Source organism: Humulus lupulus, chromosome 8 (assembly GCF_963169125.1).
Source record: "Humulus lupulus chromosome 8, drHumLupu1.1, whole genome shotgun sequence".
NCBI classification, from domain to species: domain Eukaryota; kingdom Viridiplantae; phylum Streptophyta; class Magnoliopsida; order Rosales; family Cannabaceae; genus Humulus; species Humulus lupulus.
In genome coordinates this window covers 36,798,755-36,870,843 of record NC_084800.1, presented here as the reverse complement: position 1 = coordinate 36,870,843, position 72,089 = coordinate 36,798,755, and the positions used below count along the sequence as shown (strand labels likewise).

Here is a 72,089-nt window from a genome sequence, read left to right as displayed (position 1 = left end):
GAACGGTCTTAGCGTGGTTCACGCAAGCCAACGGAGATTAGATCTAATCGACCATCAGCATTGAATGACTCAAAGAGCATTAATGCAAGACCGACCTCGAGGGTCGATGAATGAAATAAGTGCTTGGACGCTAGTGGCTTACCTAGCAGCCACTCTCCTTCTTGAATCATATGATGTTCACTCATTGGTTTGGAAGCTTTATGCTCCGTGTGATTATAATGATAATCATTTGATAATGCTTATGTATAGTATTATGTTTTCTTGCTGGGCTTCGGCTCACGGGTGCTATGTGGTGCAGGTAAAGGCAAGGGGAAGCTGGACCATCCTTGAGTTGAAGAGCTTAGGTGATGATGTGTACATATGCAGCTGCTCGACCGCCACGGCCGAGGTTTAAAGTGGAATTAGGGTTGAACCCTGTTTTGCCGCTTAGAACGACCTGTTGTAAACATTTTCTGTAATAAACTCTGAAATTCTATTTTCAAGATCCCAATGTATATATTAAACGTTCTAGTGAAACGTTACATCCTAGCCAAAGTTTTTAATCCCTAAACTGCTAATCATACTTAGTTCACGATTTTGGCCAAATGACTCGATTAGCGAGTTTAGCACTGTTTACAAGGCACACGGTAACGGTCCCAGGAGTTGGGGCGTTACAGTATCGCTAGGGCTCGGACAGGGATCGTGCTCGAGGGTCGTCTTTATTTAGCTAGTGCTTAGATCAGATGTGAGAAAACTGTGCCCAATATGTGATTAGGGCTTTGCCCGGTTGCTGAACATGGTTATGATTAGGGCTCAGGCCCCTGTGAATGAGCATGATTATGATTATGCTTATAATCATTTAGATATTCTTCTAATAAATTTCATTCTCTGGACGTGGCCCCATGGACTAGTAGCAATCTGCAAAGATTGCTGATACCACGTATAATTTCATGTGTTCTTTACCTTATGTTCGTTTTTATCTTCTGGTGATAAACTGTTTAAATATATCTGGTTTCTGTTTAAACAGTCTCTGTGTCTGTTTAAACATTTCTGTAACAATTCAGCAATTAATTATTTAAATTGAATAATTAAGTTGGTAATCATAAAAAATGGAATTTCAATTGGTATCAGAGCGGTTCACTAAACTCTTAGTGAGATCTTGTGGTTATTTTCCGTTTGATTTGTTTTGTGTGAAATGTCTTTCTTTGCAGAAGGTAGTTCGGTGTCTCGACCTCCATTGCTTAATGACTCAAACTATCCATATTGGAAAGTTAGGATGAAAGCTTTCATAAAAGCTCAAGATGAGAAAGCATGGAGAGCAATTTTGTCTGGATGGTCACCTCCTACTGAAAAAGGTGAAGATGGAAGCACAATTGTAAAATCTAAACTTATTTGAGATACAGAAGAAGAAAAATTATCCAGTTATAATAATAAAGCTCTTCACACCATATTTAATGGTGTTGGAGAAAGTTTTATAAAACTTGTTTCCACATGTATCTCGGCTAAAGATGCTTGGACAATTCTTCAAACTCAGTTTGAAGGAACTGTAGATGTTAAAATGTCTAGATTTATTATGTTACAAACTAGGTTTTATGACCTTAGGATGTCTGATTCTGAAACACTATCTGAATTTTATGAGAGATTATCTGATATTTCTAATGAGCATTTTGCACTTGGTGAGAAACTTGATGATTTTGTTCTTGTTAGAAAAACCGTTCGAGTTCTTCCTGACAGGTTCAATGTTAAGCTCACTGCTATGGAAGAGGCAAAAAACTTCAGTACTATGAAGGTAGAAGAATTGATGGGGTCACTTCGTACCTTTGAGTTAAATTAAAAGATTCGTCAAAAAGACAAGACAAGTACTTCCAAAGAGAAAGAGAAAACCATAGCTTTCAAAAGCACTAAAAAAGAAGTGTCAGATGATGAAGATGGCGATAATGAAATGGCAATGCTTGCAAAGAATTTTCGAAAATATATGAATAAGATAGGAAATAAGAAGTTCAATGGCAAGATGTCAAAAGGTAATCCTTCTTCTCTTAAACTTTTTCAAACTAATAAAAAGGGTATTCAGTGCAGGGAATGTGAGGGATTTGGTCACATCCAGTCTGAATGTGCAAACACCTTGAAAAAGAACAAAAAAGGTATGATTGCTACTTGGAGTGATAATGACTCTGAAAGTAGTGAAGATGAGGAAGGTAATATTGCTCTCACTTCTATTTTGGCTGTTTCTAAATCTGAAAATGAGAAAATTGTTTTCTTGAATAATGTTTCAAAAGATGAAGAAAATACTGATAGTGATGAATCTGAATTAAATGATGAGTCTTTGAGTGAATCTTACAAAAAGATGTATGGTTCATGGGTGAAAGTGTGTTATGAGAATCGATCATTGGTAAGCAAAAATAAAGATTTATCCTTTGAAATAAAACATCTTACTGACTTAAACGAAAAATTTGAAAAAGAAATAATTTCAAAAAATGTTGAAATTAATAAGTTGTCTAAAGATTTGGATACTCTTGAGAAAATTTTTAGAATGCTTAACCCCGGTTCTACTGTTTTTGAGAAAATACAGAATGTAGGTCAAAGAAGTCATGTGGGACTTGGTGCTTCAAGTTCTCAAAAATCAAAGAAAACTGTCTTTGTCTCAGCTGGGATGCTATCGTCAGATGTTCCTGTGTCATCTTCTCTGAAATCTGTTGCATCCAGTTCTCGGATTGTTCCAACAGAATGGACACAGTGAGCAGGAAAATCCAATGGAAAGTTTGAAAAATTCATTCCAATCTGTCATTTTTGTGGTAGGAAGGGTCATATTCGTCCTAAGTTTTTTACTCTTATGAATTTTGCCAAAAATGAATATTTTGAGAAATTCAATTATTTAGATAATTTCAAAAGAGTAAAAAAGGAAAATGTTGAATCAAAGAAAATATGGATCAAAAAGAATAATTGTTTTGCTGGTTTTACTAGTGAATATGATAGATCTACTTCTTCATATTTTTGGTATTTTGACACTAGTTGTTCAAGACATATGACAGGTGACAGGTCTATTCTTACAAACATAAAACCTATGCATTGTGGATCTGTTACTTTCGGCAATGGAATTGAAGGTAATGTTCTTTGAATTGGTACTCTTAACTTTGAAGGGTTGCCTAGAATCAAAAGAGTGTTACTTATGGAAGGACTTAAAGCTAATCTACTTAGCATAAGTCAAATTTGTGATCAAGGTTATACTGTTAACTTTGATAAAGAGAATTGTTTTGTTTTAAACAAGAATGGTTATAATGTTCTTGAAGGTTTTAGATCTAATGACAATTGCTACACTCTTCTGCCTTCTATTATGTGTCAATCTGTTGTGAGTAATAACACTGATGTGTGGCATGCTAAACTTGGTCACATAAATTTCAAAACTTTGAAAAAACTGTCACATGTAGGGATTGTTCGTGGTTTACCTAAGCTAGGTAAAGAATCTGATGGTAAGTGCAAGAGTTGTCAACTTGGTAAGTAATTAAAAATTACACATAAAAGTGTTTCTGACGTAAACACTTCGAAAATTTTAGAATTGCTTCACATGGATCTTGTTATCCCAAAATTTGAAAACGATGATGTGGCAATAAAAGTGACAAATGGCAAGGAATGGCTGGGTGATCTGGCTTAGGAGTGATCCGGTAGACTGGTGAAGATTTTTGACTGACCAGTCAAGTGCTTGACCGACCAGTCAAGTGTCATGACCGACCAGTCATGTGCTTGTCCGGCCAGTCAGGTGCTTGTTCGACCGGTCAAGTGCTTGTCCGACCAGTCAAGTGTTTGGCCGATCGGACATGTGTTTGGCCGACCAGTGAGAATGTGGCCGACCAGTGAAGTGTTTTGGCCCTTCAGTTTTCCTTCTGGGTGTGATGTGGACCGACTAAACAGAACAGTGCTACGCAAAAGATCCTAGTAACGGCTTCTGCAAGAATCGGTCATACCTGCGCGGGAATCTCTCATTTTATCCCAAAGAATCGCATATTGTTGTATTTTAGATATTATTATTAATTAAATATTGAAAGAATAACAGAAAGATCCCGATTATGAGGGACTGCATTTGTACAATCCTGGGCTTATAAATACAAGGCTCATGGCATCATAGAGAAGATTCAGATTTGAATTTTCCAGAGAGAGTATTTGTATCTTGAGAGAAATCTTGTATTCTTTTCATCTGCACTGAAGAAACTCAGTTGACTCAGGTTCATCTGATCTTGAGTGTAGATTCATAATCATAACTCTAAGTGGACTAGGCTATTACCAACACACTGGGGCTGAACCACTATAAAAATTGTTTGTGTCGTATTTTTCTCTTGAAGGTTTTTTGTCATTTTGATGTCTACACGTCGTTGGCCGAAAATGCGGTCAACATTTTGGTGCTTTCATTGAGAGCCTGAAGAGAAAGACAGACAATCACCGTAGCATTATGGCGCCTAAGAACACCAATGCGGCCTCCAAGAAGCAAGGTCCCTCTAAAGAGCCTGCTAGATCAGAAGGCCCTGGCCCTCAAGACCATGAGACTGAGCCTAGAGTCCTGCTCGAGGACGTGACTCTAGAGGTTGAACAACTCCAGGAAGCCATGGGGGCTTTCCAGGAGGAAATGGCACAATTCAACGCCGACAGGAGTCGTTCGTTGAAGAAATGGCTAGATAGAAGGCTGCATTTGAGCAGCAAAGACGGGAGAGGGACACTAGGAGCAAAGAGATCAGGCGACAGCAGGAGGAGGTCGATAGGCGACATCGCGAGGCTGCACTTGCTCTGGAGGCAGCTACGCAGCTGGCCCAGGCCAATGCCTAAGCTGCAGCACGAGGAGCAGCCGCCCAAGGAGCCAGGACCACGGAAGCTGGTCGAAAAAACACTGACAGACCCAATTCTCGAGGACCAAATAGAAGCGGTGGTAACCCACCTGGTCGGGAAGAAGATGGGGTCCGATTGGGCTCTGCCTTCACCCAAAGGGGGAACTCCAGAACCCCCTCAAGGAGCCACTGATCAGAGACTTCTAGGTCCGGAAGTCACAAGTTAGGCAGTAAGAAAACTCCACCTAAGCAAGAGCAAAATAGAGCTCCTCGAGGTAAAGAAACTTCACACTTCAAAGACGGGCATGGTCATGATGAAGTTGATAGTCATCACACTGATCAGTCGAAGGAGAAGAATGACAACAACTAGCGAGGAGGAAAAGACCGCCCAGCACATATAGGAAGGCCACCACTGCATCCCAACCAGCAGTGCAGTGGCAAGGAGCATGTCCCGCATGGCAGGCCTTCCAAAAAAACTCAGAGCACGGTGTTCGATCGGTTAGGGAGGCATACCTCTCAGAAAGATCTAAGAGATGTCATTGCCAATAGGAGAAGGACCGTCTCGGTCGAAGGGCGAGATCCGAATCAACCTACTAGTCAAGTAGAAATACTTGATGATGGTGCGCCCGATAAGAGTGCCCGACCAGGCGGTCCCGAGAATGAGGCCCAAGCAGTGGCCCCAGGCATCTAAGCCCAGCTTGATGCTCTGACAACAGTAGTTCAAGGTCTATCGAAACGACCTTTCGCAATCGATCCAGTAGACCACAGGAGTGGCAGCCCGTTCTGTGCTTGAATTAGAGCAGCCCAGCCACCAGCGAAGTACAAAGCACCGGTACTGCCAGTTTATACAGAAAAGGCAGATCCAATAAGGCATGTGGGGAAATTCGAAGATCAAATGGAGCTGCTTGGAGTGAGTGATGACTATCGGTGCAGATTTTTCCCCACTACATTATTCGACACTGCCCAATAGTGGTATTGGAAATTTAAGCCAAACTCCATCACTTCTTGGGAAAGTTTCAGGAAAGAGTTTTGTAGGCAGTTCAGCGCTGCTCGGACCCCTCCAGTTTATGCCAATCACTTGGCAGATATTAAACAAGGGAAAGATGAATCTCTCAAAAACTACATACAAAGGTTCATGAGAGAAGCCAACCGAGCAACCGCGGTTGGAGATGAGGGGAAGATGGTGGCCATTTCTTCTGGCATAATCTATCGGAGTCCTTTGTGGGACAATATTCATCGCAACGCAATTTCCACGTTACAAAAATTTCTTGACCGGGCGGATAAATATATGAAATTGGATGATGCGATTGAGAAGGGAGAGAAGGGCCTGAACAATCTGAGCTGATCAACTGATCCTCCCAAGAATGGTGGAAGTGATCAAAGTGGTGGTAAGAAACGTGGAAATAACGGGTCTGACCGCCACAATGAAAAGAAGGCTAAGTCGAGACCAAACGACAAGCCAACTAAATATGAACCTCGGTTCACCAATTACACCACTCTTTCGGCCAGCCGACCGGAGATATATCTCGCGAGTCATCAGGAGGTCCCTTACCGGAAACGGCCACCCATCAAGAAGGAGATGAAAAAGAGATATTTGAATAAGTTCTGTCATTTCCATGGAGACTATGGTCATGATACGAATGAATGCAATCATCTCAAGGACGAGATAGAATTTCTCCTCCGGTCGGGGAAATTGAAAAAATATCGAGTAGAAAAGACCCAGGAAGAGGGAAGTAACAATAATCCTGGGTTTAAGCGACAGCGGTCTCCACCCTTACAACCCGAGCCTGTGGACTTCACTCTTGACACCATATGTGGAGGTCCACATCTGGCTAGGGATAGCAACAAGGCAAGGGAAAGGTATGCTCGAACACTCCGACATGAGTTGGATGCAGCATCAACGTCCGAGGTCATGACTGTAGAGGAGCGGCCTCCGAAGAGCCCACGATACGAAAGTGAGTCCCTCACTTTCACTGAAGATAATGCACGACACGTGAGATATCCTCATAATGACCCTATCGTCGTGACAGTCCAAATAGCAAACATGAAGGTGAAGAGATGCCTTGTCGACACGGGGAGCTCTGTGAACATCATCTACAAATCATCCTTTGAAAGGATGAAGCTATCTATCAATGACTTGAAGCCATGCTCTCAAGTCATTTATGGATTTACTGGAGAAGGGTTGTCACCGGCTGGAATGATCAAGTTACCAGTCACAACAGGGGATGCTCCCAAGCATGAGACAGTTATGACAAAGTTTTTGATAGTCGACTGCCCGTCCGCCAATAATGTGGTTATTGGTCGACCACTACTCACAACCTTGCATGCGGAAGTCTCTATATGGCACCTTTCTCTGAAGTTCCTGACCAGTGCAGGCATAGGATGCGTCCGAGGAGACCAGAGAGAGGCTAGTGAATGTTATAATGCCTCGGTAGCTAAAGAACGAAAGGGGGCCAAAGAAAACAACATGATTGTATGTACAGATAGAGAGGGGGTAGAGGAGATGGATGTCAACCAAATCATTACAATCGTGGCCGATCGAGAAAAAATGTTTGAAGAGTTGGGCCAAGAAAGCACTCTTGGTTTAAGTGAACAATAAGCCCCATCCGGTGATGAAGTCACCAAATAGGGCGTTGCCCAAAGCGAGGGAATGGACTTTGATCCTCGCTTTGGGGATTATGAAAGTGAGGTGGGACCTACCGAGGAGTTAGAGGAGGTTCCAATAGATGAGAATGACCTGACTATAGGGGTCAAGGTTGGAAAAAAGTTGAAGTCAGAAGTAAAACGCATCTGGTAGAATTTTCGCGGAGGAATCAAGATGTCTTCGCCTGGTCTCACAAGGATATGGTGGGTATCTCACCAACTGTGATTAGCCACGTGCTCAACGTGGATGAAAGCTATCCAACAGTGCAGCAGAAGAGAAGGTTGCTTGACAAAGATCGAGCAAAGGCTTTTAAGGAGGAGGTAGAGCAGCTAAAGGAAAACGGGTTTATAAGGGAAGCATATTACCCTGCCTGGGTTTCAAACCCAGTGTTAGTACCCAAGTCCAATGGAAAATGGAGGACTTGTGTGGACTTTACCGACCTGAACAAAGCATGTCCAAAGGACGGTTTTCCGAACACACATAGGGTTGTACTGTTATAAGGTCATGCCATTCGGCTTGAAGAACGCGGGAGCCACATACCAGTGTTTAGTGAATGGCATGTTCCGTGACTTAATTGGCAAGAACATGGAGGTGTACGTAGACGATATGCTGGGGAAGTCAAAGGAAGCTGAAGGACATGTACGAGATTTGGAGGAATGCTTTGCAGTACTGAGAAAGTACAGCATGAAGTTGAATCCCCTCAAATGCTCGTTTGGAGTAAGTTCTGGAAATTTTCTTGGGTTTATTGTTAACTCACGAGGGATTGAAGCAAACCCTGAGAAGATAAAGGCGCTCGCAGAAATGAAGTCTCCAGCCAGAATTAAGGATGTGCAAAGCTTGACTGGGCGGATTACTGCTCTAAGCAGGTTCATCTCTAAATCAATGGACAAGTGTGTCTCATTTTTTAACTTGCTTAGAGGAAGCAAGAAGTTTGATGGACGGAAGAATGTGAGCAAGCTTTTCAAGCCATAAAGGAACACTTGGCTCAACCTCCTGTTCTTTCAAAGCCAGTTGATGGGGAAGACCTCTTTATTTACCTAGCAGTCACAGAGCATGCTATTAGTGCTGCTCTAGTACGAGAAGAAGATAAAGTGTAGCGTCCGGTGTACTACGTTAGCAAGCGACTGATAGGAGCAGAGTCCAGGTATCCCATGATCGAGAAGTTGGCCTATTGCTTGGTACTTGCATCCCAAAAATTGCGACCGTACTTCCAGGCACATCCCATTAAAGTCCTTACCGACCAACCCCTACGTCAAGTCTTACAAAAGTCGGAGTCATCTGGTCGTCTACTTAAATGGGCGATTGAATTGGGCCAATTCGAAATCAAATACCAACCGAGGTCTGCTATCAAGGGACAGGCTTTGGCAGATTTTATTGCTGAATGTACTGGGGTTGATGATATTCCTGACCAGCAAGAGCGTGTAACTGGGCAGAGAGAGGAACTTCCTGCTTGGCAACTTTTTGTTGATGGGTCGTCAAACGAACATCATTCGGGAGCAGGAATTATATTAGTCACGCCGGAGAAGCACTGAATTCATTGGGCATTAAGATTCGGATTTAACGCTTCTAATAATGAGGTAGAGTATGAAGCCCTCCTAGCAGGCTTGCGCTTGGCTAAAGATGTTTGTGCCTAGTCGGTTGAAGTGAACAGTGATTCCGAAGCCAAGTGGACCGAAGCTGAACAACTAGCAACGATCACCTCGAAGAAAGTGTTAGGTTTTGTGGTTAAGAATATAATATGTCGCTATGGTCTGCCTTAGAAGATAGTCTCTGACAACGGCACTCAGTTTGATAGTGACTTGTTTACTAATTTCTACACTAGACATGGCATTACGAAAAGTTTCTCCTCGGTAGCTCATCCGCAAGCCAAGGGGCAGGTTGAAGCTGTAAATAAGACTTTGAAAGACACTCTAAAAAAGCGTCTAGAGCAAGCTAAGGGTGCTTGGGCGGAAGAATTACCAGAAGTCCTTTGGTCATACAGAACTACTGCCTGGACAACAACTGGCCATACCCCTTTTTCCTTGGCATATGGATATGAGGCCATGTTGCCTGTGGAAGTAGACCCACCATCTCATCGAAGAACCATGCACGACTAGGAGGAGAATCACCAGTTGCTAGCTGAATCTTTAGATTTTCTCGAGGACAGACGAGAAAAAGCAAGCTTGAGAGTTGCTGCTCATCAACAAAAGGTGGCCCGCTATTTTAATTCCAAAGTTAGAGATCGAAAGTTCCAGGTCGAAGATTTGGTCCTCAGAAAGGTGTTCATCAGAGACCCAGCAGCTGGAGTGCTAGGACCAAACTGGGAGGGACCGTATCAGATTGAGCAAGTCTTACCACCTGGCACTTACAAACTTTCTCGATTAAATTGAGAGCTGATCAGAAACTATTGGAATGACAAGCACTTGAGGAAATATTATCAATAAATACTGCTTACAGAGTAGTAGCTTTGTCTCAAGTGTTTAACTTGTTATTTAAATTTGTTTGTGAACTGGCTATTTGCTAACCAGTCATGTTATTTTGAACAATTCTATTTTATTTGAGACTCGTAATTAGACACGCTTTATCATTTTTTTTACATATGTGTTGATTATTCTTGCTTTGGCAGTGTTCAACTGTCATTACAACTTAAAGCAAAAATGGTTTTATGGAGGAAATACCGGGCAGTGTTCAACTGGTTGGTATCCATCAGATGAATGACCAACATTTAAATAATTGCATGTTTTTGCAGTGTTGAACTGCTGAAATATCCTCTGTATATTCAACGTGTTTCACGAGTAATAACTGCTCGGACAAATTCGGTCAAGTAGCAAGTGATCAAGGATTTTTAAACCCTCAATCACTTGGGGGGCACATAGGGTATACTGGTATACAATTCAACACAAGCAATAAGAACATGAGCAAAGCTATTTGTTTTCAGGCTGACTTGTAAATCTTTGAAGTCAAAAGGGCCACTAAGCTAACTTGTTTTACAAAGCTTAATTAACTTGGAATTTTTTCAAGATTTTAAGTTAAGAAAAACTATTCGTGTGTAAATAAAACGCTATGCTCATAAAATGTTAGAGCAATAAGAATGTGAGAAAGCATGCTTAGTAGTAACTTATGAAATGTTTAGAATTTCTAAGTTAGAAAACTAAGTACTCATATGAAAATATAAGGCATTTATGTAATAAAACTTTTAAAAGACTCAAGTCTAAAAAAGTGAAGTGTTCATGCCAATAGCTCGGTCATACGAGCAAAAGTACAATAGCAAAATAGAAAATAAATGTATACTAGTATGCTAAGGAGTCAGCTGGTCGGATGGAGGCTCACTGGTCGGCTATGGGGCTCCCTAGTCAGGTTGTCACTCAGGTTGATCAACACCTTCCTCAGCATCAGTGGCTTCTTCCGGTCGGAACGATAGCGTGGGAGAAAAAGGTGTGGTACCAGCAGGATTAGCTGCCTCCTCAGCAGCCTTTGCCTCGCATTTGGCAAGCTCTTCTGCCTTGGCCTCCTCTGTGAGAAAGTCGAGGTTGAGAGGTTTGTTCAGCTTCCACACCTGGTAAATCAATTGAAACAAATCTCCTCGTAGCGAGCGAGATCAGCTTCTTTCTCTCGCTTTAGCTCCTCGTTCTCGCGAGTCAATTTCTCTAGCTGATCAGTCAACGTCTTATTGATTTGAGTTTGTTTTTGGTTTTCGTCAGCCAGCCCCCTAAGAGACCCACCCCGCTCAGCAATGGTCTTTTCTGCCTGCTCCACCTTGGATTTGAGATCTTTTTCCGAGGAAGTTAAAGTCTCCACTTTAGTTTGGGCGTCCACTAGCTGATCAATTAAGACCTTGATCAATTCCTTGTAGTCTACTGCTCGATGCTGAGCATGGCTGATAGTGATAAGCGACTGCATGGAAAACAGGAAGTTACTACAAGTAAAAATGATTAATGATAAACTGTCTTGTGATAAAATACTTACATTCATCAGCTGAGGGAGCCCTCTTTGCAAGACGTCTTCAACACTAAGCCGAGGCAAGGATTCAAAGCTTTGAATCGTTGAAGCATCATGAAGGGTTTGGTCGAGCAGTTCTTTCCCAATGTTACCAGCAGTGCGAAGGGGCTCACTTAAGCCAGTCATGCGAATGGGGGTTAGGCTCGCAGAGGGAGAAATCGATGAGGGGGTTAGCTGCGGGATTGTAATTGGCTGCTCGAATTGTCTTCCCTGGCTGGTCGGGGTTGTCCTTGGAACTTTGTTTGGGGGGTTTGAGCCACTTCCCTCCCCAGATTTCCTCTTTTGGGCATGGGTAGTGTTGAATTACCTGAACATCTCTGAATCTGCAAAAGAGTAAACACAAGATTTGTTAGTAAAAAGTAGAGCAATATGTAGATAAATACTTTACAACTACCAGACAACTCTATAAATCCCGTATAACCAAGTTATTTAAAAACCAAACATCACACCATGACTACTAGACCTGAGTTTAGGATTTGGTCAAGGAAGTCATCCTCTTCATCAAATGATGAGCTTAAGTCTCTATGAAGCTGGATGTTCTTTCCTTTCCTAGGCTGTGTGGGAATGACACGTCTACGTTGGTCCTCTGGCAGGGGTTCCCTAATGATAAGGTCACCCGGTCTACGAGAGTAGGGAGACGGTCCGGGAGAGAACTGATCGGTCACTACCTCAGTGTCAGCGTTGGACTGGTCAGTTACATTCGCTTCCTCAGTAGTATTTTCTAATAGGATATTCCGGTTACTTGGTAACAGCCCCACCATCTGAAGATTATCCACGGTAACCAACTCTTTTACATTCTTCTCCTCGGTGCACATATTAGCCAATTCTTCTGCTCGGGAACACATTTCCTTGGTAGGCAAGGGCTGGTGAAATGGAATCGCATGTGTAAAGGCTACGTTGTTGGCTTTGATATCTGAAGTAAGAAAATACTCTGTATAGTATTTTCCAGGATTTGACTTATGAGCGATACCATGGAGGTATTTGATCCCTTTATGCCTGTGGAAGAGGTGAAAAAAACCTGTATTCTTGTCGCTTGGGTTAGTCCTGAAGTCGAAGAGATAATGCACTTCATGAGGAGTGGGTGGATCCCAGCCTTGCAGGAAGTAAAGGATGTATAGAGCAGAAAACGCCTGAATCCCATTGGGAGCAATCTGGAAAGGAGAGACGTTGAAGTAGTCCGCTACTGACCGAAAGAAAGGATGCAGTGGAATGGTAGCTCCTGCGAATACGTGATACCTAGACCAGGCACAGTATTGTCCACCAGGCCTGTTGGCTCTCTGATGAGGGCGCGGACATATCATGTTAACCCCTTTCAAGCCCGAGGCTTGAATGTGTTTGTCGAACATGTAGGGGTTAAGTTTGGAGGGTTTGGCTGTAAACCAAGAAGGTGTTTCTTCTCCGTCCTTTCTTGGTTTTTGAACGGCTAATTGTTGAATCTCGGTGGTAAATTTCTGAATGATTTTTCTCCGAGGCTTGCTGGGTTTTTGTATCTGGCGAGGTGGTCTTGAAGAAGCCGCAATTCGGACTTCACTGCGTTCCACTACTTTCTGTGCCGCTCTGCGAGCCACCTGAGGGTCTTGGTCCTGAGGAAGTCTATTGGATTTATTCACCCTCATTTCTGACTGCTCAGCCTGCTGATTGAGAAACTGTTCTTCGGGGAGGAAATATAAGGCTGATCGGGGAAGGATTTTTTTAAGACGGTGAAGGCGATCCTCGGGGGTGCGACTGCTAGGAGACTTCGACGAAGAGTCGCTGCTTTGAGGAGTATCGCTCGATTGCGGAATGGAAGTGTTAGAATTTGTATGGTTGTCACCTCCCCTATAGTCAAAGCGATTCATCTACAAAAAATAAATAAGGGGAGGTGAGTAACCAAACAAATATAAGTCAATTGATTCAAGAAAAATATTTATGTTTACCACTCAGAAAATATTTATCTGGTTAGTAAAAGTATTGCATGCATGTGTTGGGCATTAAAATTTATGTGAGCCTTGGGGCCGAGGCATGCACTTGCGGCTGGAGCCGCATCAAGCAAGCGTCTGAGTAGCTCGGCATGATGTCTGCAGGATGACCGAACGGGCGTGTGTGTGTCCGAGGAGCTAGGCCCAGTGGCCGATCGGGTGCGGGCGTGCGTGTGTCCGAGGAGCTAGGCCCAGTGGCCGATCGGGTGCGGTGTGTGCGTGTGTCCGAGGAGCTAGGCCCAGTGGTCGATCAGGTGTGGTGTGTGCGTGTGTCCGAGGAGCTAAGCCCAGTGGCCGATCGGGTGCGATGTGTGCGTGTGACTGAGGAGCTAGGCCCTGTGGCCGAGCGGTTGTTGATGGCACGTATCCGAGTTGAGATGTGCGTCCGAGGGGCCAACGCATATTGACCGATTGGCTGGGGTGTTGGACTGTGGTGATCGATCGGTGGGCACAAGATTCATGCCCGATCCCTTTGTGTCCGAGTAGCCATAGGAATGCCCGAATATTCAAGCAAACAAACAGCCATGACCGATCGGCCATGGGTGTTTTCCCTAAACCCTTTCCGATAAAACCTAGATCTCAAATAGCATGGACACAAACACATTTCCTCACCCAAAATACACAATAACAAGATCAAAATGTGGGATTTGAAAGGTTTTAAAAAGTTATAGGGATCCTATCTATCATCAAATACCCAAGGACCCATACATGAAATTTGGGATAGAAAGTTTATTTTTCTTCAAATTTTCAAGAAATTGAAGACAAAATTGATCTACCCATAGCCTATATAATATCAAAACTGTCACAATACACCTTATATACCAAAGATTCATGCACAAGTTCAAGGGAAAATTTCTTATGGGGGTTTTGACCTACACTTTTTTTTCTTAAGCTTTGAGAAAAAAAACACATAAATGGAGATGAGGATGAAGAACTTACCCAAATGTGTTGATCTCTTGAAGAACCCTTGGATTTGCTTGAAGAAGTTGGAGCTTTTTCTTGAAATCCTTGAAGCTTTTTGGCCAAAAGGAGAGCTTTTGGGGTGCACGGCCAAGGGAAAAAAGATGAGGGAGATGGGGAACTTTTTGATCTTCTTTTTGCTTATGAGATTATGAGCACTTATGGGTCTATTTAAAGGGAAAAAGTGGAAATTATCACTTATTTTTAGACTCTTCGAATTCTCTTGGGTATATTTTCTCCCCCATGATTGGAGCAGTTAATTACAATGATCATGGTCTGCTATAGCGTCGTGGTTTGTTGCATAGGCGGGAAAATGTACAGTTAGATTTTTTATTGTTGTGCCATCATTAGTGGAGAAAAAAGTTTATTATATGAGAATATCATATAATAAACTTGGGGGGAAAATGTTATCCCAAAATTTGAAAACGATGACGTGACAATAGAAGTGACAAATAGCAAGGAATGACTGGGTGATCTGGCTTAGGAGTGATCCGGTAGACCGGTGAAGATTTTTGACTGACCAGTCAAGTGTCATGACCAACCAGTCAAGTGTCATGACCGAAAAATTAGGTGCTTGTCCGACCGGTTAGGTGCTTGTCCAACCAGTCAAGTGTTTGGCCGACCGGACATGTGTTTGGCCGACTAGTCACTTGTCTTGGCCGACCAGTGAGAATGTGGTCGACCAGTGAAGTGTTTTGGCCCTTCAGTTTTCCTTCTGGGTGTGTTGTGGACCGACTAAACAGAACAGTGCTACGCAAAAGATCCCAGTAACGGCTTCAACAAGAATCGATCATACCTGTGCGGGAATCTCTCATTTTATCCCAAAGAATCGCATATTGTTGTATTTTATATATTATTATTAATTAAATATTGAAAGAATAACAGAAAGATCCCGATTATGAGGGACTGCATTTTTACGATCCTGGGCTTATAAATACAAGGCTCATGGCATCATAGAGAAGATTCAGATTCGATTTTCCAGAGAGAGTATTTGTATCTTGAGAGAAATCTTGTATTCTTTTCATCTGCGCTGAAGAAACTCAGTTGACTCAGGTTCATCTGATCTTGAGTGTAGATTCATAATCATAACTCTAAGTGGACTAGGCTATTACCAACACACTGGGGCTGAACCACTATAAAAATTGTTTGTGTCGTATTTTTCTCTTGAAGGATTTTTGTCTTTTTGACGTCTACACGTCGTTGGCCAAAAACACAGTCAATAGATCTTATGGGTCCAATTCAAATAGAGAGTTTAAAAGGGAAAAGGTATATTTTTGTTTGTGTGGATGATTTTTCTAGATATAGTTAGGTGGATTTCTTGAAAGAAAAATCTGATACTTTTGATGCCTTTAAAACACTTTGCTTGAAATTAAAAGTTGAAAAAGATCGCAACATTGGAAAAATTGTTCGTATAAGAAGTGATCATGGTAAAGAGTTTGAGAATTCTGTCTATGATGATTTTTGTAAGTCTGCAGGTATTTCTCATGAGTTTACAGCTTCCAAAACTCCTCAACAGAATGGAGTTGTAGAAAGGAAAAACTGCACTCTTCAAGAAATGGCTAGAGTGATGCTAAATAGCAAAAAATTGACCAAACGGTTATGGGCAGAAGCAATTAACACTGCTTGCTATATCATAAATCATGTTTTTCTCCGTCCAGGTACATCTAAAACATCTTATGAAATTTGGAAAGGTAAGAAACCAAGTGTGGCTTACTTTCATGTTTTTGGATGTGTTTGTTACATTTTGAGAGAAAGAGAAAATCTTAGTAAATTTGATGCTAAGAGTGATGAAGGTGTTTTTATTGGATACTCCACTAACAGTAGGGCTTATTGTGTGTATAACATGAGAACCCAAACTGTAATGGAGTCGGCTAACGTTGTTATTGATGATGCCAGGGATTTTTCTGAGTTTTCTACTGAGGAAGAAATTGATAGGTTTATTGATGAACCTACTGAAAAACACGAAGAAGCTTCTATTAGTGATACTACTGTTGCAACGTCTGGTCCATCTGTTCCAACAGATCACGAATCCAATGAAACTGATTCTGGATAGACAGAAAAGAAATTTCCAGATATTATTTCGGATGAAGTCCAAAAGGAGCCATTAACCAGAGTTAAATTAAATCATCCAGCTGATTTAATACTTGGAAATCCAAAAGACAGTATGGTGACAATAAGAAGGTTGTTCGAAATGGATGTCAAATCCACATTTCTCAATGGGATCTTGAATGAAGAGGTATATGTTGAACAACCCAAAGGGTTTGAAGATCCCCATGCACTTGATCATGTTTACAAATTGGAGAAAGCTCTTTATGGTTTGAAGCAAGCCCCTCAGGATTGGTATGAGAGACTCACTCAATTTCTTGTTTCTCATGGATACAAAAGGGGTGGAGTAGATAAAACTTTATTTATCAAAAATATTAAATCTAACATAATTATTGCTCAGATTTATGTTGATGATATTGTGTTTGGTTCTACTTCTGACAATGAGGTGCAGGTATTTGTGAAACAAATGAAAGAGGAATTTGAAATGAGCATGGTGGGAGAATTGACTTATTTCTTAGGTTTGCAAGTCAAGCAGTTAGATGAAGGCACATTTGTTTCTCAAAGCAAATATGCTAAGAACTTGGTCAGAAAGTTTGGACTTGAAAGTTCAAAGATTGTCAAAACACCAATGGGAACGACTGTGAAGTTATCCAAAGATGAAAATGGTGTCAAAGTTGATCCTACACTGTATAGGAGTATGATTGGTAGTCTCCTTTATCTCACTGCTAGTAGACCTGATTTGAGTTATAGTGTTGGTGTGTGTGCCAGGTACCAAGGAAATTCTATGGAGTCTCATGTTGCAGCTGTCAAAAGAATTATTCGATATGTTCATGGGACTATTGATTATGGTATTTGGTATTCAAAAGAAACTAACCATAATCTAGTGTGTTTTAGTGATGTTGATTGGGCAGGTAACACTGATGATAGAAAAAGCACTAGTGGAGGATGTTTCTATTTGGGAAATAATCTAGTCTCTTGGCACAGCAAGAAACAAAATTCTATTTCTCTTTCAACAGCTGAGGCCGAATAAATTGCAACAGGAAGTTGTTGTGCTCAACTGTTGTTGTAATGCCCCGAATTCTCCGATGTGTTTAACGGCGTGAACAGTAGGCCGGGAGGACCATACTTGCTTAATTATGTTATTGATTGATAAAATGCATGTATATGTTGATTATATTATGATATGATGTGAAATGCATGCATGTGAGTCCATATTTTTAATTACAAGGGTGTGATGGTAATTTGGCCCGTTGAGGGTAAATTGATTATTTGTATGCATGTTTGTGACATATTATGAGACCACATTATGATGTGGGTTTATTCGAGCCATTTGGCATGAGACGATCAAGGAATGTTAATTATCGGTTTGGTCATAACAGGCTTAAGCTCGGGGCTCGGGGTGAGTCTCGGGGTGCTTTAATGATTAGAGTGTTATCGGGTATTAAAGGGTAACGGGATGTGAAATATTGGTGTTTGAGAATATTGAGATTAGCGGGAATCGGGAAGCGTTAATTATGATTAACGGTGTAGGTGGAAAGTGCCAAAATTACCCTTGAGTTGGTGCTAGAGGCCTTAAATGACCTAGGGGTATTTTAGTCTTTTGGCTTGAATATATATGATGTTTAGAAGGCTGTAGAAACCGTACAAAACAGAGCAAAAACAGAGAGTGAACTTTCTCTTTCCCGTGCATCCATTTCTCTCTTTCCTTCTTTGAAGTTTTGAGCTCAAAGGGTGGAATCAAGCTAGGAGATCAAGGGGTTGAGGTTTTAGGCTTGGTTCAGCCATTGAAGAGGGTTTGGTTCTGAGTTTGAGGTGAGTTTTATCCATTATTTTCTGGTTGTACTCTGTTTTTGTTTGAAGATTTCAGCTCTAGATTTTGGTGTGGAAAGTTGGAATCAAGGGGAGTTCTTGTGGTGTTTTACTTGGGATATGATGAGGGAGAGTTATGGGTGATGTTTGGAGGTTTAAATGGGTGTTTGGAAGAGGTTTTGAGTTGGTTTGAAGGGCTGGTTCTAAGGAAAAACGCAGGAAGATGCTTGCTGGTGCGTGCTGAATTCTGGGTTATTTAGCATAATGAGCCGCGACCTGTCTAGGGTGTGCCGCGGCCTGAGATGGCTTCAGAGGTGGAAACACCTCTGTCAGGAGGGTGAGCCGCGGCATGGCTTTGGTGAGCCGCGGCCCATCAAGGAAAATTTGGCCAGAATAGTGTTTTTAGCATGGGGATTCAAACTTAAGGCCTCGGGGTTGAACCTACTACCCGGTTGAGTAGTGTTTGATGTCCTGGAGGTTAGGTTTGGGTTTGGGGACCTTTTATTGTTCATTTTATTGATGGAATCCCATAATTTGGTTATGACCAGGTAACCGCTAAAGGACCAAAAGGTTGATCGTTCTCAGGGTTGTTTTTGTATTCATTCTTGCTCGAACCGGAGGTAAGAAAAATGCACCCAAAGTGAGACATGCATGGATATTTGTGAGGCATGTTGATTGTATAAATATGGACATGGATTGAATACAGAATCGACAAAAGTGTTAGTATCAGCTGTGAAGCTGTGACTTATTTGTCAGGTTCGGCAGTGATACTGGACACAGGTCAGGTAGAGCTGATTTATTTGTCAGAACGGCCTTAGCGTGAATCACGCAAGCCAACAGAGATTAGATCTAATCGACTACTAGCATTGAATGACTCAAGGAGCATTAATGCCTGACCGACCCTGAGGGTCGATGAATAAACAGAGCTTGGAGGCTAGTGGCTTACCTAGCAGCCACTCTCCCGCTAGAAAACAGAGCTTGGAGGCTGGTGGCTTACCTAGCAGCCACTCTCCCGCTAGAATCATGTGATGTTAATTTGCTTGCTTAAAGCTTTATGATTCAGTGTGATTATAATGATAATCATTTGATAATGTTTATAAAAAGTATTATGTTTTCTTGCTGGGCTTTGGCTCATGGGTGCTATGTGGTGCAGGTAAAGGGAAAGAAAAGCTCACCTAGCCTTGAGTGGAGAGCTGATGTGGTGATGTGTACATATGCGGCCGCTTGACCACCACGGCCAAGGAGTTCTCAGAGGAACTAGGGGGTTTACCCTATTTTTGCCGCTTAGGTCGGCGGGATTGTAAATTTAAAACTGTAATGGCCATTTTGAACTGAGAACCACTTGTAAATGTTTTGTTTGGCTCTGCAGAGCACTTTGTAATAAAATCTCCATTTCCTTTTTATTGGTTTTGTACCTTAACCTGTTAATTACACTTAGAGCACGTTTTTGACCAAAGGACTCAGGTAGTGAGTCAAATTTCCGGTCCACCGTTCACCGTAACTGTTCTGGGGTAGTCAGGGCGTTACAGTTGTGGATGAAGCAAATGATGATGGATTATGGGCTTGATCTTGACATTTTAACTATTTTTTGTGATGATACAAGTGCAATTAATATTTCAAAAAATCCTGTGCAACATTCTCGTACTAAACATATTGATATTCGTCATCATTTCATAAGAGAATTAGTTGAAAATAAAGTTCTTGTCTTGGAATATTGAAAATAAAATCCTGTGTCATTCGGTTCGCTTTGATTTCCTCCGAAAATCTTTGGGGGCTTGTTCTCTATAAATTTCCTTGTTATTGTGTTGTCCTCTTGATCAAATGTGTGTTATTTAAGTTTAAGAAAATTGTCAATTAATTTGAAAATTTTGTTGTGTGTCAAGCTGGATAATCTGACTTGTGTTTATGAGCTTTTAGTTGTATATTCTTGAGAGAAAAATAATCAATTCCTCCTAGGCATATTCGGGTCAATCAATCAATGGTTAAATGTTTGAGCTTCCTTTTGTGTAGCATTGTTTCAAGCTCCTGTGCAAGAATAGAGCTACCTACATCAGTGTGTGAAAGCCGTCTTTTGAGTAAGTTGGAACTTTGTAATTCGGAGTTATAAAGAGGATACGCTACCATAGAAAAGGGCTACCACTGGTGTAGTGTGACAGCGTCTTCATGGGTTACAATTATTTATAATTTCGAAAAAGACTTATGTAATGCCCCGGATTCCCTATTATGGTTAATGGCTGGGTTAGTAGGCCAGGAGGGCCATAATTGCTTAATTATGCCATTAAATGTGTTTATGCATGTTTATGAGAATTATATTATAATATAATGTTAATTGTATGCATGTCAATGATATATGTTGAGACCACATTATGATGTGGGTTTGTTCGAGTTATTCGACATGAGACGATCGTAGAATATTGATTAGCGGTTTAGTCACAACAGGTTTAAGTGTCGGGACTTGGGTTGAGTCTCGGGGTGATTTTGATGATTAGAGCGTTACCGGGAGTTATAGGGTAACGGGTTGTGATTTATTGGTATTTGAGATTATTGAGAATCGCGGGAATTGGAGAGCGTTAACTATGATTAACGAGTTAGGAGGAAAGTACCAGATATGCCCTTGGGAGCTTTTAGAAAGTATTAAATGACCTAGGGGTAAAATGGACATTTCACCCCTAGGATAGATATAACTCTTGATGGCTGAAGAAAATGATGGAAAAACAGAGTATACTTTAGAGTTCTCCCGTACCTTCTTCTCCTCACTGTTCTTTGTGGTTTTTGAACCAATTTTGAGGATTCAAGCTTAGGAAGCAAGCCTTGGGAGTTTGGGAGTGTGTTCCACCATTGAAGACCATCATAAGCCAAGCTTTGGGTAAGTTTCTAACCATGGTTTTCTCTGGTTTGCTCTGTTTTGGTTTTGTTTTGCAGCTGAGTCTACTAGGGTGAAGTCATGGTTTTGTTGGGAGTTTTGGCTAGGGTTCCCATGCTTGTGATGTTTGGGGTGTGTTAGGATGGTTTTTGGGTTTATTTGGCATCAAGAATAGGCTTTGGAAGCTTGGAAATCGAGTTAGAATCGAAGAAGTTGAAGAAGGTCGGTTCAGGGGTGTTTGGGTCTGGAGGTAGCGCTACAGCGCCCACCCTAGGGCACTATAGCGCTCCTCAGGAGGTTTTCTGGCCCTTGGGAGGTTCTGTGTAGAGCGCTGTGGCGCTAGGGGTTGAGCGCTGTAGCGCTACCCTGTTCCTTCCAAACCCCGTTTTGAGTGTTTTTAAGGGCTTTTGACTTGGGGTTTCAATCCTTAAGGCCCGAGATCGAATCTACTCACCGTGTGGGCATGTTTCGAGGTCCCGAGGGTGGTGCTTAGGTTAAGACCCTATTATTGTGGATTCTCATTAATGGAGGTTATAATTGGTTGTGATTAGGTAACCGCTAAGGAACTAAAAGATCGATCGTTCTCAGGGGTCGTCTTTATCATACTTCTCCCTCGAACTTGAGGTAAGAAAACAGTATATGAATACAGTTGCACCCTGTATAGGTATGTGACATGCATGGTTTGATATTGAGGCATGTTGGTTGATATATGTGAACGTGGATTGCATATTGAATGCTAGTGAACTCATATTATCTGTTTATGACACTGACTAGTCAGGGACCGACTCTAAAGTCGATGATCACGCATTGAATGGCTCTATAGCATTAATGCGGGACCGACCCTAAGGTCGATGAACTTATAAGCGCTTGCCTGGTCTACAACCAGATGACTATAGCCAAGGTATATGACCTCGGTGACCGGTTGTCACGTGGCTAAGGGACGTTGTCCATAGCTTCGACTCTAGAGTCGTGAGGAAGGTTATGTTGGTGACTAATCACCATGCACCTGTCCTGATCAAACATATGAGAGAATCACTTATCAGTTAAGCCCTGGTGACCCTATCGTCACATGGCTAGAGGGAGCGCTGCTCGTTATTGTGACTTTTGGCTATTGTCACCTATTTGTTGGACTGATAGTCCTGGATGCTTATTATGATCGCTGTTGATATTATATCATATTTTATTGTGTTTTCTTGCTGGGCCTTGGCTCATGGGTGCTGTGTGGTGCAGGTAAAGGAAAGGAAAAGCTTGGCCAACCCTGAGTGGAGAACTTGGGCGATGTTGTGTACATACAGGGCCGCTTGACCGCCACGGTCAAGGAGTTCTCAGAGGGACTAGGGGTTTACCCAATTTTTGCCGCTTAGGCCGGCGGGGATTGTAAATTTGGAACTGTAGCGACTCTTTTGTATTACGAACTACTTGTAAACATTTTGAAAGGCTCATGAGCAGTTTATTTACTTAATGAAATGTACCCTTTCCTTTTTACTGGTTTTCTACCTTAACCTGATAATAACACTTAGATCACATTTTTAACCAAAGGACTCGGGTAGCGGGTCAAATTTCCGGTTCACCGTAACTGTTCTGGGGTAACCAGGGCGTTACAACTTATTTGTCATTGGGCAATGTTCCCTTGCATACACTGTCACACACTTATGCTTGAAACTATGTAAGAAAAACTGTACACAATTTATAATAAAAAAAAAATGTGTGTAAGACTCATACATGTTGATTGATTCACTTAAGAATATGTGCTTGTGACTGAATTGTTCTTTATTTCTCTCGAATATTCTTTCTAATTTTTTATTTTCACAAGTGTTCTTATCCATGGTATACACTAACACTTATTCAGTTGCTGGATTTTATTCTTATCAGGATGACTCACATTGATCAAAGCAGATATTTTTGGTTGAGTTTTATTTTTGTGCATTTTTATATATATAAAAAAAAATAAAAATTTGATTGACAAGGAAATTCATGGTGGACTGAATCTTTGTGGTAATTATGTGAAATTATGCATTCATTTTGTGTGATTTAATATATTCTTTGTCTCCAAGGAATTTATTTTGTCCTCTTTCTCTATTTGAAATATCATGATTTGTCTCTTTATTGTTTTGTACTTTGTTTAACATTTTTTTTAAATAAAAAAAAACAAATAAAAAAACGAGTAAGGTTGTTTTTTTTTGTGTGTATTAAGGTTTGTTTCCTTTTATTTTTTAAATAAAAAAATGAGAAACTCTTTTTGTCGTGGGTGTCTTAAATGGAAAGTTCTTGTCCTTAAAAAGCTTGTCTCCTTCCCACGATCCCTCTAAGTCTTCTTCTTCTTATTTTTTTTCTCTCATTGTTTTGTAAGTGTTTGCTACTTTTCAGATAAGGAACAATGGTGAAAACTCGTGGAGCTTCCTCTAAGAAGACCCCTGCTACTCAATCGCTGAAGTTTGCCTCAGATGACATTCCTCCTGAATTCTCATCTGTCCCCCCAGATTCAGGAACTGTTGCTACAGAACTAGCTGTTGTTCGAGCATCTCTTGTTTCTTTGGCTTCTTTGAAAGACACAAAGGGGGAGAGTACCTCCAAAAACCTGCTTTGTTTAACTCTGGACTTTCTTATTTTGAGGGGGAGTTAAGTCTAGTTTCTTTATATGTTTGTTATAAGTTAATGCATGTTTGCAGGGGGAGTTTTTTTCTCTTTACTTGTAACTAACATTTGTGTTGCAGGTTTTTGAATTAATTTTGTCTATCAAATTGCCAAATGGGGAGATTGTAAAATCATTTATTAGCATATTTGATAAAATTGACAAAATTAATTATGGAATGTATTTTCGAAATATATTGTGTGGTATTTCAAAATGGGTAGTTTCATGTTTTGTTGTGAAATGTTTTCTAATCAGATTATTCTATATATGTTAATAAAAATAAATATATAATTTCCTATAAAAGAATATATTTTCTTGAAATTTATTTATATGGAAATTATTGGTATTTATTTTTATTTCTTGATCTGATTTGTTTGTCTAAAAATCGTGTACAGCTTGTAGAGATAATGTATATTTTGTTTCCTTATTTATTTAAGGAAACTGAGTTTAAAAACTGTCCAGGTTCAATGAATCTGTTTGAACGGATTGCCAGTCTGTTTGAACAGATTTTGACTTTCCTGTTTGGGAAGATTTTCCATTTATTGGCTGGTTGGTTTCTGATTTGTTTTCCACGACCTAAAGGGATTCTAAAAAGTATATAATCATGCTTATGTCGCTGGTTTTTGATCATCTCTCTTGGTGTATTATTTTCCAAATATTTTCAAGTTTTAGAGAGACTTTTTATTATGTGAAGAACTTGAGTCTAGCAAGTTCTTAGTGGTTTATTACAGTGTACTTCTGTATTATTTTCTTTGCGCTAATTGTGCAGGTAGAACACACTTGGACATTGTTCATCAAACTTCGGGAGAAGTCTTGTTCGTGAGACACTTTTCGGGAGGAAAAGTGCAAGTGTTATGATTTGAAGGGAGTTCAAGACCTTAGCACTTCAGAAATTTGATTAGGAGTTTAGATTACAACAGTTGCGACAAATTCAAGAGGGAGTCTTTATTTGTATAAGTCAATTTGGTTTTGTAATCGTTTAGATATTCTTCTAATAAATTTCATTCTCTGGGCGTGGCCCCGTGGACTAGTAGCAATCTGCAAAAATTGCTGATACCACATATAATTTCGTGTGTTTTTGACCTTATGTTCGTTTTTATCTTCCGGTGATAAACTGTTTAAACATATTTGGTTTCTATTTAACGAGTCTCTGTGTCTGTTTAAATATTTCTGCAACAATTCAGCAATTAATTATTTAAATTGAATAATTAAGTTGGTAATCATAAAAAAACAAAATTTCATCGTCTATTATTTTCACAACATCTTAAAACGGATAAAAAGTTGTCTCTTGTAGTCGTTGAATGAAATTTAAGTGTAGGAGTAGGGGGAGTGAAGATTTATTGTTGTAATAATTAGTAATTATGTTATGTTAAAAGCCATCAATAATAATAGGGTTAGCTTCATCATTTCAAAGGTTTGGTGATGACCAAGAAAAATACTAAAGATGACACTAATTTTCACACTTTAAAATATTTAGTGTGTGGTGTCTATCTATGTTTAGCACCGGTGTCATTATATTGTATATGAAACAACTAATCACTAATTACCAATTAGAAATGTAGAAACAAGTATAAAAATACTAAAAGTAAAAATGCATAAAGAGTATATTTCTTGTCTGGACAGTTTACTTGGAGAGGCTTATATAACAAAACACAAATTACAAAATCAACAACTTGATTACAACATGATATTCTACTGAGCCAAGGCACTTGTGTTGTAGACAAGGAGGGCACCTCCTGCAAGAAGCCCAGCCAGAGTAACAGCCCATATGGCCAATCCAGTTGTACCTGCAATTATACTCATGCATTATAATATGCAATATTTCCAACTATCATAACATTATTCTCTACCCAAAAGTTAATCACATTTTAAAAAAAAAGTACTGTTAAAATTTGATGATTAGCCAATGAGAGTTTTGCTGTTTCAGAGATAAAAAGTTTTTTTTTTAATGAAACGCAAAAGAGTTACTTACCACCAACATAGACATCGCCAGAAGGAGACCAGTCATCAGTGTTGTAGATTGGACTGCACATCATTTATTTACAGATTGTTAGCATATCTATATCATATATATATATATATAAATACTACTACTACGATTATTAGTACAACAACACAATCTTATATATGTTGCTACATGCAAAGTTATTGTAATCAATATCCTCAAATTATTGAAATTCAATTTGGTAACTTCTTAAGCTATGTTGTAAGTGTTAGTGTTATACCACAACCTATGTAATATTCTTATTAATGGGTGTCTATCAAAATTTTATGGGTATGAAATACGTTATTAATAAAGTAGTCTCCTATAAATTGAAAAGAAGAAACTACTTTATCAGTAGAGTCCCAAACATATATACTAATTATAAGAGATGGGTTAATACCTGTAACCATCGACGTTAGCACCGTATTTGTCTACAAACTGGTACACACCCTTTCCCTGAATCATAATATATGGTTCAAATAAGAAATATAAATTCGCTCAATCAAATAAATAATTAAGACACATAACTTAAAATTAGATAAAAAACCTTAGGCTTCCTTCCAGAGGCATCAAGTCCATCCCTCAAGTCCATGCTACCATTAATTCCTGTAAATTATTTATCATAAAGTTTTAAGATATATAAATAACATTCCATTATAACTCAAACCCAAATATGACAAATACTACGTACATAATAATTAAATATAAATATGTGTATAGATAAGTAAAACAAAAATGTTTATTTATGTTTGTAAGATGTAGGTACCATAGGGCTTGTCGGTCTTGATCTTCTTGCCTCCACTGGCCTCAACTTTGAAGGAATAAGAAGCTCTTGAGAGTGTGGGAAGGCCTCTCACAGAAGACTTTTCAATTCTAAAGGGAGCTGGTTTAAGGCTCACTGATGTCATAACTGAGGCTGCCATTTTCCCTAAGCTACCTTAGTTTTTCTGATCTTCTTTTTCCTTTGCTTCTGTTTTTTTTTTTTTGGTTACTATTTCCTTCTCTCTCCCCTAACTCATAATATAAAAATGCCAATAGGACAGATGTGGCTGTTGGTGTGACACGTGGCGTTCATTCTGTGGGAGGATATCTGGATATGGTTGCAAAACGTTATCAAAACCCGAGCTGTTTCAGCCAGTAGTACTTCTCAGTTCTCAGATATATGAAAATCTATAGGGACCCATCTGGGTTTCTGACACGTGGACTCAGTGTTATTTATTTATTTTTTTTTAAAAGTGGACTTTTGTTCCAAAGGATGGAGTTGTGAACATTTTAGTTATGAAATTATATATGTAGATGTAGATCAAGGAATTTGAAAGTACTTACTCCTTAATGGTTAGTCTAAACACGTTTATGAGTATTTTGATTTTCAAAATTCAAACTATTGCTTTGTAAATGGTTAATTGTTCAAGTCAATTATTACATTAAAAAGAGTAAAAAATGAAGTAGAAGAAGAAAGATAAAAATAGCAAAATAGTCAATTATTACATTCATCTTTGCATGCATATGATTGGTTTTCCACTACTTTCTTCATTTAGGACCTCATTTTTTGGCATCAAGAAGCAATTGTCACCTTTCGTGTCGTAATGATAATAATAATAATTCCAATACTCACAAAAATGGACGAAAAACAGACTTGATATTATTACAACATATGCACTGATGCCATTATAAAAAAAAACTACAAGCAGCTAAGGAATATCTCCTTAAGTTTTGAGGCTGCAGCCATGCCACTAATTATGGCACCTTCAACATTGGGACTAACACAAAAATCACCACATACGGCAAGCCTCTTCTTCTTATCCCAAAGGCATTTCTCCTCTCTGGCTATGCTCGTAGCCGGAAAGGCGCCTCCCCTATGAGCAGAAGAAACCCAGCCAAGACAATAATATTAGCTTTACAACATTTAAAACTTAATTGGCATATTATGCAACTCATAAAATGAGCTACTACTTAACTCTGGTCTAATTCTTAGATGATCCACGAAAACAGGTAGAATGATGAATTCTCAATCAAGGCAACGAAGGATTGAAAGTTAAAGTGAATCTTGAAACTTGAGAAAGCAATAATGATAATATGGAGGTATAAGAAATGGAAAGTTTCAAAGCTCAAGGGAAAAATGAGTGTGAATTCAGAGAGAGTGCTAAGTAGCAAAAAAAAAATGTTACAAGTACTTGGAAATGATTGGTCAAAACACAAGTATGTATCACATGTGATCCACTGTGTTCTATAAATGTTGTTGTGATCGGATCAACAATACTAATCAAGATACTTCAACTCAATGAGCTAAGTTCAATCACAGTAACAACATGAAACAATGGACACTCTGAGATGAATATGAATGATAGAACTTTATTGATAATATTCTGACTTTCAAGTACAAGAGAGTATATACAAGGCTTAGAGAATAATGAACTGAACAAGGCAACCGAAACAGAATGAATGAATAGCCTATATATACACTTCGGACTAATAACAGTAAAAATAAACTTCTAACTGAAATAACTATCAATTAACAGTACGTGTGATGTGGCATGATTTAGATCACTTCTCAACAAAATCCTCCTTGATCTTGATTATGCCACTGATGAGAATCAACACAGAAGTTGATTTGCAAAATAGATTTGGAGGAGTTTTAACCACAACCCTTTAGGAGCAAGAGTTCTAGACAGTGCTTAAATTTTACTGGAGTCACTGTCTTGGTAAACATGTCTGCAGGGTTGTGGTTTGTGTGAATTTTCTTGACTTGAACCTCTTGTCTTGAGATCACATCCCTAATGAAATGCATATTGATGTCAATATGTTTTGACCTTTCATGAAACATGGGATTTTTCATTAGGTGCAGGGCACTTTGATTGTCACAAAAAACAGTGATATCCTCTGACTTGAACCCCATCTCATTTGCCAAACCTTTCAGCCAAACAGCTTCCTTGATTGCCTCAGTAGCTGCCATGTACTCAGCTTCTGTTGAGGATAGTGCCACTACCTTTTGTAGATTTGACTTCCAGCTTACACATCCTCCTTTCATTGTAAACACATACCCTGTTAAGGATCTTCTAGTGTCTATACAGCCTGCATAGTCTGAGTCCACATAGCCAGCTACCTCTGTTTGTGTCCTGTACTTGGAGTTGTAAGTTAGGCCTAGATCAAGTGTCCCTGCAATGTATCTCATTATCCACTTAAGAGCGCACCAGTGCTCTTCTCCAGGGTCTGCAATGAACCTGCTCACAATGCTCATTGCGTATGCTATGTCTGGCCTTGTGCAGACCATAGCATACATTAAGCTCCCAACCCCACTGGCATAGGGTATTGAATCCATTATGGCTCTTTCTTGTTCTGTCTTTGGAGACTGGTCTTTGGACAGCTTGAAATGAGCAGCTAAGGGAGTTAATACTAGTTTGGATTTGTCCATATTAAACTTCTGGAGTACCTTTCTCAGATAGCTTTCTTGGGTTAGCATCAATGTTTCTGGTCTGCTTCCTTTGATCTCAATGCCTAGTATTTTCTGAGCCTTGCCTAGATCCTTCATCTCGAATTCAGACTTCAATAACAGCTTCATATCACCAATTTCACTCTTGCTTTTCCCTATTATTAGTATGTCATCTACATAGAGAAGTAAATAGAGTGTACTGTTGAAGTAAACACAGGGGTCATAGGCACTTTTGGTGAAGCCACTTCTCATCATAAACTCATCAAATCTCAGGTTCCACTGTCTAGGGGCCTGCTTCAAGCCATAGAGGGATTTCTGTAAGAGGCATACCTTGTTCTTGTCATCTTCAAAACCTTCAGGCATTCTCATATAAATTTTCTCATCTAACTTTCCATGGAGAAATGCAGTCTTGACATCCATTTGCTCAATCTCTAGGTCTTCAGTAGCTGCTTTGGACATAATAGCTCTAATTGAGGCTTGTTTCACAACTGGTGAGAAGATTTCATTGAAATCTACTCCTTCTCTTTGGGTGAATCCTCTGGCCACAAGTCTGGCCTTGAATCTTCTGTACTCATCACCTGGCAGCCCTTCCTTTACTCTGAATATCCATTTACAGCTTACAAGTTTGCACCCTTCTGGTTTTCTCACAACAGTCCAGGTATTGTTTTTTAAAAGTGACTGTTTCTCTTCATCAATGGCCTGTAGCCACTTTGCTCTATCCTTGCTGTTTATGGCTTCCTCATAAGTAGCTGGTTCTGAGTTTTCAACATCACTAGCAATGGTTAGAGCATAGGCAATGTAGTCAGCAAAACCATACCTGGCTGGTGCACTTGTTTCTCTTCTATGTCTGTCTCTTGCCAGTTGGTAGTTGTCGAGAGAGCCTTCTTGTGCCTGATCATCTTCACCAACTGGTTCTAAGTTGCATTCCTGAGCTGGTTTTACCTCATCTGATTTCATCTCCACTTGAACCTGTTTTGCTTCTAAAACAGGTTCAGATCTATCTCCATGCTTCATAGCCATCACCTTCTCATTAAAAACCACATCCCTGCATACTATGCACTTCTTGAACCCATCTTCTAAGCACCATAGCTTGTATCCTTTAACACCATCAGGATACCCCATAAACATGCATTTAATTGCTCTAGGCTGCAACTTGTCTTGTCTGACATGAGCATATGCAGTGCAACCAAAAATCCTCAAATTTTCTACATTTGGTGCTTGACCTGTCCACATCTCCTGAGGAGTTTTGAACTTGATTGCTGTAGATGGACTTCTGTTAATCAAGTAGCAAGCTGTTTTGACAGCTTCTCCCCAAAACTTTCTCTCCAGACCAGCTCCTTTCAGCATACATCTGACTCTCTCTATGAGAGTTCTGTTCATTGTCTCAGCTAATCCGTTCTGCTGAGGTGTTCTAGGAGCTGATTTGTGTCTTCCAATTCCAGCCTCTCTGCAAAAATCTGAGAATTCATTTGAACAGAATTCTAAACCATTGTCTGTCCTTAATTTCTTGATTCTCTTTCCAGTCTGATTTTCCACCAAAGTCTTCCAGTCTTTAAATGTCTTGAAGGTCTCATCTTTTGATTTCAGCAAATGTATCAAAACCTTCCTTGAGTAATCATCAACTATATTCAAAAAATAGTTTGCTCCTCCTAAACTTGACACCTTGGAAGGACCCCAGAGATCTGCATGAATGTATCCCAGTGGTTCCCTGGTATTGTGTATGCCAGATTTGAACTTCAATCTACAACTTTTGCCATACACACATTCCTCACAGAATTCAAGTTCACCACTTAGTTTGCCTTTGAGAATGCCTTGTCTTTCCAATTCAGTTAGACCCCTTTGACTAACATGACCAAGTCTTAGGTGCCATAATCTTGTTTTGTCAAGTTCTTGTTCTGATGTAGCAGTGTTAACACAACCAGTTACTGTTTCACCATTCAAGAAATAAAGACCATTTCTGAATTCTCCTTTCATAACTACAACTGACCCTTTCATCACCTTCAAGAACTTGTCATCAATTTTAACAGTACAGCCTCTCTCAGTCAAGACTCCAATTGACAGCAAGTTTCTCTTGAGATCAGGGACATACCTCACATTTTGCACCTTCCGTTTAACTCCATCATGCAGCTTGAAAATGATAGTGCCAATCCCGTAAATAGTACATGCCTTGTTGTCCCCGAGGAGTACAGTTCCAACCTTCTTTTCCTCTAGATCACAGAACAGATCCTTGTTTGGACACATGTGGAATGAGCATCCGGAATCAAGAACCCAATCATGACCAGAATCCATATTTGAGGCCACTAATACTTCTGCGGATTCATAGCCATCAATTACTATGTCAGCTTCTCCTCTTCCTTTGTTCTTGTAATTTTCTTTCTTGAGTTTGGCTTTCAAAGCCAAGCATTCATCTCTGAAATGGCCCTCCTTCTTACAGTAGTAGCATTTCTTGTCTGTAATGCCTCTAGGATCACCTTTTGAATTGGATTTTGGCTTTTGATTCCCTTTGTAACTTCCCTTCTGATTCTTGTGTTCTCTGTTCTGTGATTTTCCTCTGACAAATAACCCTTCACCATTTTCATCTTGCTTGCCTTCTGTTCTCTTCTGTATCTCCTTAGAATTCAATGCAGCCTTCACTTCAGACATGGTCAGGGTCTCCTTGCCATAGAGCATTGTATCAACAAAGTGCTCATAAGATCTCGGCAGAGAGCTCAGTAGAATGATTGCCTGATCTTCTTCTTCCATCTTCACACCAATATTGCAGAGATCGAGTATGATTTTGTTAAAATCATCTAAGTGTTTTCTCAGGTCCTTATTCTCATCCATCTTGAGAGTATACATCTTCTTCTTCAAGTATAGCTTATTAGCCAGGGACTTCTTCATGTATATGGAACTGAGTTTGTTCCATAATCCCAATGCCTTGTCTTCACTTGAGACTTCTCTCAAGACTTCATCACCTAAACTAAGAAGAATAGCACTATGTGCTTTGGTTTCAATTTCCTTCAGTTTCTTCTTGTCTTCTCCAATCTCCTTGATGGCTTCTTCATCAATGGCTTCTGAAATCCCATTGTGTACCACTAGAGCCTTCATCTTGATTCTCCATAACCCGAAATCATTGGTTCCATTGAACTTCTCAATCTCAAACTTCGCAGCGGACATCTTCTTGGTGATTCTTGAACCTTCGAACTTGAATCTTGATTTTGCTGAACCTGGGCTCTGGTACCAGTTGTTGTGATCGGATCAACAATACTAATCAAGATACTTCAACTCAATGAGCTAAGTTCAATCACAGTAACAACATGAAACAATGGACACTCTGAGATGAATATGAATGATAGAACTTTATTGATAATATTCTGACTTTCAAGTACAAGAGAGTATATACAAGGCTTAGAGAATAATGAACTGAACAAGGCAACCGAAACAGAATGAATGAATAGCCTATATATACACTTTGGACTAATAACAGTAAAAATAAACTTCTAACTGAAATAACTATCAATTAACAGTACGTGTGATGTGGCATGATTTAGATCACTTCTCAACAGAGACAACTACATACTTAGATTCGAGCCACTTTTTCACCATTTAATTTTGCCGTAATTTCCCACACAGGAAGCAAACTTGTATATACTTAGTCCAACAGTTGACTATAGATAAATTCTCGAGCTTATAGTTTTGGGGTTGATAATTAATGCATATCTTTCTAAGTTATGTATTCCTGTTTACAATAATCAAGCCTGCTGGCCTTCATAAAACTAGTCTAAATAGATCAATCAAGCTGAAGCAGTATTTTTCTCTTGCTAGTTGATATATATGTGAATTATTTAAGAATAAGCTAAAAAATTTAGAGGATTGGGATAATAAGCACTGACCATCTATGAGCTTTCATGAAAAAGGGCTGAGAAATGTTCATTCCTGTACTTTGTAGTGCTTGAAGTAGCTCTTCAGAAACTCTTTTCAATAATGCATCAGAAGGTTTTTGAAGTCCATTTTGAGATATTACACTCTGTGCATACTCGGCAGTTGAATGTAATATCCATCGCTCACTGCATGTACAGAAAAGAAAACAAGATAGTGCATAAATAATATTACCACTAGTACTAGTAAATTACTATTATTTTCCTATATAAAATAGTTAAGAACCTAGTAGCAGAACGCCCAGGTTTGCTGCTGTCACAGTGAGCCCAGCTTAACACTTCAGAATTTTTGATTGAGAAGCCTTTCAAGGGTATCTGAAACGTAGATTAGGCACAGTTAGCCCATCTAGGAACTCAGAGCAACAATAGGATGGAAATGTAATCAATCAAATACAGGATACAGAGGCAGTGAAAATCCATAATATTCAAAAAGGTATTGGGGAGAAATAAAACTTGCATGATTAACTATCTTACTGAAGATAGAGGTTCTGCAAACGCTAGCATGAGGGCAAAACATGGGTGAACAGGAATGTCTTGCAGCTTATCTGCTATCTCTGGAACCAACTTCAAATCTATATAGATTAGGAAAACAAAGTTTGAATTTGAGTTATGTCATTTTTCAGCAACAATTTAGGCCCAGTTAACAAATGACAAAAGACAAAGTAGAGAACAAAACATGTTGTTTTTGGATGCTTTTGATATAAAATACATGCTCCACCATCAGAATAAATTATGTAGGAATAAAAAATACAAGGGGTTTGTGGAGATCTTTCCTAAAAATCCTAACTAACCCAACTGTATTAGCTGTCAACTAATCTTGGCAGCCTATATATATATGTGTTGTTGTCTTTCATTTGAAGGAGCGTGAAAAAGAAAGTGTGAAAGAAAGAGGAGAGAAGTTGTTTTTGAGAGAGAGAATTTGAGCTTGTGTATTGTGAGGACTGAGAGAGAAACACAACTGTTAGAAAGTGTTTGAGATTAGAATCTTAGAGAGAGAAAGGTTCTTGGGAGTCCTGAAGTGCTTGTTCTCAACTGTAATTGTATTCAGAGATATTGATGATGATGATAGTGGATCAAACAGGATGTAGGTCAGATTGATCTGGTTCGAACCTGTATAAAAATTCTGGGTGTTTTTCATTTATTTTTCTGCATTTAACTTTTGATTACTAGCATTTCCTTATAACTAATCTGATATATTAGTTATTGTAATTGTTTATGTCATTGCTGATTAAATTCTAAGAGTCTTGATTACAGAAAACATAAGAGTTTTCCTACAATATCAGAGCCAGGTTCCACGATCAAGAGGAGAGATCAAGATTCAAAGCTTCCACATAAAGAATTGTTCAAGAACAGAATCAAGAAAGTATGTCAACAATGGCAAAGTTTGAACTGGAGAAATTCGATGGCACCAATGATTTTGCCTTATGGAGAGAGAGTTTAAAAGGTATCTTAGTGCATCAAAAGGTGGCTAAAGTGCTCGGAGATCAAAAGCTTTTGGCAGAGAAGAAACCAGAAGAAATCGCTGAAATGGAGGAGATGGCTTATTACACGATCATCATGTATCTTTCCAATGGAGTAAGAAGGAAATTAACTTCAGAAAAGACTGCAAAGGGTCTTTGGGACAAGCTGGAACAATTGTACCTGAAGCTATCCATTTCAAACAAAATAAATCTTCTTGAAAGATTATATGGTTTTAGAATGAACTCCTCTATCTCTTTAGATGAAAATATTGATAAATTTAATGAGATTATTGTTGGTTTGGCTAATATTGAACATAAGGTAGATGAAGAAAGTCAAGCAATTATCTTGCTCAGATCATTACCAATTGCCTATCAAGAAGTCAAAGCAGCGATAAAGTATGGCAGAGATGTGATTGCTTTGGAGGATGTTCTTGGAGCTTTAAAGTCGAAGGAGTTCGAGTTACAACTTGAGAAAGAAACCAGGAAAGATGAGGCTTACTTTGTTCGAGGAAGAAATCTAAAGAGAGGCTCATCCAGAGGAAATCAATCACACCATTCAAAGTCGAAGTCAAGAGGGAAAGACTCAAGACAGTGTTATCACTGTGGGAAAACTGGACATATTAGGAGATTTTGCAATCTGTTAAGAAATCAACAAGGGTCCAGATCAAACCAGGACCAGAGAAGACCAATCTACAATCAATTTCATAATGAAAACAAACACCAGCAAGGAATGAAGTCTCATAATGATTCTGCAGCTGTGGCAGAAACCAAAGATGACTGCTCATCAGGAGGAGAACTTTTCTCAATATCTGAGAAATCAGATATCAAAGAGTGGATCCTTGATTCAGGATGCACTTACCATATGTGTCCTAACTTATATTCATTTTTTGATTATAAAGAAACTGATGGTGGTAGAGTACTAATGGGGAATGATGTTTCTTGCAGGGTAATTGGTCTAGGAAAGGTGGCAATTCGACAGTTCAATGGAGAGGTGAAAGTGCTCAACAATGTGAGACACATACCCGAATTGAGAAGGAATTTGATATCCTTGGGAGCTCTTGAAGAAGAAGGATATGGCTACAAGTCTTTGAATGGGAACCTAAAGATCACAAAAGGATCTTTACTGGTCATGAAAGGAAAGAGAGTCAATGGACTATATGTACTAGAAGGAGAAACTGTAGCCATTGCTGAAACATCTGTAGTTAAGACTTAGGAAACTGAGATGCATCTGTGGCACCAACGAATGGGGCATATTAGTGAGCAGGGGCTGAGAGAGCTTCACAAGCAAGGGAGCATAGACAAGTTGAAGACTTGTGCATTACCTTTCTGTGAAGCATGTGTATTTGGAAAGCAACACAAGATTAAATTCACAACTGCTACACACAATACAAAGAAGGTTTTGGAGTATGTTCATGCGGATTTGTGGGGGCCAAGTAGAGTTCCGACTCATTCTGGTAAGTTTTATTTCTTATCCATTATAGATGATTTTAGTAGATGTGTTTGGACATATTTGCTTAAGACTAAAGATGAGTGTCTAGAGAAGTTTAAAATTTGGAAAAACCTAGTAGAAAATCAAACAAATCTTAAACTTACGACACTTAGAACTGACAATGGATTAGAATTTATAAATAATGAGTTTGATGATCTATGTAATGAGTATGGAATCACAAGGCACAGAACTGTAGTTAGAACCCCACAACAGAATGGAGTGGGTGAACGCATGAATAGGACCCTATTGAATAAAGTGAGATGTTTGCTTATTAGTTCTGGTCTAGGGAAGTCATATTGGGGAGAGGCTTTAGCAACTGCTAGTTATCTTATAAATAGAAGCCCAAATCGTGTTATACAACTTAAGAACCCATATGAAATGTGGTATGGCAAGCCTCCTAGTCTTAAACACTTGAGAGTTTTTGGTTGTGCAGCATATGCACACCAAACAGAGGGCAAACTAGATGCTAGATCCATTAAGGGAATTTTTCTTGGATACCCTTTAGGCACAAAAGGATATAGAATTTGTTTGAATCAAAATGGTAGACCTAAGGTCATAATTTCAAGAAATGTAGTGTTTAATGAATATGATTTTCCTCACTTGAAAGCCGAGAAAGGTTGTGATGTTTATGGTGCAGGTGCATTGAAAAAGAATGATGACATGACTGAGTTTGAGATAAAACTGAAAGGATATGAACCAGAAAATGAGCAAAGCAACGCACCAGGTGAAGATTATACTGAAGATCAATCAGACCAGTCCACAGATTTAACAGGATATCAGCTAGCAAGGGATCGTGTGAGAAGAGAAATTCACCCACCTGCAAGATATGCTGAGACAGACCTGATAGCCTATGCTTTGGCTATAGTTCAAACAGGTGACATACCAGAACCATTAAGCATAGAAGAAGCTACTTCAGGAAAATACAAGAAGGAGTGGAATCAAGCTATAAAAGAAGAGATGGACTCTCTGAACAGAAATGACACATGGGAATTGGTGGAAAAACCAGATAACAAGAAGGTGATAGCTTACAAGTGGATTTTTAAAGTAAAGGAAGGAGTAACACATGAAGAACCAGTGAGATTTAAGGTCAGGTTAGTGGCTAAAGGCTTTACTCAGGTGGAAGGAATTGATTACACTGATGTGTTCTCACCTGTAGTAAAGTATAAAACCATAAGACTGATGTTATCTATGGCTACTCAACAAGATCTGGAGGTAGAGCAGCTAGATGTAAAAACAACATTTCTAAATGGTTATTTGGAAGAAGAGGTCTACATGCATCAACCACCTGGATTTCAGGTGGAACAAGAGGGAAAGGAGCTTGTATGCAAACTGAAAAGGTCTTTGTATGGCCTTAAACAATCTCCACGGCAATGGAACAAGAGATTCAACAATTATGTCCAGGAAATTGGTTTCACAAGATCAAATTTTGATCACTGCTTGTACTATAAGCATCTTGAGGAATCAACAAAAGTATATTTATTGCTGTATGTAGATGATATGCTCATCATGGGCAAAGACAAAACAGTGATAAAGGGAATCAAAGACAAGCTTAAAGAGGAATTTGAAATGAAAGAGCTCGGGCATGTTAAAAAGATACTTGGGATAGAAGTGACAAGAAACAGAAAAGATGGGATTTTGAATCTTAAACAAGCAAGTTATATTCAGAGGGTACTTCAGAGATTCAACATGCAGGATTCTAAGAGTGTGTCAGTACCTTTAGGAGGACAATTTGTACTTTCAAAAGATCAAAGTCCAAAGACTATCGAGGAGACAAAGGAAATGGCAAAAGTCCCTTATGCTATGGCTCTAGGATGTTTAATGTACATCATGGTCAGCACTAGACCAGACATAGCACATGCTCTAAGCATTCTTAGCAGGTTTAGGTCCAACGCCGGATTAGAGCATTGGAATGCTCTTAAGTGGTTACTTAGATATCTAAAGGGAACCACTGAGATAGGACTGAGATACAGACAGATGGATCAGAAAGTTACACTTGAAGGTTTTGTAGATGCAGACTATGCAGCAAGTAAGGATACAAGGAGGTCAACTACTTCATATGTATTCACAACAAATGGAGATTGCATATGTTGGAAGTCCCAACTACAGTCAGTGGTGTCACTATCAACAACTGAAGCTGAGTTCATGGCCACCACCGAAGCATTCAAAGAGGCAATATGGTTACAAGGAATCTTAAAGGAGCTGAAACTTCTCAAAGGCAAAGCTACTGTGTACTCAGATAGTCAATCATCGATTCATCTATGCAAGAACCCGGTTTACCATGAGAAAACCAAGCACATCGATATTAGACTATTCTGGATTAGAGAGAAGATTGAAGAGGAAGTAGTTGAGCTAGAAAAGGTGAAGACAGAAGAAAATCCTGCTGACATTGGTACTAAGGTGTTATCTGTAGGCAAATTCAGGCATTGCTTGGATTTGCTTAACCTTAGTAACTAAGCAAGGATTTTATGGTCCACTATTGGAGTCAAAGACAACTTTGCTGAAGCTAGGATTTGAAGAAAAGAGGTGGAATTTGTGGAGATCTTTCCTAAAAATCCTAACTAACCCAACTGTATTAGCTGTCAACTAATCTTGACGGCCTATATATATATATATGTGTGTTGTTGTCTTTCATTTGAAGGAGCGTGAAAAAGAAAGTGTGAAAGAAAGAGGAGAGAAGTTGTTTTTGAGAGAAAGAGAGAATACAGAGAAAGAGAATTTGAGCTTGTGTATTGTGAGGACTGAGAGAGAAACACAACTGTTAGAAAGTGTTTGAGATTAGAACCTTAGAGAGAGAAAGGTTCTTGGGAGTCCTGAAGTGCTTGTTCTCAACTGTAATTGTATTCAGAGATATTGATGATGATGATAGTGGATCAAACAGAATGTAGGCCAGATTGATCTGGTTCGAACCTGTATAAAAATTCTGGGTGTTCTTCATTTATTTTTCTGCATTTAACTTTTGATTACTAGCATTTCCTTATAACTAATCTGATATATTAGTTATTGTAATTGTTTATGTCATTGCTGATTAAATTCTAAGAGTCTTGATCACAGAAAACATAAGAGTTTTCCTACAGGGTTAGTTTGGAAAGAGGAGGCTTTACAATATTTGCTCACGAGTCACCCCCACATTTGTGTTTCAAACTTCTTTTTTCTTTTTCTAAGTAAAACCCCATATAGTTTCTCCTTACAGTAGGTTGATATTGAGAAAAAGATAACGATCATTGGGCTGTTAATCGAGACAGCAAGATCAGCAATATAGTCCACTAGAAGGAGAAAGACCAAAAATACTGAGAAGCTTCCCCATAACCTTCCTCATAACCAGAGTCTTTTAATAACCAAATGGAAACTACTTTACCAGATAACAGTCTAACCAGAAGAAGATAGAGAAAAATTTAGATCATACCAAGTGGTGGTGGTCGTCCTGTTACACTTGTAAACCGTGGCGACAAGATCGTTTTATCTGATACTACTACCCCATTGAAGTGGCCAAGATTCTGTCCATCCAAGGCTGTCACCATCCATAAATTTTCATTCTGTAGCCATTCCAATCTCCCAACACTTGTACCAAATCTAGCTTCCACTCCTAAGAAAATATTAAAAAAACTCACTCTCAACCTTAAGAAATTATTCAATATAGAGAAGCAGTAGATTTATATACATACCAGGCTCACGGCATAATGCTTTACAAATAGAATTCATTCCCGGAACACCCGCATATCTTTTACTTTCTTGGTCCTGCGTGATATATTAATAGCAACATTTAGAAAGGCTATAATCTAACAGGGAAAAAAAAGAAGGAAATGAGTGCATAGAAAAAACTTACACAAACAGTTCGGTTTTGTTTCATTTTGGTTCTAAAGCATTAGTAGCATATTCAAGTGAAAGAAATTTCCACTAAAGTTTATATGTAATCACTATATACCCCAACCAAAATACGTGATTTAACATTACATCTAAATATATTTTGATTTAAATTGAAAATATTGAGATTTCATTCCCATGAAATTTATAAAAGCAATACATCTAAACCTGTTCTGTCTGAATGAACTTGTTGGAGGTACAATCAAAGGACCCAAATTTTTCCTTCCACTCAGCTACAAGTCCTCTAACCTGCCACTCCTTAACAAGACTCAGTACCCCATTGTTGCTGCAGGTGAAAAATGGAGCACCATGATCGAACGATAACTCTTTCCCATCTTCAGTAACTTCTCTGTTTAAGAAAATATAATAGAAAATATCAAAACCAAATGCATATACTCTTAGGCGTTTCTACTCTTAAACTCGCAAAAGAACCTGAAATTCAAAAAGCCCTCTTTCTAATGCTATATATGACTTTATAGAAATGGATCCATTCATTCCACACAAGTTCATATTGATATAGTTTCTTGTAAAATGCTGTTCTAGTCAACTAAATGCCAAATGACTCCAACAAATTTCTCAGCGAATGATACCAAAACAAAAAAATAATTGGGTGATTCAAATGCATTTCCTTTCCTTCTACTAGATCCAAATGAAAAATGACTGAACTCAACTATATAATCATACCCTTTTCTCTCCAGACCAAAACCCCTCTATGAAATACTAAAATTGGCATAATCTATAAATTCTTGTTCTTTACTCATTTAGAAAAAGAAAGACATGGAGAGAATCAGAGAACCTTCGTTGAGACATGCGGCCCCCGGGGCCTCTGGCAGATTCGAACACGGTAACAGATAAACCATTTCGAGCGAGAATTGATGCAGAAACTGCTCCTGAAACTAATAATGAACATATCGAAAATCAAACTATAAGTCCATTTGCTTTGATAACGAAGGAAGAACAAACATAAAAGAAGAAAATGAATTTGTTACTTCCAGTTCCCACAACAGCAACCCTAGTGGTATTATGCATTGAAAACGACGATGGTTCGGATATCGCTAACTGCGTTGGGATATGAAGAAGCTCGGAAAACTCATTAATGGCGGGTAGAGCTTGAGCGTGGTTAGTTGGTACGATTTAGATTAGCAACGGTTTAATGATAACAGATTAACAGGACACCGGTTTCACCGGTATAATAATTTTTTTTTTGAATTATTTTGACTTTAGGTTTATTTTTGATAATTTTTTTTTTTTTTTTCAAAATGTCATTTTTCTAAAACTCAAATAACTGTTTAAAATTTTGGCTGTTTGAATTTTTCAAGCTGTCTTTATAAAAAATTATAATAGAGTGCAAAATAATTTTAAAAAATTAACACGTAATTTAAGACTTTATCTCAAAGGGAAATTTCACTTTTTATCTCTAATAATACCTAATATTACCAAAAAATCCCAACATTAATAATATTTTCAAATTAATGCTAAGCTTTTCCCTCCTACCGAAAATACCCTTCCCATTCAATCTCAGCCTTCTCTCTCTCAGTCTCGGTTTCTCTCTCTTTCAGTCTCACAAAAATCCCCCAAAAACCATCGAACCCCCACCTCCGTCGAGCCGTCGAGCCGCCATCTCCGTCGAGCCGTCGAGCCCGCATCTCCGTCGAGCTCCCACCTTCTCCGTCGAGCCCCCACCTTCTCCCATTTCTCCGGCGATCTCGAGCCCACTGCAAACTCCCATTTTTCTGTCAAACCCGAGACCCACGGAGCATATTTCCTTCAAAGTTTAAAAAACTAAGGTAAAATCTTGAACCCAATTCCATATTTGCTTTATATCGTTGTTGAATCTGTGATTTGTGGAATGGGTTGTCCGATTTTGTGGGAAATTTTTTCTGGGTTTGAACCAGTGGCTCGATAGGTTCGATTATGGTTCGATAGTAGGCTCGATAAGGTAGTTTGAACAGTTCGATGATGGATCGATTATGGCTCGATATGAGCTCGACATGAGCTCGATAGGAGCTCGATAAGAGCTCGGTAGGATATGTTGTATTATATTACAAGGGCTCGATAGGTTCGATAATGGTTCGATATGAGACTAGACTGTAGCTCGATGGTTATTTATCTAGACAGACAGATTTTTCATAGCTCGATAGGTTCGATAATGGTTCGATATGAGACTAGACTGTAGCTCGATGGTTATTTATCTAGACAGACAGATTTTTCTTAGCTCGATAGGCTCGATAAATTTAGGTTGTTGATATTTCTCGATGGAACTCGATAGTTTTTCGATAGTGCTTGATAGGGTATGTTTCAGCTCGATGATAGCTCGATAGAGATCGATAGAGCTCGATGACAACTTATTTCAATGTTTTTTTGAAATTTTTTTTATTCTGTTTTCTTACAAAAAAAATTTCATGTGTTGTTACAGATGCCTAAGTTGCTTGTTCCGTTCAGTGATCACTTTCCTGGTCGAGTGACATATCGGGGTAGTAGTACTTTAAATCACATCAAGACCAGGTTTTTGGAGCTCGGGCTGCTTGAAAGGGCTAAGGAATCCCCTTTTAAGCAATTCTTTTTGGCTTCGGAGTTTAATTTCTCCGGAGTCTTGGTGCATCAACTGTTGCTGAGGAAAATCGCCAGCAACAACGAAGATGAGGTGCATTTTTTCTTGGGGTCGAAGTCTTGTAGATTCGGCATGGGAGAGTTTGCCCTGGTGACGGGGTTGGATTTCAGTGCCTTCCCGTCACCAGAAGAGTTGGAAGGGCGTAATCTCAGCGATCGGTTGATAAAGGAGTATTTCAACGATGCTGAGAAAGTAAAGCTGTCACAGGTGGACCATGCTTTCAAGACTTGTACGGTTGTGGAAGATGTGTACAAGCTTGGTCTATGTCTGTTTGTTGAGGGGGTTCTGAATGCCATTGAGGGAAAACTGCACATTTGGCGAGATATTCTAAAAATTGTTGAGAATGTAGAGTACTTCTTCAGCTATCCATGGGGGAAGTACTCTTATAGGAGGCTATTGCATTCTTGTAAGAAGGACATGGTGAAGCAAAAGGCCAACTATGATGCCAAGAAGGATGCCAAGGTGCAGCAAGAGTCCAAACACAGTATGTATGGTTATGCCCCCGCCTTACAGTACTGGGCATATGAGGCTATCCAACAGCTTGCGGTGGAGCTTGTTGTGAGCTCGGGAAACATGTTCCCGAGGATGCTTAGCTGGTCGCATCGGAAGAACAAGGATTTCACCAAGTCCGTCATCGCACCGATATTATTGAAGAAGAATGTAAGTTATGTTGTTTTTTTTTTATCTATATGCTTATATTTTATCATTATTTGAGTTAACCAAATGTTTTATGTTGTTTGCAGTTAATTGTTCTTCCGATGTTGAACCCTCGGCCAGCAGAAAAAGACTATTACTTATCTTTGACTGAGGGAGATCTTCCCCTTTATCCTGGGCTTGGCCAGGATCCCTCGGAGACTGATGAGGAGGAGGATGCGACTTTTGAGAAAATGGCAGAGAAAGTTTCTCAGGCTGCCGAGGCAGCCAAGATATTTGTTGATGCTGCCCCGGGGGAGGAGGTTGCAGGTCCCACCCCTCCTATTCCCCCAGCCTCAGCCCCAGCCTCAACCTGTGCCCCAACATCAGCCCCAGCCTCAGCCCCAGCATCAACCTGTGCCCCAACATCAGCCCCAGCCTCAGTGTCAGCCCCAACACCAACCCCACCACCAGCCTCAGCCTCAGCCCCTGAGCTGGCCGACTTGATTGAGCGGTTGGACAGAGTCGAGGGTCGACAGGAGACCCTCTTGAAGAACCAGTCAGTGATCTTGGACGTACTCAGTCAGATCCTGACATTTGTTAAGGAGAAACCGAGGGGGTCCAATGAAGATTCAGAGTCAGAGTCATTGGATCTTCCGCTAGACTATGTTGATGATCCAACGACGCCCCCTACCATCATTGTGACACCAGATGCTGAGACTCCGGGAGTCGTTATTGTCAACCCTAAGGATGTTGCTGGGGTTCAGTTTCAGAGGGCTAGACGCCAAAGACGCAAGCCAGATTGGTTTGAGGACTATACGGATCCCACGAGGAAAAGACCTCGCACTGCTGCAGCTGCACCAGCAGACGAGGCTACACAAGAGGCTACACATGTGCTGGACCCTCTCAAGAAGCCAGATCCCAAACAGTATAGGACAATGTGCAAGTGGCTTCTTGGAGACATGCCCAACAAGACCCCGCGGGATGTAAAGACTGGGAGTCACGGTCCAGCATGGTTTCTGACGTTGAAGACACCCCAGTCGTGGCTCAATGATGGGGTAAGCAATTTATACCTAATTATGGACTGTTTTCAATTTTACATGTTTTATTTTTACTGACTCGATGTGAGCTCGATGGAGTTCGATAGTAGTTCGACATGGATGTTAAAATAGGGGTTGTTCTTTACTATTTCAGAGTGGCTCGATGTGAGCTCAATGGAGCTCGATAGGTAGTTCGATAGGGATGTTAAAATAGATTGTTTTTTTACTGTTTTAGAGTGGCTCGATGTGAGCTCGATATTAGTTCGATAGGGATGTTAAAAGCTCGATGTGAGTTCGATATGAGTTCGATAGTGAAAATTCCCTTAACAAAGTGGCTCGATGTGAGCTCGATAGGGAGTTCGATAGGGATGTTAAAATAGGTTGTCTTTACTATTTCATGATGGCTTGATGTGAGCTCGATAGGTAGTTCGATAGGGATGTTAAAGTAGGTTATTTTTACTGTTTCATACTGGCTCGATTTGAGCTCGATAGGAGTTCGATAGTAGTTCGACATGGATGTTAAAATAGGGGTTGTTCTTTACTGTTTCAGAGTGGCTCGATGTGAGCTCGATGGAGCTCGATAGGTAGTTCGATAGGGATGTTAAAATAGATTGTTTTTTTTACTGTTTTAGAGTGGCTCGATGTGAGCTCGATATTAGTTCGATAGTAGTTCGATAGGGATGTTAAAAGCTCGATGTGAGTTCGATAGTGAAAATTCCCTTAACAAAGTGGCTCGATGTGAGCTCGATGGAGCTCGATAGGGAGTTCGATAGGGATGTTAAAGTAGGTTATTTTTACTGTTTCAGACTGGCTCGATGTGAGCTCGATAGTAGTTCGATGGTAGTTCGATAGGGATGTTAAAGTAGTTTGTTTTTTTACTGTTTCATACTGGCTCGATTGGAGCTCGATATGAGTTCGATGTGAGCTCGATGGAGCTCGACATCAGCATTTTATGATGGTTTTTGCTAATTTTTTTATCGTACTCTCTTTTGCAGCATATTGATGCGGCATAACACATGCTTCGTATGCGTCGCAAGTATTTTCCCAATATATATCGACAGAATGCAGTTGTGATGAACAGTTATTTCTCACAAGTGATACCTGCCCGATATGATCAATTCAAGAAAACAGCCGACAAAACAAAGTATTATTGGGATGCTGACATTATGTCCATGTTGACCGGCATCGAGCAGCAGTTTCTGACATCTTGGGGAGGAGTTGAGGATGTATATTGGTGCCAGAACTATGGACAACAACATTGGTTTGCCATTGAGGCTTCCATTTCTAGTTGGACTCTGACTGTTTACGATTCAGACAACTCGGTGATTAGTGACGCAAAGCTTGAGGATATTATGAGTCCATGGTGCTTTATGCTACCTTCTCTGTTAATGCAGAGTAAACTGTTTACTGATAGCTTGATGTTGAAGATTCCATCAGCAGGAAATAGGCCGCATCAGTTCACATTGCGTCGCAAACAGAAACACGAGCTCCCTCAGTCAAAGAGAAGGTAACAAACATCATCTTCATACTAATTTTGTTTCTAACTAAATTTATAGTAATGTGCACTTAATATATATATTTTTTTTTACAGTGGGGATTGTGGTGTGTATGCTATCAAGTATATTGAGCATCTAATGGTCGGTCTTCCATTGGAAGCTATCTGCGATGAAAATATGGAGGTGTTCAGGAACAAGTGGACCACAGACTTGTGGTATCAAAATTTGTTACCTTGATGATTGTATATATACAGGGTCTTTACATGTACAGTTTGTTGTTCACATTTTTTTATAATTTTCATGGGCTGTTATCGAGCTAATATCAAGCTATATCGAACTGTTATTGAATTATCAAAATTTGTTACCTTCATAAAAAGAGTTTATTAATACAACAAGTTCAAATGGGAAAAAAGAGTTTAAAGCCTAGCTTTGCCATAAACATAACTTTTCAGAAAAATCAAATAAAAAGAGTTTATTAATACAACAAGTTCAAATGGGAAAAAAAAGTTTAAAGCCTAGCTTTGCATGTAGCCCTGTTGTGGCCAAGACCACCACACATGCTACACTTGCGATGACTGGGAATGATTTCTCCATTCGATGGAGTGCGATTTGTCTTCCTTCTTCCCACCTTATTCTTCTTCGGTCGACCAACTGGTTGTTTTTCAACGGGAACCCCAACTTGCATTTTCTCTATGTTCTCGGGAACTTCTCAATCATCCTCATTGCCAGTTGGGTAAATTGTTTCTTTGTAAGACTCCCTCCACATCTCAGTAGTGTAATATGGTGAACACAGTGAGTAAATGTTGACATTGCGCAACATGGCCGCAGCCACACCATGAACACAAGGGTAACCCATTATTTGAAACTGACCACAAGAGCATGATTTGGTCATCAAATTCACCTCACCATCACCTTCTGGGTCTACCACATGAAATTCAAACTGTCCAAGAGGATGGACTTTCAAGTACCTTGCATCATCCGCAATGCCTGAGACATCTTTCTCATATGTTGTTGCTAATTTCGATGTGCACTTCTCTACCTCCTTACGACGCGCGGCAAACCATGACTGAATTGTGAAACGAATGAATTCCACAAAAGTAGTGACTGGGAAGGTTCTTGCGTCTCTGGTTTTGTTGTTGAAACTTTCAGCGTAGTTGCTTGTCATTACATTGTATCGATTCCCAGGAAAGTATACACGAGTCCACTTATCGAAGCCAATACCCTCGAGATATTGAGCTATGGCAGGATCCATTTGCTTTATATTATTGAAGAACCTGTGAAATTTTGACTTCCGAAATGCATATGCCGCATTATACATCTCCTTGTGACAGTGATCGGTCTTGAACTTAGCGATTACATTCATACTTATGTGATGGTAGCATGCGCCGTGGTAGGCATCAGGGAAGACTAACTCAAGAGCATGAATAATGCTAGCATGCCTGTCTGAAACAAAAGACAGATTATCAACAACTCCAATGGCTTCCTTCAATTTCATCATGAAATACTTCCAAGAAGCATGATTCTCACTGTCAACAATCGCGAATGCAATTGGATAAATGTGGTTATTCGCATCCAATGCGACAGCACACAACATGTGGCCACCGTACCTTGACTTTAAGAAAGTGCCGTCCACACATATAACAGGACGACATGATGTAAATCCCCTTCTACAAACTCCGAGTGAGAAGAAACAGTAAAGAAAGCGACCGTCATCTGTGACAAAATCAGTAATTGTACCTGGATTCTTTTGCTGCAGCATGTACAGGTAAGAAGGTAACTTGGAGTACGATTCTTCAGGTGTCCCCCTAACATAACCGAGTGCCTTCTCTCTGCATCTCCAAGCCTTAATGTAACTCATATCGATCCCAAAATTATTCTTCATATCCTCCTTTATGCTGTTTGGTGGATAGCTAGTGCCATCAGTAGCATATTTGTTCTTGATAAGGTGCCCAATGACAGAAGGTGCTGCTTGACGGTGGTCTTTTTGTCGCAATTCTAGTGAGAAAGTATGTACACTATTATAAACAGTGATCTCAAACATCTCTGATCGCGCTACTTTTTTCCCTCTTATTCTCCAACCACAATCAGGATCCTTGCAGGTGATATACAACACATCAGTACCAGACTTCTTAACCATAAACTCAAAATTATTCTTCATTGAAAAGAGAGCCGCTTTGGTTTTCAATTCCATCTTGTTCTCAAATGTCTTCCCAAGATGTAATTCCCCCAACGCTATACCGGATGAGGGTGATTCAGAACGACTACAAGCTCTGATATCTTCTTTTGTAAACATGGGAGCACTCCATTTTCTGTGATCTTCTGTTGAACATATTGAAATGTTCCCTGTATAGTTATATTCTGTTCCACCATGACGACTAGAGCTGGTGCCAGGTGTTCGGCGTCCTTGACTTGGTGGGTTCGTCCGTGCAATATGACGTATTGGTTGTTCTTGTGCTTCTTCTACTTGCAAATGTTCAGCTAATAGATCATCATCCACCGAATTGTCTCCTAATTCCTCATTGTGTTCGGCTACCGGATCGTCATTCACATAGGGGTTGTACTCATACTGGTTGTCCCTCAGGTCACCAATAGGAAATCCTAAAGTACTGGCTGCTCCCTCAGGTCCGGGAGTGGAATATGGGTCTGCAATGACAATCTTTTTAACAGGAGTGACACACAAGGCCAACCTTTCTTTAGATGTTACTCCTATGAATGCACGGACACCAAGATCACTTTCAACATGAACGGGTGTAAACGGTTGGTCGCCACAAGTGTAAGGAACCTCCAATTTCAACTCATACATCTGTTTATCAACTTTAAGTTCCTTGTGCAATATGTCAAGAAGTTGCAAGTACGTTACAGTATCCTCCATCGGTATCACCGTGCATTGAGGGTCCTTGAAAATCCACTTATTCCCTTGTAATTCCCAAACACCATTGTGGGATACAAAAACGTAGACAATAGAGCCTGTGTTGGAAAAAAAAACATTAACATTGTCAGGAAAACTGTCATTTTTCCAGAAATGCAATAAAAAATAACATTATCGAGCTTTATCGAGCTATTATCGAGTTGGAATCGAGCTACCATTTCTCAAAACAGAACACAAACCTAACCAAACCCTCCATCGAACCCCTATCGAGCTATTATCGAGTTATCATCGAGCTACCATTTCTCAAAACAGAACATAAACATAACCAAACCCTCCATCGAACCCATATCGAGCTATTATCGAGTTAGCATCGAGCTATCATTTCTCAAAACCGACCATAAAACACAACCAAACCCTCAATCGAACCCTATCGAGCTCATATCGAGCTACTATCGAGCTCACATATTATAGATCCATTCGACCCCTTATCGAACCCTTATCGAGTTTCCATCGAGCACTAAACCGAACCTATCGAGCTATTATCGAGCTAACATCGAGCTACATCGAGCTCTTACAAAGACCTTCTTCTACATACCATCGAACCGTTATCGAGCAAAAAAATTGCAGAAAACCCAGAAAAACACAGATCGCGGAATCTCTCAAAAAATCCCGAAAAATACACCAATATAGGCTCAGATCTGTTCAAAATAGCCAAAAAAAATGTAAACAAATAATACCCAACACAAAATGTAAAATCTCATTACCCATGGTTTTTCTCCTCCAAAAACTCTCAAAATAGATGTTGCCTTTGATATTAACGAATTCACAGAAACAATGGAGATAACTAACAATGATTTTGACAAGAAAATTATACAAAACTGTAGGTTTTATGGAGATTTCGTGAGAATTAGAGAGAGAGAGGGAGGAGAGTGGAAGAGAAGGTTTTGTGAATTTTTGATATAATGGGAGGGGTATTTTGGGTATGGGAGGAAAGTTTAGCATTAATTTGAAAATATTATTAATGTTGGGATTTTTTGGTAATATTAGGTATTATTAGAGATAAAAAGTGAAATTTCCCATCTCAAATAACACTTAAAATAAAAATAATAGTAATTAAGTTCAACCCATTAACAGGGGCGACAAAATGTACCAACAAAATTTGCTTCTTTTCGGGTAGTTTTGGGAATATATTTTATAGTATTTTGAGTTTAGTTCATTTCAAAATAAATAATTTATCTATTTAAAAAAAATATCATTTTGATCTATGTATCTTATCTAAATACCATATTTAATTTTCTGTTTTAAGAAATAAGATTTTTTTTAATATATTTATATGTTTAATTTTTGGGTTTATATTTTTTTTTTTAGACTTTGTGTTTTGATAAATTATTTTTTAGATCATGTATTTTGTAAAATTGTTCAAATAAGCTTCTAGATGTGATTCTAATGAACAAAAAATTGAATATAACAACACAATTTTTAGGTAGAATGACTGTATTTTTGTTCTAAGTTGTTAGTTTGATAAATTATTTATGATTTTAGTTCAAAAAAACTTTGATCAAAATCGAATTTAGAAGTCTATTTGAACTATTTTAAAAAATACAAGATCCAAAAAATAATTTTTTAAAACTCAGCGTCTAAACAAGTAATGAACCAAAATACAAACTCTAAAAAAATATAAAATATAAGTATCTGCACATGTTCTTGAATCCAATACCAAGTAAACTGAAACAATTAAAAGTAGTTGAAAACTGAGGTGTTTGTTTTGAGTTTTTTTTTTTGTTTTGTTTAAATCTTCTGTGTTTGTCGTTTATTTTTGGAATAAAAAAAAACTGAGATATTACAAGTAAATGAGTTCTCTTTCTCTTGTTGCCCATAATATATAACGTATTTTTTTCTCCAGTGAAATGGGTTAGAGCCTCAGTTGACGAACAACATTTGGACCCGGATGATCTACCGACCCATCACCACTACTTACTCCATTCACCCTTACACGGTGATCTCTTCAAAAAAAATATTATCTGAGCTGGGGTCGGACACTGCAAATTCGGTAGAAAATGAAGAGAGAGTGCCCCGAGTATGAGTGGGATGCTTGGACACGGTGAAACTATTTCCAGAAGAGCATTTGTCGTCTCAGGTAAGCTACTCAACATTTGAAAACCTACTGTTACTGTACGAAAATGTGAGTTAAATATGTGTAGATACCTTATTTTCTGAAATAAAATTTGAAGAGGAAATAACTGTCAAAAATGGGTATGGAATTACACAGTACAATCGATAATCTGAATGATGTTATGGGCCTAAGTTTCAGTTTGTCGTGCAGAAAGAAGAACTTGTACTAATAGGAATGGACATGGCATCTCATGCTTAAACGGCGTAGGTATTACAGAATGTAGTCTTCAAGAATATTAAATAGTTAATAAGTATACGTTAATTTTACTAATATTTAGGGTTGTGCAAAATTAAGAATTTTTTTTTTAATTGTATATTTATTTAATTATTAATTATACATATATAAAACTAAATTCAAATTATTTTTTTATAAAAGGTCCTACATTTTAAAGTAACAATTATTTTAATTACAAATACAAATTAAAAATAAAAAAAATAATAAAAAATATTAGTAAGAAATTATTTATTTTAGCTAACCCGCCCAAACTGATGGTCGGGTTGAAATTCAATTTTTTTTAATTGGATTGGGTTATGGGTTGAATAGTACTAACCTGATTATAGATTTGGATTTGTAAAAAATTTACCCAACCCGCCCTAACCGACCAACTCCTACTAATAACTAATTAATTTTTAGATAGAACGACATAATTCTTGTCAATAGGAGTTAAGGAACGAATTAATCGGCATTTCTGATCTCCAACATCAATCGAACACGGATTGACAGTGCCTTGATACAAGCCTTGGCTGAGAAGTGGTGGGATACAAGATTGGTGGCTATTTTTGCTCACCAATCTTGGATGGCTCGATCGCAAGTGGCTCAATTTCATAGTAAGAAGCATGAGATTCTATCTCAAAACCAATTGGTGATGAGTAGGATAACTCATGCTCTTATAAATGGTATGATGATCCCACATACTTTCCAAGTGGGATTCTATTCTCTTCTCTAACAAGTGCCATTTCCGGAGTTGAAGTATATGGGCAGCCAATCATGTTGGATAAACGTATTCATAAGGAGGTCAGTGGCCTTGTCCATTATTGAGAGTCGAACAATTGGGGTGGGGCGGGTTTGGCATTCTGTTACCAGCAAATGTATGTACATGAATGAAAGTTTAATTGGGAAGACCTGCTTTTATCGTTTGTAAATGATGGGAATACTGATATTAACTTACGAACAGATGTGGGGAAGTGACTATATCCGATGCCTACATGTCGTGCCACGATTGATATTCCCTCAGGCTTTTCCAATAATCATTGCTTAAAATGACTGTTCTCATCCACCCATGCACGGGTCGGCACTACTGGATTACTACAGAAGAAAACTACAGCATCTAAATTTTAACGAGGTATTACTAAAATCATTATAAAGCAAAGTTTAGATGAAAATTTGTGTAATTGCTGTACAAATAAAACATTCCAAAAATTGGAATCCATGTGGTTCCACTTCATTGTTAGTGACAATGCATCTACTTCATTGATGAAACTAAATTACAGGCTAACTGGTTTCCTCTCCTTTATCACTCAATCCCTACTACCGAAATTAGAGACCAAGTGTAAAACGACCACAAAGAACAATGCAGTAGCTAAATTCAAGATAGCCAATCTCCCCTACTCCAAAAGACCCCTCATAGAATCGGATAACAGTTCTTTTATATTCTATTAACTAACAAAGTCACACAGTCACTAAACTCTCACAACATAACTGGCTGAATTAGTTTTAAGTAAGTGAACCTATCAAAATACACTTTCAAAGCTTTTAGGGAGCCTTACTCTGTACTAGGCGACGTACACAAACCAAGTCTGTAGACACACCTAGCACACATTGCGCTCTTCTATTTCTTGAAACAAGGTAATTATGAACTGTAAGGATTTTAATTGTAATTATTCCCCTTCTTTCTAGAATATGTAAAATGTATTACTGAGCTAACAACTCCGTATGTTTCCAATGGTATTTGAATAATCTAATTTGTAATCTGCTATTCAGTTATGTACAAACAGTCATAACATTGTCCAAACAACTGCCTCATCTTCCGAGACAGAGGTATGCCTTGTGGTCTTGCATTTGAATTAGAGGCTAACCTGAATCAAAAGTTAATTTCATTCTGATCTGTGATTCACAACAATATTATTGAACAAGTGACCACAGCGAGTCAGACTCTCAAGAACTACAAAAAAAATCCTACAATAATCTTGGAACTTTGAACAGGTATGTTAGCTCATCTTATATATACCATGCCTACGAAGAAGTTCCAAACTCTAATGAGGTTTTCATATGCAACTTAACATTAGGTCAAAAGCTGCACAGCTCAAGAGAATGACAATCGCCTACAGCATAGGGTCCAGTGAGCACAAAATGAAAGAGAACAAGTTGAGTCGACCAAATTTTAGTTGTCCGACGTTTTTTCTCCACTTGATCAATATCAATAATGTAAGTATTTTTTGTAAAATTATTATTAGAATTTTCTTAACTAAAATACAATTCGAAAAAATAATTCTTTGACTGAATTATGAAAATAGAGAAACATTTATGCTAAAAGCACTATTTATTGATATATATCTTCTTTTTTTTTCCTAGAGTGAAATCAAAATAATAAAATATTACATAAACATGTTAGGATTTTTTTTTTGTCAAAATTATATTTCTTTTTTTTTTTAACGACAAAAAATTTCTCCAACGTCAAATTTTTAGTCATTCACTGCTAAATAATTACATGAATAAGATTAAAATATATAAAACATTATTGTCGGTTGCAGAGGGCACTTGATTTTTTTTGTTATATATATACATATAAATATCAATTAAAAATTTGGCCCCATTAAAAGATATTTTAAATATACCCTATTAGCCTATATATTTTTTTTTACCTATAGATTTTGAAGAGGGTGTGATGTGTATATATATATAGTTAAAATTAAAATTTAGAATATTATACAATTTTAGAATATATCAAATGATAATTTAACTTGTAAGAAAAATATGAAAATAATTTTATATATATACACATCACACCCTCTTCAAAATCTTTTTGTTTTAAAAAAAAAACTACCGAAACCATAGTCCAAGCTTGAAGCCAATGACAGAGCCAATATTTTTTTCATGGGGAGGCAAATGATGTTTATAAATTTTGTAAGGGAGCAAACTATAATTTATTTTACCATATATATATATATTTTTTAACTTAAATAATAATAAATAAAAATATTGAGGAGATCTTGAGCTCCTAAGCTACAATATGGCACCGCGGTTAATGTTTGAAGCTTACTTTAAAATAGAGAATTTTAATCTTATCATTAAAAAAAAGAATTTTAATTTTATAATTATATTTTATTTTATGCTTTTGATAAGAAAATTGTAAAATCCATTTTTGGCTAAACTTTAATTTAGACAAAATATTTTAAATGTTTAAAGAAAAATTAGTAGCATATCTCCATATTGATTTTCAGATTAAATTAGCAATATTTTCAACTGATTTTGCAATGTGAAAATATCTTTAAGTGTGAATATATTTGTTGCCTTATTTATCTCAAATAATCAATTTTTGGTAAAAATATATTGTGCAAATATCTTGAGATTATTTTCAGGGATTATGTGGAATTATGTCTTTTCTGGAATAAAGAAGGTATCGAAAATGAACATGGTCAAAAGAAATGACCATGTTCGTTCTGCCAGATAACACTGATTTCGCTGCTGACTCATCAGCTTCTTTTTCTGTCGACACATAACGTATCTAGCTGGCTGATTTCCTAAATCAAAGTAATTCGTAAATTGATTTCAAAGATACCAGAAAATGATGGCCTTGGACGATTTCCCTGCCTATAAATATCTTGCCAAGGCCTTTGGAATTTTCACCTCTTTCATTTTGAATATTTGTAACCATTACGTTATTTTGAAGAGTGACTTTATTTGTAGAGATTAAGTTTGTTCACCTTAATCTTTGTGAGAGTGCTAATTGTACTTGTGGATTTCTATCTAGTCCATTGTAAACAGATAGTATCTATTGTGAACGTGTTCATAAGGATCTTCGGGAGAGGATTCTATCTAAGTCTCACTTCGGGAGGAAGTGTGCACTCGCTATTCTTTGAAGGGAGTTCAAGAGAATCAGCGTTTCATCAAACTAGATTCGTAGAGAAGAGTACAACAAGATTGCGACAATAGTTTAAGAGGGAGTCTTACATTGTTTAAGTCAATGCTTTTGTACACTTTGTTTATTTACTAATTGGTTTATTCTCTGGGCGTGGCCCTAAGGAGTAGGTTATCCGAAAGGGTTTCTGAACCTTGTAAAAATTCGCTGTGTTCTTTAATTTTTGCACTGTCTATTTATTGTGTTCAGTTCTGTCGTGACAAGTTCGGATTCTGTTATGACAGAACTGCTTTCTGTGTAAACAATTAATTACCATTCCGCATTTTAATTAATTCGTGGTTTAATTAATTTGGTAATTACTAAAAACATAATTTCAATTGGTATCAGAGCAGATCACTAAACTCTTAGTGCGATCTTGTATTTTTCCGTTTGTTTTGTGCCTTGTGAAATGTCTATCTTTGCAGAAGGTGGATCTATAACTTGGCCTCCATTGCTAAATGATACAAATTATCTATACTGGAAAGTAAGGATGAAAGCTTTTATCAAATCCCTTGATGAAAGCTTTTATCAAATCCCTTGATGAAAGGGCTTGGAGATTAATATTGACCGGTTGGACACCACCTGTCGAGAGAGATTTGAAATCTGGTAAGACACAGGTAAAATCTGAACTTGAATGGTCTAATGAAGAAGATAAATTGTCAATTTATAATAATAAAGCTTTACATGCAATTTTTAATGGTGTTGGTGAGAGTTATATAAAATTGATTTCATCTTGTGAGTCTGCCAAAGATGCTTGGGAAATCCTTCAAACTCAATTTGAAGGAACCACTGATGTTAAGCGATCTAGGCTTGTAATGTTGACCACAAGATTTGAAAACATTCGCATGCCTGAAAAAGAAACCCTCACTGAGTTTTATGAAGAATTGTCTGACATTGCTAATGAATATTTTGCTTTAGGAGAAAAGTTGTCTGACTCAATTTTGGTTAGGAAAATTGTTAGCTCTCTTCCTGATAGGTTTCAATCCAAGATCACAGCCATTGAGGAGGTAAAGAACCTTGACACCTTGAAAGTTGAGGAATTGATGGGATCTCTTCGAACTTTTGAACTTAATCAAAAGATCCGCCAAGAGAAACCAATTGCTGTGAAGGAGAAATCGATTGCCTTGAAATCTTCCAATGAGAAAATGGAAAGCTCAGATGAGGAAGATGATGATGAAATGATCTTGTTATCGAAAAAATTTAAGAAGTTTATGAAAAAGATTGGTAACAAGAAAAACATGTCTAAATCGTCCAAAGGTAATAATTTTTTAAAACCTTTTGAATCTACTAATAAAAAAGGTATTCAATGCAGGGAGTGTGAAGGTTTTGGACATATTCAAGCTGAATGTGCCAATACCTTAAAGAAAAATAAGAAGGTCATGGCAGTAACTTGGAGTGACCAGGACTCTGAAAGTAGTGATGAGGAAGAAAAGTCTAATCTTGCCTTAACTTCTGTTTTTTCTTGCTTACCTCCTTCTGTGCAGGTGAATGAGAATGTTTGTTTAAATAATACTATTTCAACAGATGAGGGTTCCCATGGTGATTCAAATGAATCTGATTTGGATGAGGATTCTTTGAAAGAATCATACAAAAACATGTATGATCAATGGTTGAAAGTATGTTCAGATAATCGTTTGATGGCAAACAATAACAAAGTTCTCAAGAAGATAAATGAAGAACTTGACTGTCTTGTTAAAAAATATGAAATTGAGATTGTTGCTAAAGATTCTGAAATCAATCGTTTGTCTAATGAAGTTGATAAAATTGTGAAAGGTGTCAAATTGCTTAATCATAGATCTATGGTTTTGGATGATGTTCTGTTTGCAGGTCAAAAATCTTGTGATTGTTCTAGGTTAGGATCAAATGGATCTAAACCTAAAGGAAAAACAATTTATATTTCTGGAAATCTTCCTATTGTTTCGACAACTGACCCTTCTGCAGGAACAACTCAAACTCATGTGGCATCATCTTTTCAATCTGTCACATCACATGAGAAACAGACCAGAAATTTCGAGAATAAAAAAACTGGTCATTTTATTCCAATTTGCAATTTCTGTGGAGTGAAAGGTCATTTTCGACCTAAATGTTTTACCTTGATGAATTTTCTTCACAAAAATTACTTTAATCATCATGGTAATTTGAGACAAATGCCCTTGAAGAAAAGGTCTCCACCTAAGAAAGTTTGGGTGAAGAAAAATAAATTCAAATGTCTTGCTGTCTTTACTTGTCTTAGAACATGTGCTTCTAACTCTTGGTTTTTTGATAGTGGTTGTTCAAGGCATATGACAGGTAACAAAAGCATACTCACTGACTTCAAGACTTTGAAAAATGGGGAAGTCACACTTGGAGATGGTAAGTCTTGTAAGGTACTTGGTAGTGGCACTCCAAATTCTAAAAGACTACCAAAGTTACAAAATGTTCTTTTGGTTGATGGACTTAATACTAATCTAATTAGTATAAGTCAAATTTGTGACCAAGACTTGTTTGTAAATTTTTCTCTTGATAATTGTTTTGTGCTTGACCAAGATGGAAATTGTGTTTTGAAGGATTATAAATCTGTCGATAATTGTTACACATTATCTCAATCACACAATTGTCACACAATTACAATGAGTGATACTAATTTGTGTCATGAAAAACATGATCATGTGGATTGTGAAAATTTGAGAAAAATTGGAAGTATGAGTCATGTTCGTGATTTACCGATTTTAAGTAAATATTCTTTTGGTAAATGTGAACCAGGTCGATTGGGAAAACATTTGAAAATTTCTCATGAAAAATGTTTTTGTGTTGATGATGTGTCTCGACACACTGAGGATCTTGTTGAAAATAAAACTTTCGTTTTAAAATATATTGAGCTTGACAAACAAATTGCACATATTTTTACAAAAGCCATTGATACGGTCAGGTTTTATTCCCTCAGGAAATCCTTGGGGGTTTGTACTAATTAAATATTGTTTGTGTTGTACCATATCCTTGTGCTAGAAAGAGTTGTTTGATGTCTTCTTGTTCTTGTCCAAATAGAAAGTCTAAAACATTATGACAAAATGTATTTTTACTACTTGTTAGAATTTATAGTTAATATATATCATGCACATTTTTTAAAAATCAAAAATCAAAATAAATAGTCCTTCCAATTAATATTCTTCCAAATTAATCTGTGTTTGTAGTGTATGAGCATTTTATCCTTGAAAGTATTTTCAGACTCCATCTTAGAATAGAGCTACCTACACTGTTGTGTAAAATGCTATTTTTGAGTAAGTTGGAACTATGTAACTAAAAATTATGTAGAAGATACTCTACCACTGATAAATCCAGCCTTCAGTATAATGTGAAAGCGTCTAATTTGGGTACTCTTTGAGAAAAATGCTAAAAATTGCCACATAGGGCAATGACCCTGAAAAAGGCTAAAATTGCCATACAGGGCAATGATCTCTGCTTTCACAATCACACACAAATGCTTAAGATATACTGTTGGAAAAATTTGTAAGACTCATACACACTTATTAATTTGGATAAAATATTTTTTGTGTCAGGAGTAAATATTTTGTGATTTTTTTTTTTTTAAATAAAAACATGATTTATATTAAATATTTTTTCTAACCTTATAGTAAAAATATGTTAAGAATTAATGTTTGTTACTTTCTCCAAGGACAAGACACGTAGGCATTGGGCACAATAAGAATAGGATATTTTTGGTACTTTTGTTTATATATTATATTATATAAAAAAAATAAAAATAAAAAGACTTGACCGTGGCTATCAAGAAAGGGAAACTGTGGTAATATGTTGTTTTTTATTTTGTCACTTATTATATTATTTGACATCAAAAGTTTCTATTTTTGGTTTATTTTCCTTAACTGTGCAAAGTTTTTTTCTTTGGGATATCAATTCATTAATTTTGTCTTAAAAAGGAATCCAATCAAATCCCTGAGTGCCATTTTCTTCTCTTTATAATCGGTCAAAGAGAGACTCATTTCCTCATTCTTTCAAAAAAAAAAAAAAAATCTCTTTGTTTTTGTTTGTTGCAACTATGGTGAAAACTCGAGGCAGTGGAGTACATGCATTTCCCATTGGTAACAACCGTCTCGGTTGCCATAAAGAAGGCTTGAAAAATTGTGTTGTCGTTGCCTTTTGGATTTTTTTTATAGACAAAGAGGGGAGTAATAGTTTGACTCTTTGGATTGTTTTTTGTTTTTGGTTACTCCTTTGGCTTATTGCTTGACAACAAGGGGGAGTAAACAGTTCATTTTGTTTAGTTTATCTTGTTTTCGCAGGGGGTGTCATGCTATAATTTTTTTATCCTTGTTACATTTGAGATGATTTTCGTAGGGGGAGTAATCTATTGTTATTTGCTCTAACCTGTTTTGTCTTTGCAGGATCTTTCAAAATGAACACTTAAAATATTATTGTCTATCAAGTTGCCAAAGGGGGAGATTGTAACATCCTTTTTTGGCTAAACTTTAATTTAGACAAAATGTTTTAAATGTTTAAAGAAAAATTAGTAGCATATCTCCATATTGATTTTCGGATTAAATTAGCAATATTTTCAACTGATTTTGTAATGTGAAAATATCTTTAGGTGTGAATATATTTGTTGCCTTATTTATCTCAAATAATCAATTTTTGGTAAAAATATATTGTGCAAATATCTTGAGATTATTTTCAGGGATTATGTGGGATTATGTCTTTTCTGGAATAAAGAAGGTATCGAAAATGAACATGGTCAAAAGAAATGACCATGTTCGTTCTGCTAGATAACACTTGTGGATGCCAAAAATCCATCAAATAAGAAATCTCTAGTCCCTGATTAGAACAGAGGGATAAAGGTCACTTAATCATGCAATTGGACTTGAGCCTATAGGCTCTTTTTGAATACAGGAGATTGTCTCATGAGAAATATGGATGCTCGAAATTCAATAGTTATAAAAAGCCCAAAAGCGCGTGACAGGCTCCCATAAACGCCTCGTGGGTACGCCCGATATGCTACGGGCATATCGCACCAACTGTTTTAGGGACCCATCTCGCGCCCATGCAGGACACGGCCTCGCGTGCCCCCACACCACGGCCTCGCGCGCCACCAAGGCCCCGCACCACGGCCTCGCGCAGCCACGCTCGCACACCAGGCGCCCTCGCGCCCCAGCAGGCCCTCAGCCTCGCGCAGCCATGCCCGCACACCAGGCGGCCTCGCGCCCCAGTAGGCCCTCGGCCTCGTGCAGCCACGCCCGCACACCAGGTGGCCTTGCGCCCCAGCAGGCCCTCGGCCTCGTGCAGCCACGCCTGCACACCAGGTGGCCTCGCGCCCCAGCAGGCCCTCGGCCTCGCGCAGCCACGCCCGCAGCATCAGGTGGCCATGCGAATGGGGGCACGCGTCAAAGGGGCCTCGCCCCCAAGGGCCACGCATACCTAGTGGCCTCGTGTGCCTCGCCTTGCGCACCGGCCACGTCAAAGGCCTCAAGAGACATAGCCTCCACTAAACACCCTTCGGCCATATACTAGGGGCCTCGTAGTGTGGGGGCTGCAAAGTGATGGTTTCACAAGATGAGACCCTCATCCCATTTGTAGGCGTCATGCTTCATCGCACACGCAGCATGCCCCGTTGAAGAGGCCTTACCTCTCTTCCTGAGCTAAGTGCAACCAACAGGGCACCACTCTCCCTATGAGTCACATGAGATGAAGAGCAATAGGAGAGACCCAATAACTATTAGGTATAGAGCCAATAGTGGAATAGATGACTGAGTATATCGTTCATGTCAACACACTAGCTTCCCTACACTTAGTAGGACGTGGAATAGCCTTGAGCAGATACATGCCTTGGAGAGACGAGAATAACCATCGGGTATATAGTACCCGTACGTGTACGGGTGCATGACGTACAACCATGAGGAGGACAGAAGCATGACCCTGACACCTGTATCACACAGGTAGTGGAGGTACGGATTTGTACAGAGAGTGGAGGCACTATATGCATGCCTCTGACTATGTACCAGGCTGACACTATGATCTTCTGCTCCACCACTCTTCCCATACCACTACCACCTGTGCTATTACCCTGACAGTGTACTTATGTACTATTTTGTCCCAAGGGACCACCATGTATAAGGGGCCATTAGAGTCCAACTATAAAAGGAGCTTGACCCCTCAGAATGAGGGGTTGGAAAATTCATTGTAAGCAGAGGCTATTGAGAAATATACCAGGACTTGCTCCATCATTTATTTGTGTTTACTTTTCCTTAAAGTTTACTCTCAGTTCTTATATAAACATCACCTGACTTACCTTTGAGTTTTCCGATCTAATTTCGTTGACGAGATTTCACCGTCAACAACACTGATTTCGCTGCTGACTCATCAGTTTCCTTTTCTGTCAACACAGAACGCATCTGGCTGGCTGATTTCCTAAATCAAAGGAATTCGCAAATTGATTTCAAAGATACTAGAAAATGATGGCCTTGGACGATTTCCCTGCCTATAAATATCTTGCCAAGACCTTTGGAATTTTCACCTCTTCCATTTTGAATATTTGTAACCATTACGTTATTTTGAAGAGTGTCTTTATTTGTAGAGATTAAGTTTGTTCACCTTAATCTTTGTGAGAGTGCTGATTGTACTTGTGGATATCTATCTAGTCCATTGTAAACAGATAGTATCTATTGTGAACGTGTTCATAAGGATCTTCGGGAGAGGATTCTATCTAAGTCTCACTTCGGGAGGAAGTGTGCACTCGCTATTCTTTGAAGGGAGTTCAAGAGAATCAGCGTTTCATCAAACCAGATTCGTAGAGAAGAGTACAACAAGATTGCGGCAATAGTTTTAGAGGGAGTCTTACATTGTTTAAGTCAATGCTTTTGTACACTTTGTTTCTTTACTAATTGGTTTATTCTCTGGGCGTGGCCCCAAGGAGTAGGTTATCCGAAAGGGTTTCTGAACCTTGTAAAAATTCGCTGTGTTCTTTAATTTTTGCACTGTTTATTTATTGTGTTCAGTTCTGTCATGACAAGTTCGGATTCTGTTATGACAGAACTGCTTTCTGTGTACACAATTAATTACTATTTCGCATTTTAATTAATTCGTGGTTTAATTAATTTGGTAATTACTAAAAACGGAATTTCAAAAATAAAAACTTATTTAGCTTGCCAAGTATTATGCCAAAGATTTTTTGTGCAATAGAACTTACGATACTTGATGGCTAGCTTAAAATTTATATTATTGGTATGAGTTCGAATATATATGTATATATTTGAAATTGAAGGATATTAGTGATCTTTCAATAATAATAATTGAGTGACAAGAAAACAAAAAGCATCCATTAATTTGACTTTAGAACTAATTTTACCAAATTCTATTGCCACTGTTCTTTTAGAAGACTTTTATTGCCATTGTTAAGACAGTATTTGTAACGTCCCAACATTCTTAATAAGACTTAGTGTTTTGATTTGGGGTCCGAGAGGGCAATATTAGAATATTATGTGAATTAATTGGATATTGATATGATTATGTGAATTGCATGGGTTATATTATTATATAGTTGATAAGACATGTTTAAGTGTATTAAATATGCAAAATAGACTCACTTTTATTTAAAGGGACATATTTATAATTTTGACTCGTTGATGGTCTAATTATAATTATATGATATTATGTGATTGAAACCACATTATTATGCGGATGTGTTTGAGATATTTGGCAGGAGTCGATCATTTCGAGCAAGATAGCGGTTTAGTCACAACGGCAAATTTATACCCTGCTCGGGGTGAGCCAAAGGGTATTTCAGTAATTCGGTGAGTTACTGGGACTCACTAGAGTATGAGTCATATGTTGGGAGAATTAGTGATATTCTGGGTTTTGCGGGATTAACTGGAAATCTTAAGTATTATGTGAGACGAGGGTGTAATTAACGATTTTTCCCTTGAGGGGCGTTGAGAAGAGAGAGTTGCCTTGAGGGCATTTTAGTCTTTAGGCCATTCGTTATACTTGAGTTTCTCTCTCTCACTCACTAGTGTTACACTTTGAAGGAAATTAGAGTTTTTGAACTTAAAGCTTGGAAGCAATCTAGAGGGACTTGGAGTGGCTCTAAGCACAGATGGGAAGCTTGTGAGCATGGTATTCATCAAGGGAAACATTTTCAGCTGAGGTAAACTCATGTTCTTGAGTTTAGTTTTTTTATTTTTAGTGAATTTTGATGTTCAATTGAGTTTTAAGTTTGGTTTTGATATGTCTGAGCTGCTGGGACTATTATTATGATCAAAACAGGTGAAAATCATGTTTTGGGATGGTTTTTGGAAGATTGGTGATTCTGAAAATCGTTATTTATCCGAGTTCTCAGGGTAGCGTCGCGACCCTGTTCTTGGGGCTTCGCGGCCCTTATGAACTCAGAGGGACAAGCAAGTGCCTCGAACCGCCTTGGCGCCGCAGTGCGTGCCCTGTAATTTTGGGCTCGGGGGCTCTCTAACTTGTTGCGTTGCGACCCTTAGTGGGGGGCGTCGTGGCTCAAATAGGGGAAATGAGAGAAAGTAGCTTTTGGGAACTGGGAACCCAAACCTAAGGGCTCGGGAGTGGTTATACAACCCGAGTTAGTAGAATGCAAGGTCTCGGAGGCTAAGACTTGGTCTGGAAGCCTTTATTAGCTCGTTCCTGATAGTTATTCATTGTTATGGCTGTAACTAGGGTGAACCGTTAGGCTCGAGAGGAAATGACCGCACTTGGGGGTCGTCAAATACTATTTACTCAAGACCTGAGGTAAGAAAACTGCTCCCGGTCTATGGTTAAGGCTTGACCAGGTTATAGTACATGATTATTACTATGTTGGGAATGTTTCATTAAACATGTTAATTGCGCAGTGTTTACCTGTGTTAAGTAATAACAACTGTTAGGAAAACTTATACATGATATTTATTTATTTTCATGTAGATCTAATATTAAAAAAATTAATATGAGATAACCTAGAATATGTTTCTAAAATTGAATTCAAAGAGAAACAAAGACAAGAATACTTACAGTATACGCAGCGGAATGAAATAATCATTCCTTCAGTTTCTCTAACTCTTGTATCCTCTCTTTCGCAGAGTATTATCAAGAAACTGAACCGATCTTCTATTTTCTTCACAGTCTTCCAATATATCCTTAGAATCACCTAGACTAGTGTCGGAAATTCTCAACACATGAAATATACATAGAGAGAATAAGAGAAAATGTAATGCCCTGGAATTCCTAATGTGGTTTAATGACTGGATTAGTAAGCCGGGAGGGCTGTAACGGTTTAATTATGCCATTAAATGATAATATGCATGTGTTATGTGAATTATATTATAATATGATGTTATATGCATGCATGTGGGTCCACATTTGATTATTATGATATTTTGGTAATTTGGCCCGTTGAGGGTGTAATTGTATATTTGTATGCATGTCAGTGACCTATTGTTGAGACCACATTATAATGTGGGTTTGTTCGAGCTATTCGGCATGAGACGATCTTGGAATATTAATTAGCGGTCTAGTCATAACAGGTTTAAGTTCGGGGCTCGGGATATGTCTCGGGATGATTTTAATGATTAGAGCGTTAACGGGAATTAAAGGGTAACGTGATATAAATTATTGGTGTTTGAAATTATTGAGAATATCTAAAATTGGAGAGCGTTAATTATGATTAACGAGATAGGTGGGAAATACCAATTTTGCCCTTGGGAGCCTTTAGAAACCCTTATTAGACCTAGGGGTATTTTGGTCTTTTCACCCCTAGGATAGATATAAGCCATTTTAGGCTGTGAAAGAAGAGAAAAACAGAGTATCACTTGAAGCTTCCCCGTACCTTCTTTCATTAAGCTTTCTTTGTGATTTTTTGAGCCATTCTTGAGGATTCAAGCTTGGGAAGTAAGCCTTGGGAGTTTGGGAGAGAGTTCCATCATTGAAGAGCATCATAATCTGAGTTTGAGATAAGTTTCTAGCCATTGAATTTCCTGGTTTGCCCTGTTTTAGTTCTAGTTTTCAGTTGGGATTTCTAGATTGGATGCTTGGCTTTGTTGGGAGTTTTGGCTAGGGTTCTTATGGCTGTGATGTTTGGGGTATGTGGAGATGGTTTTTGGGTTCATTTGGCACCAAAAATGAGCTTTGGAAGCATTAGAATCGAGTTAGAATTGAAGGAGTCGAAGAAGGAAGTTTCAGGGGGGAAACTGGTCTAGGGGTAGCGCTACAGCGCCCATCAGAGGGCGCTATAGCGCTACACAGGATGGTTTCTGGGCGGTCGGGGGTTCTGAGTATAGCGCTGGGGTGCTAGGGTGTAGCGCTGTAGCGCTACTCTGTTCCTCCAAAGTCTTGTTTTGAGTGTTTTTAAGGGTTTTTAGCTCGAGGTTTCAATCCTTAAGGCCCGGGATCGAATCTACTCACCGTGTGGGCATGTTTCGAGGTCCCGAGAGTGGGGTTTAGGTTAAGACCCTTTCATGGTGGATTTTCATTAATGGAGGTTCTAATTGGTTGTGATTAGGTAACCGCTAAGGAACTAAAAGGCTGATCATTCTCAGGAGTCGTTCTTATTATATTTCTCGCTCGAACCGGAGGTAAGAAAACTGCACCCTTAGTGTATGACATGCATGATCATTGTTGAGGCATGCTGGTTGATAAATGTGGACATTGATTGCATATTAAATGCTAGCGGACATTATTTACTTGTGTATGACACTGATTAGTCAGGGACGACACTGGTCGCGTATCACTGACCTGAGAGTCAGAAACGGCATAAGCGTCCTGAACACAGGGCCAATTAAAGATTAGATCTAATCAATATCAGCGTTGAATGACTCTAAGGCATTAATGCTGGACCGACCCTAAGGTCGATGAAACTTATAAGCGCTTGACTAGTCTAAGCTAGTTACTCAGAGCCAAGGCCTAAGGTCTAGGTGACCGTTAGTCACATGGCTAGGGAATGATGTTCCAGGGCTATGACTTTATGGTCATGAGGAAGGTTATGTTGGTGACTAGTCACCATGCACCAATCCTGCTTAAGCTAGTGAAAGGTTCATTTATCTGTTAAGCCCCGGTGACCCTATCGTCACATGGCTAAAGGGAGTTGTACCCACCTTAGTGACTTTTCCTCTGTCACTTACCTGTTTTGGACTAAAAGTCCTGAATGATTATGATGATCATTGTTGATATTATACCAGGCTATATTGTATTTTCTTACTGGGCCTTGGCTCATGGGTGGTATGTGGTGCAGGTAAAGGGAAAGAAAAGCTCACCCAGCCTTGAGTGGAGAGCTTAGGTTGTGATTTGTACATATGCGGTCGCTTGACCACCACGGCCAAGGAGTTCTCAGAAGAACTAGGGGGTTTACCCTATTTTTTGCCACTTAGGTCGGCGGGTTATAAATTTGAAACAGTAATGACCTTTTTGAGATGTGAATAACTTGTAAACGTTTTGATGGGCCCATGAACAGTTTTATGAATTTAATAAAATATATTCTTTCCTCTTTATTGGTTTTCCACCTTAGCCTGTTAATAACACTTAGAAGCACGTTTTTAAACAAAGGACTCGGGTAGCGGGTCAAATTTCCGGTTCACCGTTCACCATAATTGTTCTGGGGTAACCAGTGCATTACAGGAAATAACAAAGAGGCTTAGAAAAAAACTTGTGTTTAGAGATAATCTAAAACTATCAGAAAATCTAACTTGTGACTTGTCAAACATTTCTCTAAGCACTCTTTTTATAGACTCAATTAGACCATTTAATTTAATTAAAAAATCAATAAAATTATAGTCATTTTAATGCCCTGGGTCGAAATTATCATGGGCTTTAGGCCCGTGAAATTTCTCATTTTATTATAAGCCCATTAGACTTAAAATCAAGGCATGTATTATTTTCTATCGATTTAATTAATTAAATAATTATTTAAATTATTTATCAAATTAATTATTTATAATTTGAACATTGATTTAAACTTATTTATTAATTTAAATACAAATTTATCTTAATTAATAAATCTGTCATAATTTCTCTTTTCTTCTCAAAATTAAATAACTGTGTGAAACTAACCAAAATTGACCTGGTCAACTTTGATAATCCTAATTGATAATTAAATCAATTAATTGAGACTATCTAGATGATTTTATTCAAGGTACAATGGGGACGATGGGCCTATGAAATCAAGCTCCAATAAGTTATCATAAATCTAACAAATAAATTTACTAACTTATTAATTCCTCGTGACTCCACTATAGACTCGGAATTGCACTCTTGAATTCATAGAACGCTCTATAACAAATATAGATACGCTATTAATTATCCATTGTTACAATCATAATTGTCACTCAATCCTCTATAGCCGGTCTACAATGAGATAGGACTAAAATATCGTTTTACCCCTCATTGTATTTTATCCTTAAAACACTTAGTTCCTTGTAAATGATATTTCAGTAAACTAATTTAATTACTGAAATGAGATCTCTATCATTTAACACCTTGAACCAAACTAAAAGGAAATCGTCGTTTCACTTCTTCATCAGAAGCTATAGATGTTCATATCTATGATTAACACTCCCACTCAATTATACTACCGAGTTCCCAAGATGTAAGTATGGGCTAGTCTATAGGGTAAGCTGGTAACGAACAAGTTAAATAACTCAAATAATACAATCAGTTAGAATACTAACCACTCAGAATTGAGATTGAATTGACCTATGGTCAACTATATGATATGACTAGAATAGATAATAACGGTATGTTTACTTATCTTATCAACTGTCAATATCGGTCCAGTCCAATGTAACAAATACATCCGATCTTATCTACTTTGCTAATGTTCTGGAAAGAACATAACATTGTAATGTGTAAGTAGATCATATCGTAGATTGGAAAGTCAGTGTAAATCTAGTGCACTGACTAATCTTAGGACTAACTTATTTTGAACATATAATCATATTTATATTCCACTGTGATTACGTCACTATAAATAAAATTAGCTATATGCTCGGGATTTAATAGAAGTTTATATTAATCAAATAATCATGAAAATAAAACATGTGAGCAAAGTGATTGACCAAGTCAAAAAATGATTTCTATTCTTGATACGAACCACGCCAATAATTGTGACGAAACCCGAACCAAATCTGGAAAAACAACCCAAGAACACTCAGATTTGGAATGGAAAACGCGACCCAATGCTTAGCAAAGCACGAACCTTGGTATGGTGAAGACGCCACAAACGAGGATGGATTATCCATTTGATAAGTCAGATTTGAACGCCACAAGGAAACCCTTGATAAGTTCAAAAAGTCTCTTCAAGAACTCAAGAAGAAAACTCACAATGTTTTTTCATTCACCAAAAGCTATCTGAACTCCAAACCGTCCACAAGGCCTAATATAGCCCAAAAATACAAAGAGGGTTTTTAGACATATAAAATCCCTAAAATACCCATAATGAAAAAGCCCAAAACGACATATCTTTGACTCCAACAAAGACTCTAATAAAACATGAAAATATAGTTCAAGCTAAAACAAATAACTAAAGTAAGGAATCAAGCTCCTAAACTGAATCAACTTTGATGAGCAGCATAAGCCTTTGTTCACCCTCAGTAGTGAACTCGACTTCTTCCTGTTCTAGAATTCTTCGGACTAAGTAGTTAAGCTCTTCTTTGAATCTCCTAGCTCGCGCCCTCGTCACCGGACCAACTGGAACTTGAATTGGATCGTTAGTCTTGATGTCCTCATCAATTCTTTTATTGATAATAAAATGAGATTGCAAAGAATTTGGGTTTTAATTAGGGCATAAAACCCCATCAACAACTTATGTGGTTATCTAATTGTGAAGCTCGGCTTATAAATCGAGGATTCATCTGTGTTATCTGATGAAAAGCTTGGCTTAATAGTCAAGGACTTATTTGTTTTAAAAGGACTCAACTTATTAGTCGAAGGTTAAAATGACTAGACTTATAAGTCGAAAGATAAAAGACTCGACTTATCAGTCGAAGGTTAAAATGACTCGACTTAGGCGATGATAGTGTGCTGGACACCGGCTGATGTGGTTACTAACCAGGAAGCGAAATATACGCTTGAACGACCCTAAGGCCGTCTGAAATATTAAGCGTTATCCAAAAAACAGGCATGGATGACATGGCAGACATTTGGTATACGTGGCTGACATCTGGCAGAAGTCTTGTTCGACCATCGACCAGAAAGATTTCCGTGGCGCAACGCTTAATCGTTATATACGACCAGCTTGGTCGTATACTCGATATATTTGGAGAAAATTTTATGCAGTTATGATCATATCTGAAATTATCTCCCATGATTTCCTGAGTATCCGATTATTTAGGAAAGAATATCTGTAACTAATTAATGTAATCTTCCTTGAGCCTATAAATAGAGAAAAATGGCTCAATGAAGGGAATTTTAGGCTTTCTAATTACTGGAGATTAGAGATTTACAAGTGAATTAGAGCTATCACATTCGATATATTGTTTTGTTCTTCAGAGGTTGGTGAAACTCATTGAACCCTAGTTCTTTGATCACTCCTTTGAAATATTATATCAATAATAGCTCAAGTGGACGTAGGTTATTACCAGATTCTGGGGCCGAACCACTATAAATTCTTGCGTGCTTTACTGTTTTTGTCATTATCTTCATTTCAACATATTTGTCCACTTCAAGCATTTTTGACTCCGTGTCAGTTGACCAAAATCAGGGTCAACATTAAGCGCTAGACCCGCTTGGCCAACTCTAAGGGTGGTTATAGGATGAATTGGAAAATAGGCCCTAGTGTGACTTTATAATCCCTTATTTGGAATGACAACATGCATGAATAGGGTTATTACTGCTAAGCCTGCTTTTTATGGTTCAGTGACCTGATGATTTACTACTTATAAGCATGATTATGTTTTCTTGCTGAGCCTCAGCTCACGGGTGCTAAATGGTGCAGGTAAAAGAAATGAAAAGTTGGATCAACCATGAGTTGGAGAGCTTCAAGGGAACAGTGTACGTATGCAGCTTGCTCGTCCGCCACGACCGAGGTTATCAGTTGGAACTAGGGTTGGACCCTGATTTTGCTGCCTAGGTCGACTTTTGTATACGTTTTGGGTTTGTAACCGTTTTAAACTCTGTTGGGATCTCATATATTGAAATTAAATGCTTTTAATAAAATGGTTGACTTTTGACCAAAAATTTTAGTACATAAACATGTGGTTAGTTTCAGTTACACGTTGTAAGTCCAAATGACTTATTTAGCGAGTTAAACACTATTTAATTAAACAATGTAACGATTCAGGATTTGGAAGACGTTGCAGTATTTTAGAACTAATTTCACCATATTTTACTAAATGCATTGAATAAATGACTTCACAATTTAATTGAAAATCTATATATATATATAAAGGAGAGCTTCAAAGAGAAGATGTGGCACTCTAAAATTACTCCAAACTATTTTTTCTATTTTCTCCTTAAATCTAATTTTTTTATTCATTTTTATTAATAAGGAGATGATGTGTGTAATGCCCTGGATAGCCAGGACCGCTACACTGTGTGTTTATAAAGTGTCAGACTCGCTAATCAAGTCATTAAAGTAAAAACGTGTTATTGAAATAGTAGAGGAACTAGGGTTAAAAGCATTTTGGTCTCAAAAGATACATTTTCACTGCTAAACATTGTTTATGTACATGGGATCCCAAAAATGACAGTTTAAAAGCCATACTACAAAAATTACAAAGTTTATATACATTAACAGCCATACTAAGGCAAAATGAGCAGTTAGGTGATCTCCGTCCTGACACACTCCTCGATCGTGGTGATCGAACGGCTGGCTATGTACATTTCACCTCGGAGCTCTCCACCTCAGGCCTGGTCCAACTTGCCCTTGCCTTTACCTGCACCACGTAGCACCCGTGAGCCAAGGCCCAGCAAGAACACACATCAATAATAGAGCATGCACATTTAGCTGTCAAGTCAATCTTACATATGGCATCTCATAAACTCAAGCATATCAATAGTCAAGTATCTCATATACAAAGTATATCAATAGTCAAGTATCTCATATACAAAGTATATCAATAGTCAAGTATCTCATATACAAAGCATATCAGCGCATAACACAATATACAGACGATAACCAGGGCTAGCGCTCACAAGCTGCTCCCTCTGTTATCCTTTCGTTTCTGGCTCCCAGTGGCCAATTCGCGTCCCATGCGCTAAATTCATGAACGGTACTCTTAGACCGCTTACACGTGTCCCTTGGCATAATACCAACGATGACACAAAACAATTCTCGGGAGCACTTAGTCCCATCACAATCATACATTCGGGTGCAGTGTTCTTACCTTTCAATTCGCTGGTTTCCGATATCACGTAGCCACAAGCACGGTCCTCTATCCCGAGCTTCTCCAAAGTCCTAATCAAACACAAATATAATATTCCTTGTCATTAACCAATCCAAGACTACCTTCCCGGTACCTAATCCACACTCTCGGAACCCCCAAAACCCTAGAACAACATCCCGAAGACATCCCCCGAACCCCCGGAGCAAAGGTCAAAAATTGCAAAATATCACTCCCTGAAATTTGCCTTGTGCCGCGGCACCACATTCCTTGTGCCGCGGCACCCACCTCCAGAGACCCCTAGGCCGCGGCAAGCAAAAGCCGTGCCGCGGCACACCATCGCAGACCCAGATTTCTGGGTTTTCCTTCGCATTTTCCCGAGCTCCAACCTCACCCATTCACCCCAAACTCTATCCTAAGTCCCAAAACCAACTCTAAACCTCTAACAAACCTCACAACAACCCAAAGACATCATGCCTAAGCTCACTCACACCTTCAATCCTAAAATTCACTCTTGGATTCCCACTTGACAACTCAAACCAAAAAAGTTATGCACAGCTTGAATTCAAGCACAACCCACACTTCAAACTCCCTAAACCTTAACAAAACAAATCTAATAAACATACAGAGACCTTACCTTAAGTGATAGGTTCAACCTCCAGCTCTTGACCTTCTTCCCCCTTGGTTTCCAAATTCTGAAATTACATAAAACCAGCCACCAACTTATCTCAATTCACCTTCCTTAACTAAAATTCAGACTTAAAACTTAGATATAGCATAATCAAAATCTTACCTCTGAGTTTTCTTGGCCTAAACTTGGTTGATAACTTCAGACATCCCTTGATTCTCCTTCCAAGAGTCTAGATTTTTGCTTCTCCTTTCTATCTCCTTTTTGTTCTAATTCTAGGTTTCCACCATTCAGCATAAACCCCTCTCCAAAATATTATACGTATATGTTATTCCCTCAGCTCAAACTCATCTATTTACTACCAAATTACCATTTTAACCCTCCATTAATATCACTTACTAACTAGACC

At 38.5% G+C, this 72,089-nt stretch overlaps 2 protein-coding genes across 2 annotated transcripts; both read right to left on the bottom strand.

Annotated features, from left to right (window-relative positions):
- Positions 1–25,257: 25,257 nt before the first annotated feature.
- LOC133796813 (photosystem II 10 kDa polypeptide, chloroplastic) lies at positions 25,258–26,668 on the bottom strand. The gene is made up of 5 exons (XM_062234477.1): positions 26,431–26,668; positions 26,212–26,270; positions 26,065–26,120; positions 25,653–25,705; positions 25,258–25,467 (listed from the first exon to the last, which is right to left on the bottom strand). The coding sequence occupies exons 1-5, from the start codon at positions 26,585–26,587 to the stop codon at positions 25,373–25,375; spliced, it is 420 nt and encodes a 139-aa protein (XP_062090461.1). The 5' UTR covers positions 26,588–26,668; the 3' UTR covers positions 25,258–25,372.
- A 442-nt stretch (positions 26,669–27,110) lies between these two features.
- On the bottom strand, positions 27,111–40,966 carry LOC133796811 (uncharacterized). The gene is made up of 9 exons (XM_062234476.1): positions 40,811–40,966; positions 40,618–40,717; positions 39,990–40,170; positions 39,623–39,695; positions 39,364–39,543; positions 33,486–33,583; positions 33,238–33,326; positions 32,967–33,140; positions 27,111–27,520 (listed from the first exon to the last, which is right to left on the bottom strand). Exons 1-9 carry the CDS (start codon positions 40,848–40,850, stop codon positions 27,346–27,348), a joined length of 1,110 nt encoding a protein of 369 aa, XP_062090460.1. The 5' UTR covers positions 40,851–40,966; the 3' UTR covers positions 27,111–27,345.
- Between the last annotated feature and the right edge of the window lie 31,123 nt (positions 40,967–72,089).

What these genes read in the sequence shown, in the direction of transcription:
- LOC133796811 (XM_062234476.1), bottom strand. Translation starts at nt 40,850, where the DNA reads ATGCATAATACCACTAGGGTTGCTGTTGTGGGAACTGGAA. An exon ending in AGTTCATTCAGACAGAACAG is followed by an intron (nt 39,696 to 39,989) that starts GTTTAGATGTAT and finishes TATATCACGCAG; the next exon opens with GACCAAGAAAGTAAAAGATA. An exon ending in AGGACGACCACCACCACTTG is followed by an intron (nt 33,584 to 39,363) that starts GTATGATCTAAA and finishes TAATCTATATAG; the next exon opens with ATTTGAAGTTGGTTCCAGAG.
- LOC133796813 (XM_062234477.1), bottom strand. Translation starts at nt 26,587, where the DNA reads ATGGCAGCCTCAGTTATGACATCAGTGAGCCTTAAACCAGCTCCCTTT. An exon ending in CCTCTGGAAGGAAGCCTAAG is followed by an intron (nt 26,121 to 26,211) that starts GTTTTTTATCTA and finishes ATTATGATTCAG; the next exon opens with GGAAAGGGTGTGTACCAGTT. An exon ending in GCTAACGTCGATGGTTACAG is followed by an intron (nt 25,706 to 26,064) that starts GTATTAACCCAT and finishes AATGATGTGCAG; the next exon opens with TCCAATCTACAACACTGATG.